At 42.1% G+C, this 72,089-nt stretch overlaps 2 protein-coding genes across 6 annotated transcripts in view; one reads left to right on the top strand and one right to left on the bottom strand.

Moving 5' to 3' along the window:
• bbc3 (BCL2 binding component 3) overlaps positions 1-2,476 on the bottom strand; it is a 15,130-nt gene extending 12,654 nt beyond the window's left edge. The window contains exon 1 of the mRNA XM_084065462.1: positions 2,167-2,476. Coding sequence (XP_083921588.1) covers positions 2,167-2,376 — 210 coding nt within the window. The 5' untranslated portion in view covers positions 2,377-2,476. The remainder of the gene's footprint in view (positions 1-2,166) is intronic.
• A 27,589-nt stretch (positions 2,477-30,065) lies between these two features.
• On the top strand, positions 30,066-67,520 carry ccdc9 (coiled-coil domain containing 9). 5 transcript variants are annotated; one of them, XM_084065458.1, is made up of 15 exons: positions 30,066-30,157; positions 31,830-31,892; positions 32,636-32,740; positions 34,284-34,433; positions 40,206-40,700; positions 42,249-42,332; positions 42,478-42,642; positions 43,760-43,941; positions 45,551-45,612; positions 49,988-50,108; positions 50,507-50,672; positions 57,280-57,781; positions 59,707-59,910; positions 60,195-60,413; positions 64,589-67,520. In XM_084065458.1, the coding sequence occupies exons 2-15, from the start codon at positions 31,890-31,892 to the stop codon at positions 64,591-64,593; spliced, it is 2,463 nt and encodes an 820-aa protein (XP_083921584.1). In that variant the 5' UTR covers positions 30,066-30,157; positions 31,830-31,889; the 3' UTR covers positions 64,594-67,520. The 5 variants fall into 5 exon arrangements, with proteins under 5 accessions (XP_083921584.1, XP_083921585.1, XP_083921583.1 ...); XM_084065459.1 differs by having other exon boundaries at positions 30,087-30,184; positions 59,710-59,910; XM_084065457.1 differs by having other exon boundaries at positions 30,087-30,184.
• Positions 67,521-72,089: the final 4,569 nt, after the last annotated feature.

The raw sequence follows: 72,089 nt of genomic DNA, 5'->3' as shown, positions 1-72,089 counted from the left end.
TGCAACTGTTGCAGTGGATGACAACTGGTAATTTCATTTGATCATATTTGCCATACATTTTAATGGTAAAAAAAAAGTGTTGAATAAAATACACTATAATCATAGGCCTGCCTGCTATTTTAGCAACAATGACCATCCATCATCTGACCTACAGACCTATATTTGAATTCAGCCGCTAGTCTGCAGCCGAGAGCACTCTGCATGAGCACGAGACTAATGTTTGTAAACAAATCCGTGCTCGACGGTGCCGTACGTGCCCGGGCAACAGCCACTCACACAGCCCCACACACACACACACACACACACACACACACAGTCCTCCCCTCTCTCTCTTACTTTCTCATCTGCTCTGCTGAAGAAGATCTCTCGCACTCTCGCACGCACGCACGCACGCGCACACACACACACACACACACACACACACACACACACACACACACACACACACACACACACACACACACACACACACACACACACACGCAGTCCAGTCACGTAATATCAGAAAAACTAAGACAATTTGGAGGGAGATGTGAAGGTAAAAAGACACCATGATGGAAACCTCATGAGATGCATGAAATGAAATCATAACATAACATCTCTTGTTATGTTATGATGGCAACATATTCTACATCTTTGTCTGTAGAGATTTCACCTACGAGGCAGGGTACATAAACCGGTGGTTATCAAACTTTCTCAAGTCAAAGAACCCCTAAATTAATGTGTATTTGGCCGTGGACCTCCAGCTGAATAGATCATGTGCCAAGGTAGCCTCATTACGAACCTCTATACAGCTCCGAGATGAGGTTCCACTGCGAGGTCTCCCGGAATCCGTAGAACGGCCGCAAAGGGTCCGCTGTTTACCATTTTTGCCACATCGTATCCGAAAACTAATGGTAGATTCCAAACTGACAGATGTTTGAGGTATGGTCCGGCACCCTAACTTTTTGGTCGGGGCACGAAACAACCGTTTAAATCGCTTATTTAGTCAGCCCGTGGCCATGTTTCCCATTCAACCCGGAGAACCCCCCTACGCCCGGTGCCAGTACTGATCCCGGTTCGGCTACAATGGGAAACATGGCCACAGGCTGACTGAATAAGCGATTTCAACGGGTTGTTTCGTCCCCGACCTAAAATGTATGGTGCCGGAAAATACCTTAAACATCTGTACAGTTTGGAATCTACCATTAGTTTTTGGATACGATGTGGCGAAAAAGGTAAACAGCGGACCCTTTGCGGCCGTTCTACCGATTCCGGGAGACTCCGCAGTGGAACCTCAGCTCGGAGCTATAGCGGAGTGAGAGGTTCGTAATGGGGCTATTGCCAAGGTACTCATACAAGATTTGTGGTGTTAAAATGTCAAAAATATTCATTTTCAAATAATGTCAAGATTTTTTGAAAATAGGATAGCTGATGTATATAGGGGCCTGGGGGTCCCCGGACCCCACTTTGAGAACCCCTGCATTAGACCACAGACCACCATAACTCTGAGAGTGTACAAATGGAATCAAATGGACCCGTAAGGGTCCATTTGAGGTCCACTTTGAGAACCACTGATCTAAACACACACAGTCAAGTCTAAACATTTTTGCTCTCTTTTACTTTGAGATTAATAGCCTCCACGATGTTGTTGCAAATATTTACTTACTGCATATCATTTAAACGATTGTCACAAAAAACGTTTCCCCAATTCTACCGCAACCTATGGGCCAAAACAACCCAAAACTACTGGAAATAATCAAACTTAAAAGTTTTCTGAATAAAGACAGATCGAAGTCAGCTGGATCAGTGGTTCCCAAACTTTTTAGCTCGAGACCCAAAAGAGAAATCAGATGTTTGCCCGGGACCCAAACAAGAGCTTGTAGATCTGCAATTTTCACTACTTCTTAAAAGTTTTTTTTTTTTATAATTAATGGAATTTCAAAGTTCTTCTAAGAAATATGCATTTTGTTGCCTGAAAATGATTCAAAAAATATATCTTTTGAAATAATAATTAAAAAAAAGGTTGGAACTTGTCCGCGACCCACAAAAACTCAGTGTTTGGGAAACAGTGTGCTGGATGATAGCTGCTGTGCATGGACAGCGGATGATGCAACTCAGCTCGCTGGGTCTGTCAAATACCACTGGGTCAAGTTCTGCAACAACTCAAAAAAGTTTCACACTCACTTGGTCAATATGATGATCCGTGGTGACAAAAGTATTTGTCTGCAGTTGAGAACCTGGCGGTGACAACAGGTTGACATCAGAGAAAAATGTGCTGCGGTGCTGATTTATCTTTGCAGATGATGAGAAGATGAGGAAAATCGAGGCAGTGGATCCACGTTTCCCGGTGCGATTGTCTGCTGCAAAAAAGCCACTTATTCGACCGATCTGCATTAGCTGTCGACGGTTAAATCCATGTACAAGATCGATCTCTTTACTCGACGAGTTGAGTTGTCACGGCGCGATTGTCGAGGATGTTGTTGACATCCCAGGCTGATCGTTCACACTGGCAGCCCTATGCTTTCACTCCCGCGGTTGTGTGTACAAGCCACGCCTCCTCCACATCTCCAGTTTTCACAACAAGTGCTGACATGCTCGGGGAATGCCCCCCCCCCCTCCCCCCCTTTTCCCCCTTCAATTCAGTTTGAAGGGGCTTTAAACATAGACTACTACAAGCAAGTGTTAAAGAAACAGATAGAAATGTGCTTTTGCATATACAGTATATATATATATATATATATATATATATATATATATATATATATATATATATATATATATATATATATATATATATATATATATATATATATATATATATATATATATATATATATATATATAATTAAGCCTATATATATTATGTATACATAATTAAATAATAGTCTGAAGTAATCTTTATTCATCTGTGTGTGTGTGTGTGTGTGTGTGTGTGTGTGTGTGTGTGTGTGTGTGTGTGTGCGTGTGCGTGTGCGTGTGCGTGTGTGTGTGTGCGTGTGCGTGCGCGTGTGTGTGTGCTTGCGCACGTACATGCATGTATGTATAGGCCACATACATACATACTAAAAAAAATCCAATGGACGTCACAACACACTCTCTCTGTGTCTCTGTCTCTGTATCTCTCTCTGTCTCTCCATGCCATTTCATCTCAAAAGGATTTCCACATCATGTGACATACAAATCCTACAACCATACCACCAAAACGTAAATTCACACTCCACCTCCTCTCTCTCTCTCTCTCTCTCTCTCTCTCTCTCTCTCTCTCTCTCTCTCTCTCTCTCTCTCTCTCTCTCTCACACGCACGCACGCACGCACACACACACACACACACACACACACACACACACACACACACACACACACACACACACACACACACACACACACACACACACACACACACACACACACACACACACACACACACCACTACTCCTTCCTTCCTCCTGAAGACAGACACCCTTGCTCTGTCCTTCCTCTCACCCGCTGGCTTTTCCCAATTTCCTTCCCTGCTTGACACATCTGTTGCAGCTGCTGATTGTAAACTAAACAATGGCGAGTGTTGACTTTACACTTCGCTGCCTAAACTTAGTCAGCCTTTTGTGCAACAAATCACCACTAAATGCATTTATAAGTCAATGCTACCCAATAACTGACACAATAAATGTGTTAAATTTCAAATGCATTTGAATGATTTGCTCATATAGGTAAGCCTTTTACAAAATGTCAGAGGAACGTGCATTATATTTCACAATGCACATGTATTTGATACAGGACTTGCATTTGGGCTAAATAGGCCGGTCTGTAGGCCTATTCTTCTTCTCTTTTTTTTGTAGCCTAATAGTAATGTTTTTTTTGTATTTTTGTTTCTGCATTTCCTTGATACAAAAACACTCCTTATACAGTTACACAAAAGGATAGATTACATCAACCAAAACACATGGAATTATAATCCAGGATTAGCAAATGTTTTGTGAACACTGGAATCCATTTATGAGAAATCGTTTAATCCAATATGCAGTAGCATTTACATGTGTATTGTGGCAGTAGCCTATAGACAGAGACTCAGAGAGCTATTTATGCAAAAAGAAAACCTGTTTCAAAGCCTTGTAAATATAATGTTTTAAAGTTGTAGACATAGCAAGTATAGGCTATATATATTTCATGTTTTATTCATGCTGATTTTCTAATCCCATTAGAATCACTACAAGATTATCTCCACAAATCACAGATGAGGGGACTGCAGAATACAAGTCTACATGTTCAAATCTACAAGTCATGAGTTAGCAACACTGTCCTAATTGGCCAGCCATATAATCCTTTGTCTGAGACGCCTGCATAACATTTACATCCCAAATGACTTGTGAACCCCCACTGCTATATCACCTTTTGACCCCCTGAATCTAAAGCGCGTGACCCAAGGCCATTGTCTCGTGGGCTCTCTATTCAGCTGTGGTGCATGAGACAGCGGTGTGCTCCGCCGCGCTGTGGTCGGTGGCTTTTTAATCGTCCTGAAATGGCAGCGTGTCTTGAGATACCCCCCATTGGTAGCAGATTGGTGCACCACGCCCCCTAGTTGGTTTAGGGAGGGGAATCCCCCTGTTCAGGTGACATGCCCGGGCGAAGATCCACTGCCAGCAGCTTTCAGACGCATAGGCAGACTTTGCCTGGCATCTGTATGGCGAGGCTGGAGCCCTAAAACACGCCCATTTTAGTAACAAAGAGCAGGGACTAGGCCTGTGGATAGTTGAAAAACCATAGTGCCTATTATTGGAAATTAGTAAGTATTGTTATATTGAAGCAATTTTTTGTTTAATACATAAGCTTGTATCCACACTCACAATAGGGCTTGATGCACACACTCTTTATAGTAACCTATGTATGTCTAAAATGACAAATCTGAATATATAATATAAATTATGTGTGGCAGTCATGCGGGCCCTGGCTTAGTTAGGTCATCCACCCAACAGCAACTCTCAGTTCCTCAAACACGCATAAAAGGTGGTCAGGCATGCTTTGCTGCTGCCCCCAAACTCTGGAACAATCTGCCACCACACATACATTTGGAACAATCTTCCACCACACAATATTTGAGCTCTTTCTGAACTCTGTAATGTGAACTCTGTAATGTGAATTCTGTAATGTGTCATTGATGTTGTTGTTTTTCTCTTGATTGGAAAGCACTTTGGATCAACTCCTGTTGTTTTTAAGTGTGCTGTGCAAATAAAGGTGACTTGACTTGACTGGCTTTGAGATACAGGTCCAGTGGGCACATTGTGGGCACCTCAATGCTGAATTGGCCATTTTTGCCAAAAAAAAAGAAAGAATAAAATGTATGCTGTGGAAAATGGTCGTAAATAGTGTAATGGCCTTTTTATGATGTCAGGGCTATGTCTATTAAAAAAGGGGATATTTACTACTATGACTCATGAAAACTCATGAAAACCTATCCGCAACCCAAAAGTGGGTCACGACCCTAGGGGTTACATAGTTCATCACAAACAGAAGTTGTAACCACCAACCACCTCACTGGACACATCATGCCACTACACCTGCTGGTGATGCTGTCATCCTCTTGGTTTAGTGTTCCACACTGCATCAACATTGTCCTCCCAGCAAAGTCAAGAAGTAGGCATTGGTGGGGTTGGAGCGAGGGGGGGGGGGTGTAATCTGAGCAGAGCCCTGCAACAGAAGAGACTGGATGACACCATCAGATAAGGTGTACACTGTACAGAGATCCCCACTCTTAGGTTGACCTGCTCACCAGCACAGAGGTTCCCTGCTGACCTGTCAGGTCTGTCTCTCCATCTCTGTCTGCAGGTGCAGGGTAACCCTGACCTCACAAACACTATACTACAGCAGTATTCACTCCAGTCTGATACGCAGATGACAGAGCCACCAATACCAGTCGCGATGCGACGCATTATGAGCTTGTAGATCTGCTATTTTCAAATAGCCTATGTATAAAATAGGGCTAAAGTGGTTAATGTATGTTTCATTATATCATAGTTTATATCTGAAAAGTAACTAGTAACTAAAGTGGAGTAAAAGTACAATATTTGCCTCTGAGATGTAGTGGAGTAGAAGTAAAAGTATTGGAAGTACTCAAGTAAAGTACAAATACCTCAAAATTGTACTTAAGTAAATGTACTTAGTTACTTTACACCACTGCCAAATACCGTATATCTTGGGAGGATCCTGAGCCTCCAGTGGCGCACGCAAAGCATTATTATTATTATACACCTAATGAGTTGGCATCTTGTGACCAGCCTGCACAGAGGGTTCATGCTCATGGATTCATTAAGTGCCTTCACCTATGCTGCACCACCAGATCCAAACCTGCAACCAGCTGCCAAAGCCTGTCTTACAACCGCCTCTTCAAAGTGCCAGTACACCTGCATACCTCCTTACCCAGCATCTCAGCCTTTCATGGTGCCACCTGATAACCCTCCCAGAGCTTACAGCAGTCTGTCGCCAAGCAGCAAGATCTATGCACCCTCCTGTTCCCAAGTTGATTCTTGGATTGTAGATCGGCTACTTTCGGACAGCTAATTTATACATCAGCTTGTAGATCAGCTATTTTCATCATTTGGCGTATGGATACAGTGGAAATGGTGTTCGGATACAATAACATGCCGTGAGCATGTTGAGGTCAAAGATCAAGCAGGCCTCAAGCAGGCCTCAAGCAGGCCTCAGAGGGATTGAGGAGGAAGGAGTTGTGAATGAAGTAGAAGGAGAAGAGAAGACTGCAGCCTGCACATCGGACGCCAGAGATAGCCAGAGAGGAGAAGCTGGGAGAAGACCCGAGATGACCCGAGAAGACTCGAGTCGACGAAGTTAAGCGAAGCACAGAGTTATGCTGATAAGGGTTGAGAATTGATAAACAGTGTATGAGAGATTCTGATGTGTATGATATATAATCTGAGCTATTGAAACTAAATGTAAGTTATTGTGATTTGCTTTAATTGTTGTGTTGTGTGTATTGTCACTAGTTATAGATGTAATGCAGGCCTAGTTGAAACTAAATGTATGTTACTGCTGAAGAAACACTAGTAAGAGATTCTTATTGTAATAGTAAATAACAGATAACAGTCAGATCTGAATGTGTAACCATAGCTACTGTGTTAACTGTGTAAGCGGAGGTTTGTTAGGGAAGCTGTGTTATGGTAAACAATGGTAGAGATGCCCAAACATTTGTAGAGAGAGTCACACTGTGACTTTAACAATTACATCATGTGTAAATTGGTTGAATGTTCAAGGCCATAGTATCATTATGACTTTAATCCAGTTCAAGATGGTGGGTATTTTGAGCATGACACAGGTGCAAGGCCAAGGGGTCTGTGTCATAGTAATCTCTCAAGAACAGATCCATCGCTGCGTTTGAATAAGTGAAAAACAGCAGAGGTCGCTGTCTTTCCTTTTTATTTGACGATGGGTTCCCAGATTGGTGTCATAGTAACCTTGAGCATTATCACCTTCACATTGGAGACACTGATGTAACCCAGTCACTCAGAGGTCAGGAGACTGGGGGAGAAAGCTGTTTTTAGATGATGTAATGGTTGGTGAGGATGACTAAGAGGCAGGTGATGGGTAGAAGGAATGAGGTGGGTTGTACTATTGACAAGGTCATCAGAGGGTATAAAAGGTGCTGCACAATTAGGCACGCGAGAGGATTCCAACCCCAAGAGTTCCAACCCCAAGGCGATGGGGCACGCCTGCCCGAGGAGGAGGAGGATGACACTTTACGAGGAGGCATCAACTGCCACACTTAGGGTATTTTAAGGTTCAGATTCAGCGGAGAATTCTGGCATCGTCCGTCTCTTGGTTGAATAGCTGTCTGGCAATATTCACGCAGAGGATAGCTTATCAACAGGTTAAGAACATGAACACCATTGGGAGTAAAGGACCCAAAGTCGGCCAAACCTACTTTGGGAAGATTAGAGGAACCCCCAGCTCTCAGACTATTCGGCCGAATAGCGGGAGTCTGTCAAGGTCGAGAAGGGCCTGCGCAACCATTTATTCACCTATCTAAATGATATTATGTTATCAAGATATAATCTGGTAGGGAGATTACTGCCAGGGACTTTTTTTTATTTTTTTTTATTTTAATCTTTGCAATCTGTAACAATGATTATGCTGTATGATGTATTTTTTATCCTGTATCGCAAAACCCTTTTAATAAATATTGTAATTCCTGCATTTAAAGACAAACCTGGATAGTGTTCTATTCTGTCACAATGGATTGTATCCATTATTCTCCTGGTTATAATGTAAAACAATAGTATTGTGAAACTTGTGGATAAGCCTTAAAGGTTACCTTGACTAAAACTAAAACCTCCTCATGACCAAAGGGAACTTGGTTTGAAATAAACAATGAGACAACCAACAACTAATCCAAAAAGACAAAAGCAGTTAATTGTGATCATCTGAAGGCAATCCTGTATAGGGCATAGCAGTGGCGGCCATTTTCTGGTTCCACTTCAAAATACTCAATGCATTTTTCCCATTGACATTTCCAAAAATATTTATATCAATTAATTTAAGCCTAGAATCAAGCCATCCAGGGTCCTGGTGAATCATGACCATAAAACGTTTGATTCTGTAAAAAAAAACTTTTTTGAAAACGGCAAAACAAAGGGTATTTATTAAATATAGTATATCATATAATTAAATATAAAATAAATAAAAAATCACAGATAAAAATGTACAGATGACTCTGCAGATGACTCTGACTCTACCAGCTCTGCTGGTCTCGGACAGGGGCTGCCGGGCTGGCTGCAGGTTGAAAAAACTCTCAGCTCTGAATTCAATACGATCCGCATCTGGCTCTCTGACAACAAACTATCATTACACCTGGGTAAAACCGAATCCATTCTCTTTGGGTCTAGTGTTAACCTAGCAAGGCTGAGAGCTTCACAATCAAAGCAGGTGACGGTGTTATCAGAAGAAAGGAGGAAATTACCCACCTGGGTTCCATCTTGGAGGCAATGGAGGCAAACCTCTCCAGTGATAAAATGGCAGAAAGAGTCATCAAAAAGGTGAATCAAAGAACACGTTTTCTGTATAGGATTAACTCTCTAGACAGTAAGAATACCTTGAGGATTCTTACAGGGGCCCTCATCCAAGGTCATTTCGACTAGGCATGCTTCTCACGGTATCACAACACCACTATGGCCTTAAAAATAAGGCTCCAGACATCTCAAAACAAACTGGTAAGGCTACTTCTTGGCCTCAAACATACAACCCATCTAACCCCTGCTCATTTTGCTAGGGTTGGATGGCTCAGGGTTGAGGACAGAGTACGGCAACTTGCAATGGGCCTGGTCTACAAGATACACCACAACATTGGGATACTCAAAATACTTCAAAAACGTAAATTAAGTCCACAATCACAACACCAGAGGCAGCTCCACAGATCATTCAACCCAGATCTGGCACAAACAAGGGAATGAACTCTTTCTCATGCTCTGCAACAAAAATGTGGAATGCCCTACCAAAAGGAGTAAAGGAGTGTAAAACCCTACTCACTTTCAAATCTGCCCTAAAAAAACACCTTCAGGAGGCTGCAATTCCAAACTGGCCCCTGTCAAAGTCCTAACCAAACCTTAACCTGTAAGCTGATTGTATGACGTTCTGCATAGTAGTGTATATCTGTCTGTTTTCTTAAATGTCATCATGATTTGAGTGCGTGGGGATCTCATTCTAATAAGCCATTGTGCTTTTATGAGCCATTTTAGAGGACCTTGTATTGTGAATTGTACTTCCATGTACTGTTTCCATGTCTTTTCTAAATAAAGTATTCAATCAATCAATCAAACAAACAAAAACAAAAAAATCTCCATGAATTCAAGGCTTCATGGCTTAATTGATAGAAAATTAGTAATTTAAGACCCACATTCAGCTACTCCACATCCAAATGAGCAGCTGTACTATTATCCTCCACCCATGCTTCCTAGCAGTGATTATCGCCATGTGGCTGCCCCCAACAGCCAGCCCTATGCACATGAGCAGCTGGAACCCACCAAGACCCTCACAGCCACTACAGTCAGCTAATATTCAGTTGGCCTACATGCCAAATCCTCAGCATCAGTACTGTATGCGGCACACAGACCGGCTATGCCACACCTGCACAGCATCCACTAACACATCCCAGAGACAAAACTTATCGAGGTCCCATTCCTACCATTCCAGATTTCACAAAAGGAGATCCTAGTGAGTTCACCGTCTTAAGCTTGCCTTAGAAGGCCTCCTACCTCCTGATGCCACAGAGCTGTTCCGCTATGAGGTTCCTCTGGACCATCTCAAGCTAGAGGAGGCTTGTTTTGTGGCAGATGCCTATTTAAACTCACCTACACCCTATCAGAATTCTTCTTTCTTGTTAAAAAGTTTGTTTTTTAAAAGTAAAAAGCATTTATACGTGTAGGCACTAATACGCTACAAGCTTTTGCCTATACCTTTTCGATCAGGCTAAAAGAAAATGCTTTATGTAATGTCTCACTGTGCATTGTTGAAAGAGTATCGAAATAAACTATTCATTAATTCATTCATACCGGCTGCGTTGACAGACCAGTTTGGTCAACAGTAGTCTCGCGTAGCCAGACCCAACTGAAAATGAAAAACAGCGACCTCTGCTGTTTGTTCTATGTCTGTTGGGTCTGGCAGGAAGCAAACGTAACACCAGTGCGCAAGGAAACCGAGGTTTGTGTCTGCCTTCAGCGCATCACTTCCGGTTGGTGCGACTATGTTTTCATTCCCACTAACAATATTTATACACGGAACACTAACACCACATCTCCCAGAGAACATGGATGGTTTTGGTTATAAGCCCACTTGTTTCTATGATGAAAGAATAAGTTAAAATGTGAATATCTTTCCGTGGTTTTGTCTGCTCCGAGGACGCTATTGTTAAATTAGTTTTGGTTAGTTTCGAGGGGGGAAGGGTGGACGGACACGTGAATCCCGCCCACTACATTTGATTGGGTAAAGCGCGGCCTGCTTCCTGATCTGAAGGCACACCCACTTGAAACCAATGCGCACGGGTTGTCAACACGGCTACCGACAGATTCCAACACAGAGCAGAATCTGTTCTTGAGAGATTAGGTCAACAGAAGTTAGTACTGTGATGAAAGCCTCAGGCATCCGCCAGGAAGACTCAAAGCCTTCCAGAAGTTCTCCCTTGTGTGTGCCCTAGTGGGGATGCCGCAGACCTTTGGACCTGAAGGTGCAGTAGAGCTGTGGTTAGAGAGGCTCCTTAGAAAGCTTCCCTCTGATATGCGATCATGATTCCTCAGATGTATGCGTCGCCGACCTGGAACCAGGTACAACCTGACAGACCTCTCAGAATGGCTACAAAATGCCAGATCAGATGGTGCCAGGACAGTGAAGGCCAAGCTATGCTCAAAGGCCTTTTTAATATGCTGTTTTAAATATGATATGAATGTATGTCAACTTTTGTAACTTGGTGTCTTCCCTGAGCCTCCCTACACAGTTTAAAGCTCTGTAAAACGAACCTCAAGTTAAAGCCTTAAATGGTTGTTGGTGCAATTCCAACTGGAGTGGTCAGTATACTGTCTCTGGTTTTATTTGGTAAACCTCAATAGTTCATTTGGTTACAGTAAGTTGAATTGTTTTATGTTTTTAGTTATTTCATGTTTTTCATATCATGTTATCACAGTGCATGCTTTGATTGAGAGAGATGTTCAACCTGTTTGAGTATAATGGATCAGCCTTGTTTTATTGTAGATAATGTTTGTAAAATGTTTGTTGCCTATGTGAAGTGTATTATAGTACAAACCTGGTGCTCTTTGATGTCTTTCCTTTTAGACCACACATCTTTGCACAGCTGTGCACAACTTTGTAACTGTACTGCCTTCCAAATACTCAAGTAAAGCCACAGTCCCTGCAGTGTGAACTGCATCCTGACTCGGCTTGTTTCTGCAGACACACCAAGGCGGCACCATCATATGCATATGCAGTCCTTTAAGAGTACAGTCCATGGTAGCTTCTGTAATTCTAAATGTGCTTCATAAATAAACTTTGAGTTGAGTGAGTTACAACAACAGACGTCACGCCATTGCAATAACAGAAAAACAAAGGCAATCTTGAGGGAGATGCACATGTAAAAGACACAATTAAAAACTCACGTTGTGCATGTGTTAATGTGTGTCATTTTTTATTCACAAAAACAAACACTCATTACTTACTCTCTGTATTTCCTTGTCTTTAGCAGATAATTGCCCTGTGCTGCAGGTTACCCGTCTTATTTTACATCTTGCATTTATATTGTCTGTTCCTTTCTGTATATAGAATGTCACAATCCACAATTCCTAATCATAAGGTGCTTTCTATCTCTCTGTCTGTCTGTCTGTCTGTCTGTCTGTCTGTCTGTCTGTCTGTCTGTCTGTCTGTCTGTCTGTCTGTCTGTCTGTCTGTCTGTCTGTCTGTTTGTTTGTTTCTCTCTCTGTTTCTCTGTCTGTCCTCCCTCCAACCCACACATTGTGTCTCCATCATGCAGAACTCATGGCAGATGAACCCCCCTGTGGTGACATGGAGAGGCTGGTGGCAGGTGGTCCAAGGTGATGAGAGGAGTTTGCATGTACAGTACGAGCATCGCTGAAAGGTCACTGCAACTTGATCAGTGTATGTGTATGTACGCATGTGTATTTGTGTGTTGTGGTATCCAAAACTGTCGTCACCGAATACAGTTGCGTGCGTGTGCGCGTATGTGTGTGTGCGTGCATGTGTGTGCGTGCGTGCGTGCGTGCGTGCGTATGCACGTGTGTATATGCACGTGAGCACGTGTTTGTATGTTTGTGAGTGTTAGTGCATGCATGCATGTGTGTGCGCGAGCGTCACCGTGTGTCGGTTTATTTGTCCGCCAGTAACCAACACAGAAGGCAACAGCATGAGTCCTCACAATGAAAACTGAGCCAGTGTTTGGGTTGCTACAATGACATCATCTTGTTTACCCCCCCACCTCTACCCTCCTCCTCCTCCTCCTCACCAACCCATGTCCTCCATCCACCCATCTTTGTCCTCACCTACACCCTCCATCTTCTCAGCCATCCACTCCCTCTCCACTTCACCTCCTCCTATACAACTCCCTCCACCCTCTCCTCCTATTACCGTGTCCTATTTCTTCTGAAGACAGTCAGATTAGGCGCCATATCTGCCACTTTACATTCGAAATCGTTTCAGTTTCCATTTGGTCCACTCCTTTCAAAAGTGTGCAAATATTTATAGACAATTGTTTGCATTCGTTCGTGTCGTTTATTATGTCTAACCTAGACAGGAAAACGCTTTTTTCCTCCCTGCTTTTGGTATTTTCACCACATGAACCCTTGCACCCCTATTCTGGGGTTAACATTCAGCGACAATAACAGATTCTTTGTCAAAGATGTTTAGTGTAGAGAGAAAACAGCAGGGGGCCTAGTATGGAGCCCTTGGGAAACCGATCAATATAGGGTATATACTGTACTGTAAGTGGTTATACAAGAGCCACTTGGATGGACTGAAAGGGAATCATCACAGTTCCCATCATCCATCCCTCCCTCCATCTTGCCCCTCCTCTATCTCTCTGTTCATCATCACAACCCCCCCCCCCCTCCCCACCCTCCCTCTCCTCACCCTCCCTCTCCTCACCTGCTGTTGACAAATTAGCTCACCTTGCTGCTGAGATAATGATGTGCTAAAGAGGTGATAGCAGGGACGGATGCAAAGGAACTAGCAGGTGTGTGTGAGGGTCAAGAGGGAAAGAGAGCTGCGAAACGCAATTAAGGACAGGCTTAGCATTTGTTTATTGAATACGTTCTATGTATTTATTTATCTATTCTTTGGAGGAAAAAATAATGATCAAATCATATGGATCACCACGGGATCTACATGGGAATGGCATGGCTCTAATGTGGATCTCAGATTTCATGTTCTCAACCTGTGACGCACTGTTGATTTCGTCGACTAAAACTTTGACGAAAAATGTCTGTCGACTACCTTTTTCCACTGACGAAAACGAAATAAAAACTAAGCTATGATGACTAAAACTATGACTATGAATATATATTGACAATTTAGTCAACAAATAAAAACTAGACTCAAATGTTTGGGAGGGACTAGTGGAGAAGAGATCCAGTAGAACTAAGACATCATGGGTGCGCACGGGTGTCACAGATATTTGATCTACAAGCTCACAACGCGTGTTGTGAGCTTATTTTCGGCATGCAGCTAAGGGAAAATCATTTCGATGCCATCACGGCCCGCCAAAAATAACCTTTAGTCGACTAAATCAACTGTAGATTTAGTCGACAAAAATCTTATGATATTTAGTCGACTAAAACTAGGCTAAAAGTAAAACATTTCATGTGACTAAAATATGACTAAAACTAAACAGAATTTCATTCAAAAGACTATGACTAAAACTAAATCAAAATTTGCTGTCAAAATCAACACTGCTGTGACGTCAGTCTTCTATGACATATCTGTGACGTACACATTTGGGCAAGCTTTCAGCCCGATCAGAGCCCCATTGACATTATAATATTGAATGCTCAATGTTTCAAAATTTGCAAAACGTATGAAAAAGTCATTATATGAGATTTGCAATCCTCCCCCCATGTGAGAGTTGCAAACCCACTTCTTTAACTTTGAGGCCGGTACCGACTCCTAGGATAAACATTACACTCGACACAAAAACATGACTTGGCTGTTGTTGACTCACAGTCCCCTTGGTACCCAGCTAACAATACTGTATCTGATAAAGTATCAGTGAGCCGTGGGCTACACCACTGCTCATATGACTCTACCTTTACCTGCTAACAGGTGGCATTGTGCCCTGTGCCACGTCAGTGGTTACCTGAAGACGCTCACTGAAACAAACAGAGCTCAGCCTCATGGGGGGTGATGGGTCACACTTGCTTTGGAGACGTGAGAAAAACAGCAAACAGTAAAAGCTACTGTTATCTGTTGTTACTGTTATTCCTATTCTGAAACAAAATGTGGAACAATTAAGATAATGATCAATGTTGAGACACATGTTCCTATTCTGTCATATCAAATATCAATACATTTTGAGATGTAGACCTTATTAATCTAACAGGGGGAATTCTATTTCAGTTTCACTCAGCAGATGGCTGCTCAGATGGTCATGATGAGCGCTCGAGGGGAGCTGTTAGAAGAAGTGTCTTGCTCAGGGACACTTTAGCACATATTACTGGGCAGGCCAGGAGGTGACCTTCTGATTAGTAGACACCCTCTCTACCAACTAATAGTCCTGTAGCAGAGGCCCTCAGATTTTGAGATACCCCTACCTGAGTTAGAACAAAACACAAACATGTTTTTTCTTATCTTTAGGGTCTCCCATTAATGAAATGGATTGTTGAGAAATTTTATTTTGGGGCAAAATTGTTTTTTTTTGGCTATTCTTTAGAACTACCCCAATCTCTGAAAAAGGCAAATCCGAATAGGGCAAAGGTGACCAGAAATGCTATAACTTGAGAATGCTCACTCTTATCTTCATCAAATTTGCTGAGGTAAGAACCAGGTGTCTACCCTACATCACCAAAGAGTCAGAATGTAATTTACATAAAGAAATACTGAAATATAGTCCTTTAAACATACCTTTAGTTTAGGCGGAAATTGTACTTTTGTAGTGAGGACTGCTCTACTTTCCCTCATTTAGAAAAAGAAAACATACATTTATGTCAAATAAGCTGTTATGCATAACCTAAGATGCTATTAAACAATAACCAGTGGTTGTGTGGAGAGATCTAGTACAGTTTTTTTTGCAAATGAGACTTCTTTAGACATACCCCTAATCACAGTATTCCATTTGTGTAATGCTTCTTTGTATTGAGGCCTGCCATTCTCAACAAAATGAATTAATCTATGCACCTTTGGTTTGGATGTGTATATAAAAAAGTTCTTACTACTGAAATCATAAATTCATATTTCCATTAATTAATGACATGGCTTCATGTTGCCCCTGCCACACACAGCAATCATGTGTGAGTGTGATTGAATATGGTGCTGCACTTTGCTCACATACATAATTGCCTCAACATTGCCCCAAATGTTGCCCCAAAATCACAACAATAGATATTCAGGGAGGGTTAAACAATGCCAACTGAGAAGGAATTTGACTTTTAATTTGATTTTGGACTTTTATTTGGTATATATGTAAAGTGTTATTCCAACATAAAAATAATAGGCGGGTGCATATATGAAAAAAAGCACTGTACCCTTAAAAATTGGAACAAAGGGTTTCTCAACAGTTTTTTGTATAGGTGTCCTGAATAACATACTAAACGTTTACCAAAGTTTGACCACTTTTAAGGTGTTATTTTCAAGATGGCCAAAAAAACATTAAAATAGCTTAATTTCTTCATTATCTATCCTAGACAAGTACGTTTTGTGCCTAATCCCAAGTTTTGGGGGCCTGGGAATCCATTGGACTTGTCCAAATTGCAGAGATACAATGAAATCCAATATTTTGTTTGTGACTCACAAACACTCTGAAATGGTCACCCGTTTAACTAATTATTTAATAAATGTCCAACTACTTATATTTATTTTTTACTGGAACAAGGCTTCAAGATATCCTCAAAACACAACAAAACTAATAGTCACAATTTGCAGTAATTCAGAAGGTGGTGGCAGAGAATATTGTCAGTTGATAGATAGCATTGTTTTCAATATTGAAAGGTTTTGGATAGCTCTGTGGATCAAATTTAGCCCAAACTAAATTCATCTTTGACTATACACCCCACCCCATGGGGGTCACTGGATTGCTCCCTGGGCACTTGGAGCGCAGAAGAGCAAAGTTAGGAGCCAAGGAGACCCTGAGCTTCTCCTCTCCCCCATGTCCGACGTGCAAAACCTCCAACAGAAATTATACGCCATTACAATGAAGACAGTTTTGCAAACGATACATGAAAGATAAACTTGTATCTTTGGCAGATCTCACTTCAAGTGGCTTAAGGAGCCTGCCCTCGCCTCGTTCTCAGCTTCTCCAAAAGCAAATTAGCATTTGGGATGCAAACGATTTCTAAGTCACGGCACGCTGGAGGACGGAGTGAGGAGGAGGCAGAAATTAAGATATTGGAATTTGGCTAATGCGTGAGGCTGAGAAGAGTGTCCGTATGTCGCCTGGCTCACTGGATAGTCCCACTAGTGGACCTCCATGCTGGCTCCCGAGATAGGCTCTCTTGAGTTAGCATACAGTAGGTAGTCAGGACAGTCCCCAGTGGTGGTGGTTGTAAGACCTCCACATGTTGCAAGACTGTGTGCCAGGCAGACAAGGGTGCATGTCGGACTGGCTCACAGGAGAGTCGGTGGTGGCTGACCATTAATATTCCATGGGGCCCCCCCTCTCCAGAACAGCTCCAGTACAAAAACTTGGTGTTTGCCGAAAGCAATGCTTGTTTGTTGGATAGCAGCAGAGACACAGCCTCTTATGGGCGTGGAGGTCGGTTAGATTGGGATTCTATGGGGAGACTGAGCCCAGGGCGTCATGGGCTGTCCCCTATACGTACCTTCTTGCTGTTAAAATTATCCAGAAAAAAATATCAAGGTTCTAGCTTATTGCCAGCAGTACCAATCACAAAATAAAGACATGTGAAATTAATTTTGCACTAAAACCTCACACAACTACTAGTCTCAGGAATAAGGAGATGTTTGTGACAAGCACATCTGCACCTTATCCACACCACACTCCTCCACCACCCCTGCCTAGACACCCAGACACTAGATACATGTTGTGATAGCTCTGTACTGACTTCCACACCCTCTCTAGGCCCATAAGGGGCCATTTCTCTCCACTGTATCCCCACTGAGGAGTCCATCTTCCCCATAGGCCAGACAAGTGGCCATTTGTTTTGAGTGTAGCGTTGTGAGCTTGTACATCGGCTATTTTCACAATGTTTGCCTCTTTCTTACCTAATATTTGAGATAATATTGCGAGTCTTAAGAGTAATTAAATTGTAACTTTAGAAATGTGCAGATACCCTGTATACACTTATACTGTATGTTGGTTTGTTTACTGTTGAGTGAGAAAACAATGTTGCAGATCAAGCTAACCATCTGGGGACCCCCCAAAATCATTTGGGGGACCCCAGTTTGGGAACCAGACACCTTTACAAACAAATTGGTGAAGACATTTCTCGGTAAGGAATTTCTTCCAAGATTTGTGTAATATTCCCAGTCTATCACATTGGCAGCCATGTTTTTACAAATGTCACAGTACCACCCAGTAATAATTCATTTATTCCTTATTGGTATCAAAATAAATCTTGAAAGCTTCAACAGAATGTGAATTGTGAGAAATGTATAGGTGATGAATTCACCAATCCTGGGCATTATGGCATGTAGAAAAGGGAGAAATGTCAAATCACATATATATGCTTATAACCAATTGCTTTAATATATAATTGTACTTATAATCACTTGACTATAATATATATATATGCTAATTGGATTCACCAAAACATGGGGTTAGGAACCCAAATTACTTTTGTAGGGTACATAATGAAGGAGTAATGGTCTTTTAAGGAACTGGTGGCGGCCATCTTGGACATTTGACATTTCTAATGATCAGATTTTGGTAAACTTTTAATATGTTATTAAGTACACCTGATACTACAATAAACCATTGAGAAACCTTTTGTTCTAATTATTTTTGGGTCAAACCATATTTGCACCCACCTATAATGTTTTATTTCCAGAGAAGGGGTATGTCTAAAGAAGTCTAATTTGCAATAAAACTGTACTAGATCTTTCCACACAACCACTGGTTATTGTTTAATAGCATCTTAGGCTATGCAGTAAGAGCTTATGTGACATAAATGTATGTTGTTTTTCTAAATGAGGGAAAGTAGAGGAGTCCTCACTACAAAAGTACAATTTCCGCCTAAACTAAAGGTATGTTTAAAGGACTATATTTCAGTATTTCTTTAGATAATTTACATTCTGACTCTTTTGGTGATGTAGGGTAGACACCTGGTTCTTACCTCAGCACATTTGATGAATGGGAGACCCTAAAGATAAGAAAAAACTCGGGTAGGGTATCTCAAAAACGAAGGGCTTTTTTGAGGACTTGCTACAGGACTATAAGCTACAGGCTACAGCTGCACCAATACATCATATTGGTACGTCATATAACCTCATCTATTTTCCCAGCTGACTAGGAAATCATGAACCTATGAACCTGAATCAAACACAAACTTTCCCTGATTTCCCAAAATATCAACCAAGCAGAGAAAGGATGAAAAAGAGAGAGGAAGGCACAGAGAGTGAGAGTGCATTGATAGCACCAGTCAGGTTTGAACCCGTCTCTTGCTGTGAGGTATCAGTAATAACTGAGTTACCGTACCACCCTCAAATTCTGCGTTGATGAGGGATTTATTCCCCTTTATGCAAATTACCTCCTTTATCAGCAATTACAATAATGAGAAAGAAGGAAAGCAATGATAGCTAAGTTTAGTGCTTTAAGCTTAATCTTAGACATTTAGTGGCAGCTTAAAATGAATGGGCATGTACTGTAGGCGTTCAGTATTTTGCTTAAGGGCACTTCAGTTTGTAAACAAGGCTGCTGATGGACTCTTTCTCGATACATCTATATACTGTATGGTTTTGGGTTAGGGTTAGGTTAGGACATCAAGGGCTTTATGTAAAGAAAGTAAAGATGGGAGGCTTGTTGGGGGTATATCAGGATTCTGAAGACTGTGACCCATTACCTCATCCTCTTCACTTCAAACAGAGTTGGACAGATGGACCTGGTGTGTGGTGTGTGTGTGTGTGTGTATGAATGTTTATGTGCATGGTTGCACTTTATTACTGTGTGTGTGTGTGTGTGTGTGTGTGTGTGTGTGTGTGTGTGTGTGTGTGTGTGTGTGTGTGTGTGTGTGTGTGTGTGTGTGTGTGTGTGTGTGTGTGTGTGTGTGTGTGTGTGTGTGTGTGTGTGTGTGTGTGTGTGTGTGTGTGTGTGTGTGTGTGACCTGCGTGATTTTGTGTGTGTGTGTGTGTGTGTGTGTGTGTGTGTGTGTGTGTGTGTGTGTGTGTGTGTGTGTGTGTGTGTGTGTGTGTGTGTGTGTGTGTGTGTGTGTGTGTGTGTGTGTGTGTGTGTGTGTGTGTGTGTGTGTGTGTGTGTGTGTGTGTGACCTGCAAGCGTGATTTTGTTTGTTTGTGCATGCACGCTCGCGCATGTGTGTCTTTGGGTCATCCATATTCTGTTCCCATCATGCCTTGCTCCTGCCTTTCTCTTGTAACCCACCAAATCCTTGTTGTGATAAGACCAGTCACCACAATGCAGAGGAATGTGCCTCTCCAGCACATGATCTGTGGTTCACACACTGCTTTGTCTCTCATGCAACACCAAGCAATATGGGAAACTAGGGACAGCCCTGGTTTGGCTTGAGGATCTGTGGTTTGGCTTGAGATGATCTCATGCATAGAGCATTTTGAGATTTGCTCCTGCGAATGACAGGAGCTATGCACAAGTCAACTTTGTGTGTGTGTGTGTGTGTGTGTGTGTGTGTGTGTGTGTGTGTGTGTGTGTGTGTGTGTGTGTGTGTGTGTGTGTGTGTGTGTGTGTGTGTGTGAGAGAGAGAGAGAGAGAGAGAGTGACCTCAAATGTTTGATGCGTGCGTGCGTGCGTGCGTGCGTGCGTGCGTGCGTGCGTGCGTGCGAGTGTGCGTGTGTGAGTGTGTGTGTGTGTGTGTGTGTGTGTGTGAGAGAGAGAGAGAGTGACCTCAAATGTTTGATATCTTAAAGATATCATTTTAGATATAGTTATTATTTACCTTAAATTAACCTAATGATGGTGGAGTAGACCTTTGACTCTTATAGTAATAATAATAATAATAATAATAATAATAATAATAATAATAAGGGTAATAATAATAATAATAATAATAATAATAATAATAATAATAATAATAATAATAATAAACAACTTGATTTATATAGCATCTTTCTTGGCAATGTTACAAAGTGTTTTACAATAAAGGAAAACAGAGAAGCAATTGTTCAACCAATTGTTGTGATTTCAAGGAGACCCTCGGTTTGGTCCAAACAGTACTGGGTGGTGTGTGACAATTCAGTTGAAGTACCCCTCTGTGTAAGCGACGGGCCCGTGGAGAACAAGATGACACATAGGCAGTATCACGCGACAGGTTCACAAGTTTATTACACACAGGGAAATACATATATATATATAGGGCTGGACACACAACGTGACCAGAAGATATGAGCTATAGAAAGAACAGAACGTCTTAGGATAAGAGTAAGGATGACCTTACTGTAGACAGCTGCATCTCGTATCAATAATGAACATGATGTATTAGGACAACAAGATGTATCTCGTATCAAGTGCATAGGCATCGTTAGATTGCCATGGATGAATCATAACACCAATAAAGGAGGCCCGGTCACTTGCGGGTGTGGATATTGTATCCACACAGTTGTTGCCATGATCTTCAGCTGCTGAAGTCAAACAGAATGACATGATCTACTAAGAAATGGACCCCACCCACCCAAGCAAGGTGGTACAGATCCATTGTGATTCGCCAGCCAGTCTGCATACCCCCGCACCTACCACCACAGTATTGGTGAGCTGTTCTGCACGCAATGGAAGATTTTTGCTCTAACTTTGTGAAGACTTAACTGATATTGCCGGAAGGTTGATGTTGTCATTTGCAAAATGTTGTTTGTTTTGTGAATAGTTATTATTCTTTATTGTTTTGTGCTGTCCTGTTGTACTCTAACCAGAACCAATTTCTGTAGGCCAGTGTTTCCCAAACAGTGGGGTCGGGACCCATTTGTGGGTCACGAAAAAAAAAGGGAAAAAAATAATTTCATATATAAAGAAACTTTTAAGAAGTAGTGAAAATAGCAGATCTACAGGCTCACAATGTGTTGCCATGCAACATAATGTGTGCTTGTAGATATGTTATTTTCACTGGTTTGGGTCCCAGGGATATTTTGGGTCTCAAGCTAAAAACTTTGGGAACCACTGCTGTGGGCTATGTCCTAAATGAAGCGTTCTTTTTTTAATATATATTTCTGTGATAAGCAACCCAAAAATCAACATAACGTTCATAGCCAAACTACTGCACAGGGAGGGGGGTTATGGAGAAATAGTGCTGTGTCAAAGTCAGAAAAGTGATAAATTAGGTCAAAGCTACCGCATCCAGCCAACTGATCAACAAAATACCCAGAATGAGATGAGAGTAGCTGGATAAATAAATTAAGGCCTCGCTGAACAGGCCCGAGTGTGTACTGCTGTCTGTCGTTGTATGTTATTATTATTGTATTTTGTTGTGTGCTGATGGTATGAATATGTACAGTGCTGTGGAAAGAAACGTTCCCTTGGGGACAATAAAGTCTAAAGTCTAAGAGACCTTCATTTTTTTTTAAACATTTCCTAACAAGACACATGAACTTTAAATCATGGTGATTTCCTCTGCCAAATCTGATGGCTACTGTTCCATGCAACCGTCTTCACGGTTGCCTCCAGAGCCTCGGTTGTTTGTACCAACAAGAAAAGCTGCCATCACTTTCCTCTCTTCATGTGCTCAGCCTCAGCCTCTGGGGTTCTCTCCCTCTGGGAGCAAGTTGTTTGGCTGTCACAACAATGAGCTCATCACCCTGCTCCACACAGGCATGAGGTAGACATTACAGAGATGTAAGGGGATCCTACCCTATCCCAACCTCCACGGTAGGCTTGCTATGTGTTGGACTTTCATTACAAACTGGCATGTACTGTAATTAAACTGCAATTGATGTAATGTACTTGGGGTGGTGACTTGAGGCATGGGGTGAATTAGCCAATCAAGAGATCCAGCTTGGGTTAATGTCACAATAAGCCCTCTACAAAGATGCATATTTGTGGATGTTTACTTATATGTACATCAGGTGATGAGATAGACGTTACAGGGCAGCCGTAAGAGGATCCTGGCCTAAACCACAGCTTCAGACTATGTGTTGGACTTTGATTACAAACTGGCACATGCACTTCCAGGTTAATTAAATTGTGGTTGATGTAATGTACACAGCTGCTTAACAAAAACAACACATACACTTTAAAACATGTTTTTAATTCAGGAACAAGTCAGAAGATAAGGAAAGATAAGGAGTTGTAAAAGTCCAACATACTGGATTGCTGCCCAAATATCATCTTTGAATCATGCTGATTCAATTGAACTGAGGTTTGATTTGACCTTTCTGAAGCTGTTCCAAATGGGAGGTTGCTCCACACATACCTCGTCAGTATAGTTAGGAGTCTGAACCAAACCCCTAATCCTGATAATGTCGTTCTGCTTGGAATCTTGTTGTTTCACACTGGATTCATAAAACAGGGTGAATTAAGGAGTAAAAAAATAGAAGCAATTAGACTTAAAATGGATGTTTCAGGTTTTTAAGAAGCCTGTATGAATAAACATTAAATGAGAGTAGCTGTAAAAGAGAATCTATAGACATGAGGTAGATTTACAGAGCAGGATGATTATCTACAGTATTCAACACTCCACTGTGACCAATTATGTGTTCTTAATTATGCCATGTGGAACTATACTCTATGCAACCGATGGCCCGGGGGCCACATGCGGCTCTCACCTTCACTTAATGCGGCCCGCAGGTTAATATCAGAATACTGATATATTATTGATTTCAGCTGTTACAATTGCAAACATGACCCGCTTTAATTACTTCAGTCTATATTCGTAGCTTAATGACTAGTATAAAAATTCTATTGTCTTTTTTACATCCAATGTATTTGTATTTAAGTTCATAACGTTAACATAAGTATAACTAAATGCATTAAAATAATCACGATTCCAATTGAAAAATAGCCGATCAACAAGCTCAAAACGCTACTTTTGTGTGATACAGAATGGCCCGACAGTATATGCAATGTGGCCTTCTGGAGTGAGTGTGGAAATATAGTGGCCCTCTCCTTCATCAAAGTTGCCCACCCCTGCTCTGCAACAAGGGCAACCCAGAGATGTGCATAGTAGCAGAGCAGCAAAATGCTAAAATAAATAAATAAAAACGACATACATTTTCACCATACCCCATCTTGAAACTTAATGGAGGAAAGTAAATGGCTTGAGGCAAGATTTAAAATGCAACCAGTCTCATCCTTCCACAATGAATACTTCAGAAGTTATGTAGTACAAAGGGTTTATCAATAATTGACCAGCTAAATGGGACAATCTTGGTAATAGCACTAGTCTGGGTTTTCATTCCATGCGTAGCTATGGAGATATGGCCATGACACTGCAAGTATTGGTGTTATGGACCCACACCATTCTCTGTCTATCACAATGGATTGACCATGACGTAACCATTCCACGATGGGGTAAAGGTAAAGGTAATGCAGACAAAGGTGTGTGCATAGTTCAGCTCATTGACTGACTTGAGACTAAATGTATTATGCAATCAGTGTCTTCCATCCAACTGCAATGTGTTAATCAATAATTGACCTTCCTGACCTTGAACTTTGACCACCAAATTGCACCACTAGTCAGATATTGAATTAGAGCGCTTGTTATGAGTATCCTTGTGTTGTGATTTGAGGATGATACAGTGTATTGGGTTATTGTTGACAAAGTGACATACATACAGTACTGTCCATACATAAACAGACCGTCTCATTTACAATTCACAATTGCTTTGCCGCTCAACAAAAAGAAAAACTGTGTGTCTGCCTCATGCCCCTGTATACAAATACATGTTTTCAAAAATTACAATGGGTTCTAAACTTTCACACTGGTAGGCTGACAATGTGCATGCACTAATTGTCTGGGGGGGGGGGGGGGGGGTCAAGTAAAAGTTTGTCAGCTGATCTAAGATTACGGGTGGGTATGTGAGGAGACAGGAGGTCAAAAATATAAATAGGAGTAAGTCCGTTCAGTGCTTTAAAAACAAACAATGTAATTTTGATGTCAATTCTGAACGCCACTGGTAGCCAGTGCAGTGAGGCAAGAACAGGGGTTTAATGTGGTCATATCTCCTGGTTCTTGTAAGGACTCTAGCTGCTGTATTTTGAATGAGTTGAAGGCGATTGATTGACTTTTTGGGGAGTCCAGAAAATAATTAATTACAGTAGTCCAGTTTGTGACAAAGGCATGAATAAGGGTTTGTGCATTGCTGAATGAAATAAATGATCTGATTTTTGAAATATTCCTAATTTGGAAGATGGCTGTTTTTGTGATGTTGGAAAAGTGTTAAGAGGAGTTGAGGTCTGAATCAAATATGACTCCTCAAGCAACATCAACACAGTACTGCAGCCAACATCTGAGTTTATCCTGATGTCACTTAGAACTTTCAGAAGTGCAGTCTCCGTACTATGGTGTGTTCTAAAACCAGGCTGAAACATTTGAAAGAGTGAGTTGTCGTTTAAAAAAGTTAAAAGTTGAGAATAAACCACTTTCTCTAGTGCTTTTGAGAGAAAGGGTAGTTTAGAAATTGGTCTGAAATTGTTGAAATTGGAGATATCAACGTTTGATTTTTTTCAACAGAGATTTTTTAATAGTGACTTATTGAATATTGCTAAAATGTCTGGAGATAAAAAGATGGAAACCTCTTTTAAAAATGGCCTGAGAGGCTTCACATCTCTCAGTGGATATTATTTCACTGGTGTCAGAGGGACGAATGATGACAGTCTGTGTGTGTTAGGAGTCCCCTGTGCTGTGCAGCCCTGTGGGTGCATCATGCCAGTGTGGTTCTCAACCAGTGGTCCGGGGACCACCAGTGGTCCTTGGGCTTTGGCTATTTTTGGAAAAAAAAAAAAAAAAAAAAAAAAATATATATATATATATATATATATATATATAGAGAGAGAGAGATATAGAGAGAGAGATTTTTTTTTTAAAGCGAGCATTTTTAACTCAAATCTTTGCTTCTGGGGGTCCCTGGCACAAAACATTTTCAGATGGGGGTCCGCGGCCAAATGTATATCAATTTAGGGGTCGTTTGCATGAAAAAGTTTGAAAATCACTGCATCATACCATTAACAATGCTGGGTTTTCCAAAGCTGAGTAGCTCAGTGAACAGATGATGACACTGCATTGGCCAGGATGGGGAGTTCTGCCCCTGCCATGTCCTCTACTGTCTCTAACACAAAGAATGATGCTCTTGGAGACATATCAGAAAAACTGATAGAATAACACATGTTACTCATTTTTGGTCATGTCATTCTACACAGTATTCTTTTCTGTTATCGTTGCTGTCAGGCAGAAACCTTGTATCTCCATATTTCAACTTTTTATGTTTTTTCGAAAATGTTATTATCACGCAAAAGTCTCACACAAAAGTAGTGAAAATAGCAGATCTACAAGCTCACAACACTTCCCATTGTGGCTCGTTGTGAGCTTGTAGATCAGCTATTTTCACTAATGTAAAATGTTTTTTGTTTTAATAATAATTAAAAAAAGGAACGTGCTCCATTTTACTTTAGTAAAAGTATCAATACTACAATGTAGAAATGTAGTAGTGTTAAAAGTAAAAGTCTGGAATTAAAAATTAGCAAAAGTACAAAAGATACCAAATTGGTATCAACATGTAATTAAAAAGTAGAAAGTACTCATTATGCAGAATGTCCCGTTTCAAACGTTTTCAAATGTATGATGTGATGCTTGTAGATCCGTTATTTTCAAATGGAAACAAAACGAATACAGGGCTGAAGTGATGAATGTATGTTATGTAAGTGGAGTTGTAGTGGAGTAAAAGTACAATATTTGCCTCTGAGATGTAGTGGAGTAGAAGTAAAAAATACTGAAAATTGGAAATACTCCAGTAAAGTAAAAATACCTTGTACTTAAGTACAGAACTACTTGAGTAAATGTACTTAGTTACTTTACACCACTGCTTTGGCAGAGCCTCTTCTCTCTGCATGTCTACTGGTAGCACTAACACCTGGCTCGGGTTGCCTGGCCTTATCAGGTGATAAACAAATCCTCCATAGTACCTAGACTTCTGCCTAACAACAATGTAGCGTATCTGTTTTGACTGTGTCTGTTGAGAAAGAAGATACGGTGTGTGTGTGTGTGTGTGTGTGTGTGTGTGTGTGTGTGTGTGTGTGTGTGTGTGTGTGTGTGTGTGTGTGTGTGTGTATGTGTACTGTACTGTACATTATGTGTTGATTGTTGAATGCATAAGCACATTTTAGTAATATATGGTTGAGTGCAGTGGTGGAAAGTAACTAAGTACATTTACTCAAGTGCACTTACATAAAATTGTGAGGTACTTTTTCTTAACCTAAGTGTTTCCATTTTTCGATTATAGCCTAGCCTACTTCTACTCCATTTCATCTCAGACGCAAATATTGTGCTTTTTCTCCGGGCCTACAATTATTTGAAAACTTAGGTTATAGTTTGCAGATTATAATTATTATTACAAAACATGCATTAACCATTCAATCCTCCAGTACTTGAATTCGAGGACAAAATTGACTGAGCAACTTTGACTTGCAGTTGAACTGTTGAGTAATATTTGACCAGGAGGATCAATACTTTGACTACTTTGAGTACTTTGTCCACCACTGGTTGAGTTGTGTAACGGTATGCATGTGCAGACTGAGTCAGAAAGGAAACCATAACTGGATAATTGTATATATTTCAATACCACTCAAAGAAGTGAATGTACACTATTTCCATTCCTTTTATATATTTACAAAAAAATATCCTTGCAAACAGTTGTATAATAATTTCTGAAAGGCAAAAACATATAGCCTGTAGTGTGATATTGCTAAACAGCATTACATCACTCTCTCTCATGACAAAGTAGACTCACTTGTTAAACCTGAAACTGCTGACTCATCCTATTGGAGAGAGAGAGAGAGAGAGAGACTGAGAGAGAGAGAGAGAGGGAGAGAGAGAGAGAGAGAGAGAGAGAGAGAGAGAGAGAGAGACACACACACACACACACACACACACACACACACACACGCGCGCACGCACACGCCACACGCTGCACGCACACACACACACACACACACACACACACACACACACACACACACACACACACACACACACACACACACACACACACACACACACACACACACACACACAGAGAGAGAGAGAGAGAGAGAGAGAGAGAGAGAGAGAGAGAGAGAGAGAGAGAGAGAGAGAGAGAGAGAGAGAGAGAGAGAGAGAGAGAAAGACAGAGACAGAGACAGAGACAGAGAGAGAGAGAGAGAGAGAGAGAGAGAGAGAGAGAGAGAGAGAGAGAGAGAGAGAGTGTGTGTGTGTGTGTGTGTGTGTGTGTGTGTGTGTGTGTGTGTGTGTGTGTGCGTGCGTGCATGCGCGCGCGCGCGTGCGTGCGTGTTTGCTTGCGTGTGTGTACTTGACTCGACCCCTTGACCCCGTCCTGATTACCACTTGGATGTCCTCATGGGATACATTCATGTGGTCACTGTCGCCATCTGGTGGCTGTTTCACATCACTACTAAATGTAGTCTAAACTGTGGTAATTGTTGGTCATTCTCAGTGGTGGAAAATGTACTCATTATTTTACTTATAAGTAAAAAGTATCAATACGGCAATGTAGAAATACTCTGTTCTAAGTAAAAGTCTGGTAATCAAAATGTACTTGCGTAAAAGTACAAAAGTATTGGCATCAAAATATACTTAAAGAACCAAAAGTAAAAGTACTCGTTATGCAGAATGTCCCATTTCAAGTTCAAAATGTATTCGAAAATTGTAAATACTGAAGAAAGTAAAAAAATCCTCAACGTTGTACTTATAAATGGCCGAAAGAGTGATCAAAAAGGTCAACCAAAGAACACGCTATTTGTATATGATTTTCCCCCTAGTCAGTATGAATACTTTGAAGATTCTTTCAGGGGCCCTCATACAAGGTCACTATGATTATGCATGCTCCTCATGGTATCACAACACCACCAAGGCCTCAAAAATAAGGCTCCAAACTTCCCAAAACAAACTAGTAAGGCTACTTCTTGGCCTCAACACCGAACCCATCTAACCCCGGGCTCACTTTGCTAGGGTTGGATGGCTCAGGGTTGAGGACAGAGTACAGCAACTTGCAATTCCAAACTGGCCCCTGTCAAACTAAAGTCTTAACCTAAGCCCCCCCCCCCTTCTCTTTTTCTTTTTCTTTTGTACATATTTCTTATGTCTCATACCAGTAACCTGTAAAGTGATTGTAAGTTCTGTATTGTAGTGTATATATCTGTCTGTCTCTTATATGTCATCATGATTTGTGTGCGTCGGAACTCATTTTAATCAAGCTTAGTGCTTTATGAGTTATCCAATTTAGTAGACCTTGTGTTGTGAATTGTACTTCCATGTACTGTTTCTCATGTCATACTAAATAAAGTACATCAATCAATCAACCAACCAATCAATCAATCAATCAATCAATCAATCAATCAATACTTGAGAGTAAATGTACTTAGTTACTTACTTTACACCACTGGTCATTCTGATTAGTTTTTTTGTTGTTAATTTAGTGGTTGATCATAAACGGAGATCATTTGCTTTGATCCAGTGACCATAATGAATAAGCTGATCCACTATTCCATCCTCAGTGTGATGTCTCTTTAAAAGAAAAAGAGAAAGAGAGAGGTCACCTTTTTGGCAGGAAGTTGAACACGGGCTACTGGCAGGGTTGCCATGTCTGCTTATTATAAGCGATATTGGGCTTGTTTTTCTGTAAAGTTGCTTGTAAATAGTGATTGGTAGCGGGTTGCGGGTTTTTGGGCTTGTTTGTAAAGTGTAGTTGCTTATTTTGGGGTTGTTTCCTAATGTTGTTTAAACCAGTGGTTCTCAAACATTTTCATGGCAAGGCAAATTAATATGTATCTGTCCACTGATCAAAACATATTTTGTGGCAGGGACAAGATTAAACATTTTTGTAAACATTTTTTATCCCAAGATATTCTTTGAAAATAGCAGATCTATAAGCTCACAGTTGTGAGCTTGTAGATCGGCTATTTTCAAATATAGCCAAATTATGTATAGGGCTGAAGTGGTTAATGTATTTTAAAGTGCTCATGTGGCCTAAGTAGCTTTTTTTGGGCTTGTTTTCATAGACCTGGGCTGCTTGTTTCTCTCACAACACCTGGCAACGCTGCTGGCTAACAGGAAGCCTGCTCCATAATGAAGACACATTGTCGGAGTGGAAGTGAAACATTGTAACGAGTTGTAGTCACCTCGTTACCGTAAGTAACGTCTCCCTCTGATAGAAGGTAATACTTAAACAACGCGCGACCATTTAACGTGTGTATATTATGTACCCACCCGTCCATTGTTACCGTAGTGCACGCGTTACTGAACACTAATAAGCCGCTTGTAGCACGGCCGTCCTGTATGGCTGCTTTGTATCGAAGCGCAGACATGGCCCAGTGTGCAGGGTTGCCATGTCCGCTTATTATAAGTGAATGTGGGCTTCTTTCTCTGTTGTGTTGCTTGTAAACATTGGTGGTTGCGGGGTTTATTGGGCCTGTTTGTTTCTAAAGTGTAGTTGCTTATTTGGGCTTGCGTCGAATTTGTGTAATTATTAAAAGAAGTGGGTCTCAAATATGTCATCTAGGACCCCCAAATTAAAACGTAGCCTATTTGTGTTAGATGGTTTAAAAATGTTCCACATTTTATTTCAAGATTGAAAGGGGGAAAAATAGCCAATGTACAAGCTCACACCGCGTCGCATCGCGAGCTTGTAGATCGTCAATTTTCAAATAACCAATGTAAAGTGCTCATGTGGCCGCTTCTTTTGGGCTTGTTTTCTTAGACCTGGTTGCTTGTGTCTCTCCCAAAACCTGGCAACGCTGATGGCCCAGTGTGGTTGCGTTACTTTCCAAGTCCCCACTCCCCATGGGAGAGACCGTAGCTTGTACAACAACAGCTATGGACTTGGTGACTAATAATTAGTGAACTGTATGGTTGATTGATTAGCCTACGACTACTACATCACACAGTAGGAGTAGTAGCATAAGAGAGTCGGTGTGGTGCATGTTATAACCTACATGCACCACCAGCACCTGTCTATTAAGACGCTTAGAGGCTTTGGGGATCTATTTGTATTTATGAATTGACATAGTATTCTAGGTCAGTGGGTCTGAACATCCTTTATTAACTTCACTATAGTGAAGTGACCCGTTTCTTCATTAATACATATATTATACAGACACCTCACACCGCCAATGCCCTGATTCCAGATCCACTGTCTGTTATAACATTGAGCTGTTATGCAAGGCAGACTGCTAGCCTTGGAGCCAAGACTATAGATTTCTCTTTATTGAGTCTGACATAGGCCTACTCCATACAATAAATCTGTGACTGTGACAGTCTTGGTGGGTTGCGAGAGTGTGGTCTAGCCCATAGACTGTATAAATGAGAGGTCTAGCCCCAGTGGATCTCAAACTTTGTCATGTCAAGGACCCCCAAATTGACACTTATTAGCCCGCGGACCCCCATTTGAAAATATATGCCAAGGACCCCCATAACAAAAGAGTTTTATGGCTCTAGCAGTGATAATCAACCATTTAAAAGTCAAGGACCCCCAGTTTGACACACCCCCATCTAATGGCATTTCTATCTCTGGGACCCCATATAATTTATATTGTAAAAATATGTGTTAATTTAACTCTGAAAGTGTACAAATGGAACCAAATGGACCCGTTAGGGTCCACTTGGTTCCATTTGTACACTCTCTGAGTTACAGACCCATAAGGGTCCATTTGGTTCCTAACTACCATTTAGCTGGGTACCCCCTGGAACTCCCTCAAGGACCCCTGGGGGTCCCTGGACCCCACTTTGAGAACCACTGGTCTAGCCAACACCAATGTCTAGCAGATTGCCATCACAGTTGAGCATCTTTATTTTCCAATACAGGAACAAGAGGCAGAACTGTGCAGTCCACCATCTGAGCGTGAAGACAGGCTAGACGCAGCCATGGTGAGTGAGTTGCTCAAAATCAGGGAACAGATTGTAATAAGGCAATCTGGGAACCCATCGTCAAGTAAAAAGGAAAAACAACGTCCCCAGCGTTTTTCACTTTTGCGTTTGACTCTGGGGGGAGTGATTAAAAAGACCGATGCTGACTGTAAACCGGCGTTTTGGTCAGCCCTCAGCCCTCCACTTCCGGTGGTACGCCTATGTTTTCATTCCCACTAACAATATTTCTCCATGGAACACTAACACCATTTCTCCCAAAGAACATGGATCGTTTTGGTTATAAGCCCACTTGTTTCTATGATGAAAGAACAAGTTACTAACTTTCTGTGTTTTTTGTCGGCTCCGAGGACGCTATTGTTAAATGAGTTTGGGTTTGTTTTCAGTTGGAAGCGAGCACACAGATGTAAATCCCGCCCACTACATTTGATTACATACTTCCTGATCTGAAGGCACGCCCACTTGTAGTCTAACGCTCACACGTTCTGAACGGCGCTCCCGACAGATTCAGTAGCGCAGCTCTGAATCTGTTCTTGAGAGATTAGTAATAATGCTACGCTAACCCTTGGGCTGGGGCCACGTAGCTAAATTGCCACAGTGGAGCTGGTCAACGCTAGAAGATTGTAGATGGTACTGGATCTTGGTAGCAACTAGCCAACACCTTCAACCTGTATACGGGTTGAGAGAGTTTTGGTAAGGAGATGGCAAACCTGCTTAACTTCCAATTTCCCTCTTTTCCCTCTCAGTCTTCAGCGGTGGAGACCAAGACCAAGGAGGAGAAAGATGCTGAGCTGGACCGACGCATTGAGGCTCTGAGGAAGAAGAATGAAGCCTTGGTCAAGAGGTACCAGGTATGGCAGGCCTCAAGTTAATGGTTCAAAACAGTGGGTTGCATACATCCAGTTCGTTGCTGGTGCTGGACACAAAATGAAAGAAGTCTAGCCGCTGCGCGGGGCTACCGTCTAGTAGCCTGTAGACGTTCATTGCAACAGCGGTGCGTGGAGGCGGAAACGAAAGCGAAACGTAACATTGTCTTGACGGAGAAAGCATGGTCAAGTAACCAACAGCACACAACAGCATTGCTCCTCAGTGTTTCGTTTACTTTAAAACACAGAAATTACATGGTAGACGACGTTCCGGCCACAGTTGGCCTTCACCTGATCATAGACGCAGATTTTTGTGTGCCCAACGTGTGCACACGGTTTGTTACTTTTTGGGGGGGTTTTTGTTACTTTATTTCGGTTAACTAGCTAGACAGCTAGTAGCTACTGTAATGGTGCTGTAAATCTGGGCGCCCACCACTGAGTTTGTGATGGGTGCTCGTCATTTCTCCTGGGGGCTTTAGCCCTGAGGCACCCACAGTATCGTGCCCTTGCACCTGATGAAGTGGCCGAAACGTTGTGTACCATGTTGTAATTTCAAAGTAAACAAACGTGTGTTTTAAAGTAAACAAAACACTGAGGAGCAATGCTCTTGTGCAGACTTTTTAGGCCTCAAGTTAACACATAAGTTAGTTAACATGTTTCTTTTCTTCTTTCTTTTTCATCAAGTCATGCATGTCTAGATTTAAGAATAGTGGTTCTTATCGATTTCCAGTTTTTCCATTCTACCAGGAAATGAATTAGTGACGGAGGATTGCTGATGTTCTAAACATCATGTACTGTACATACCTGCTACTACACATGGCCATGGTTTCTTTCTACTTTGTTCTTCTTTTTCTTGTTTTTTCTCTCCTTGCTCTACCTCTATCCCAGTGGTGTGTTCTAGATTCTTTTGGAGGGTATACTATGATTATTCCCTGCCTCCCACACGAACGGCATGCGCGCGTCTATAATTAATTAAATGTAAAAAAATGCGCGCGCGCTTCGTGTGTGTGTGGCCCACACGCAATATGCTTTGTACTGATTTTCTAGTGTTTCTGATGTCTGATCACCTGAGCTCAACCACTTCCGAGCTTGGATGCATTTTCAATGCAAAGCAAGGATTATTACCATGTACTGTAAGAGCGCAAGGAATGAAGTACTCTAATCACTGCCTGATTAGAGTACTTCATTAGTATTCGTGTCGTTGAGTTAATGTGTGAATTCCGTCGCAGCCATTACTTATCACCTCAAGAACAATAGCTACACACATGATAAGCCATCAACTCAGAGTTAGCCCACATTCTTGCTGCCCCCCAGCCACTCCTGGAGTCCTGGGCAGTAGCGTATCAGACCGTATCAACGTATCAGATACGCTGTTTTGAACAGTTTTTGAAGGTATACGGTGGCGACGAAAAAAATCTACAGGGCATACTACCTATACAGCGTACCACGGTAGAACACACCACTGCTCTATCCTCTCCCTTCTCACGAAAAACATGATAGAGCGATTGTTATTATGGGATGTCAACAGGAAATAGAAGAGGACAAGAAGAAGGCGGAGCAGGAGGGCATTGCTGTGACGACGGCCAGAAAGCCACGACCCCATGACCAGGAGATGGACAGGAGGAAGACGGAGAAAGAGAACTTCACCGTCACAGTAGACCTCTCCAAACCAGCTGGGGTAGGTCCTCTTTTTTTTCTTTTACTTTTTGTAACATTTTGAAATAATGTATATGTTTTTAAATGTAGGAATAAAAAAAGGGGACATTTACTGTAGTGAATTACTGTAGAGTTGGGCTTATTGTGTATTTTAGCCCACACAGTATAAATCATTATTAGTATTCAAAAACACACCTACTCATAATCCGAACTTTTGTAATTAGAATCATAAGAATCGTCAGACCTTCTCTTAGTGCCTTCTCATTTGATCTCTCTATGGGTGTTATAGTCCTGCTGAGTCAGCGATACCGTCGTACAGCAGAATATACATCTGGCTTTGTGTTTTGTTAATCAGTTTTGTTAATTTTGTCAAACACTGAAGATGGCTCTACACTGTTCTCGGTAGGACAGTCACACCTCTCAGATGAGCGTACACACACACACACACACACACACACACACTCACTCACTCACTCACTCACTCACTCACTCACTCACTCACTCACTCACTCACTCACTCACTAGGGTGACCACCCGTCCCGAATCTTGTGGGACAGTCCCGAAATTGGACCGTCTGTCCCGCGTCCCGCACAAACGGAACAATGTCCCACGAATCAAAGATTCGACAGAGAAAAAAAACTGCTATTATATTTATTTTTTCCAATATATTAGCGTAGGCTGTAGGATTATATCATATCCCCATAATAGTATTCATATTATTTCCGCAATACTCATTGACGAGAAACGCACGCAGCCTCAAAACACACTCGCCCCAAAACACACTCGCCCCTATTTTTTTCGCCGACCAAGGCCGCCGGATATACCTGGGGCGAGTGTGTTTTGGGACGAGGCGTTCTTGTATTATATCCCGGCCACCAGCAGCAACATGTGATTTCATTCACCGGCTTGTTTACAAGTCGAATTTGAGGAAAGAAAATAATCAGGAGCTCATCAACATAATGAGAGGATACAAGAGCTATCTGTGCTAGCTGCAAAGTGTGCATATTTAAGCAAGTATTTTAAAACAGTGAAAGCTACCGAGGAAAAAGAAACAGAAAGTGATAGACCCCCCCATGACTCAAACTAGCGACCACGGGAGTTTAGGTAGGTAGGGTCCAACCAAGTGTTTCCAAATGGACTGCAGTCTGCACAGAACCCTATCCATCAGTTCCAAAGTAGACTAGGTATTTTTTTGCGACCAAAAGACCATGTATTATGCAAGTACATAATGAAGTTGACCAAAGTTTCTCAGCTGCATTATATTTGTTATTATTGTCTGTCTATCATTTCTCTGCAGCATGTTGTTCAGAAGGCTTGTAGAATGTCCCTTCCTGTTGGTGATGTCACTAAAGGACCAGTTCATTATTTTTATGGAGGGTGGAATGACTTGTGTAACGGGGTTGAGTGCGACTGGGGGACGGATCTATATAATGCAATTTTAATGATTAATCATCTATTTATTAAAAAACAAAACATGACCAGCAATAAAGCACTGATACAATTGTATGTCAATGGCAAAATGTTTTTTTTTTAAATTGTCATATCTCAAGTCCACTTTCATCCAGGCCATGGGGGACATGAAAAAAATGGCAAAATAGGTGGTGTCTACTGAAAAAAGCAAGATAATTTATGATATAAAGATTTCAATTGATTCTAAAAAGCTTTTAAAATTTGATTTTGGTGACCCGATGGATACAATACACTCAAAAAGAGGGACAATCAGAGGGACCGGAAATCATACCGGTTTCGTGGAATGACTCACGTAATGGATTGCTTGCTATTGCTGGATTAGACTACTCAAGTTGTTCTCTACCCTGGGGACCAGCTGGTTTTCAAATCCATTACCAAATCCATTGTGGTTCATGATAAACATTCTGAAAATGCATTTCTCCAAAGAATAGGTTCTGAAACAGCTGGTCTCGCTACAGTGAAATCAGTGTCCTCTTTCTTCCTCTAATTGTGCACTGCCTGCTGTAACCAATGCAAATTTGTCAGCCCACAGTAAAGGTAAAGACAGCGCTGGGGGCTGAACCGAGACACAGTGACTGGCTGTCATTTCACATCAACATAAACGAAAACCCCAAACCAGATTTAAGCAAATGGATGTTATTTTCCCTCCATGTGATTGTGGGCCTGGGGAGAAGATAACATCCTTATCTGTAACGTGATGACCCCGGCTCCTTGAAAAGACGGACTACGCAGCTCATAATCTTTGACAGCTGCTCATTACCCTGTTAGGTTAACACAGGCCTGTCAGTCTACTCATCAGGCTTAGAATCACACACCTGCCTAGTCTCGGTTTAGGTGTGTGTGTGTGTGTGTGTGTGTGTGTGTGTGTGTGCCACGTAGAAACCTGTGGTACGACCTGCCTGACTTGTGCTCCTCTTAGGACCACTACACACTGCAAGACATTTGCTCCGATTATGCTCTCGCCCACCTTTTTTGCCGCTCGCCGCCAAAAACCCCGATCTGACGCAAGATCGCAGAGGTTTTGCTCTCCGTGTGTGAAAGGCTCTGCGAGACGAACCGGCCACGATTCAAACACTCGGCGATGCCTTCCCGAGCGTTTGTAGATATCTAGCGTGTTTGATATAATTTGCCTCTTTCGCCGACTGGACATCATACAGTATGAATGGGGTTGCGATCACTCTGCGAGGAGATCCGTGCTACAGCCATTGAGAGCACATTACAGCCACCGTGGCAAGGGGAGGGTTGCTTGGCAAGGGGAGGGTTGCTTGATGTAACTGCCCACAACAAAAAATGTCTTGCCCCGCATAGTACCGCAATATTACTGTCCAGTCCTGCATAAGCCTGCAATATCTCCATTGAGATCCTAAAACATTACAAAACAGAATGAGAGAGAGAGATAGTTTGTTTGTTTATTTTGCGACGAGCACGTGGAACACAGTCAACACACACGAGAGGGAGAGGGAGCGGGGGGGCGGGAGAGAAAGAGACTCTGATCCTCTGTACCAGGGGAAATTATCTCTGATTGAATGTAGACATATTCATATCTTGCTAAGTAAATCATGACCACACATGGATATCTGGGTTTGGACGGTGCCGTAGCCTATTTAAATACTGCCCACCCCCGTAAGATTTGCGTTTGGACCTGTGGGTACCGAGGGATCCCGCTGCCGTTGCAGGGCTCTACTCTCGGCGAGTCCTGTCTGAAATATCTTGCAATGTGTGATCCTTTGTCCGCCACAACGATAAAAAAAAACAATTAAGACAGAAAGAGACTTGTGTAGTGTGAAATGCTTAACAATCAGACGACTCCCCGACCATTTTAAAAGTCCTACAGTGTGTACCTGCCCCTTGATCAGTCTTCAGGGGACATAGGTGTAGCAATTCAATCAGAGATCCTAGCGTGTTCCAGATTCCCTATAAATAACCCAGGCTTAAGAGCAGCGGGCCATTGCGCTCAGGCTAAACAGACCAGAAGCTGGCAGGATCATGCCGTCTACTCTACTGAACTGATACCTGTCTGGATGCACAGTGATTAATGACAGAAAGTTGAACGTGGCTGATTAGCCTGTCCCTAAATCCTGGTTATTAATTACACTTTGCTTATCCTTTTCTTAGTACATTCTCTCTTCTTTGTCATCCTTGCTCTCTCCTTTTCAGGTCAACAGTCTTAAGTCTTATCTGGTCTGTCTTACTCTTTGTTTGTCTTGCTCTCACAATCTTATCTGCAGTTTTGACTTTGCATTTGCAATTCCTCGCTATACCTCTACTTTTGATCCATCAATGTATTGCTTTGTTTGAATAAAATTAGATTAAGAAGTTCTGATTAGCTGTCTAGAACAGGGGTTGTCTGTATGTACTGTATGTGGAGTGAGGCAGTGCCAACAGAAAGTCTTAAATACCTAGTAAAGTGAAAAGTAAAAAAAGTGTGAAAGTTGGGTCATACTGTAGTAGATACAATGTTCAGTGAATCTCACCAACATTGTTCTTTTGAAACACTTTTGGTGAAGTATTAATAAAGTTCGCTATTTCCATTTGGCCAAATGATGAGGACATGACCACAAGCAGCCAGCCTTTATAGTGCAACTTTGCCACTGAAAATCGCTTTATTTGTGTGGCTACACAAACTGCACACATACTCTTGTACAGTGGTTCTCAAAGTGGGGTCCGGGGACCCCCAGGGGTCCTTGAGGGAGTTCCAGGGGGTACCCAGCTAAATGGTAGTTAGGAACCAAATGGACCCTTATGGGTCTGTAACTCAGAGAGTGTACAAATGGAACCATGGAACCAACTGCCCCCTAACGGGTCCATTTGGTTCCATTTGTACAGTCTCAGAGTTAAATTAACATAGATTTTTACAATATAAATTGGGGTCCCAGAGATAGAAATGCCATTAGATGGGGGTCTGTAGCCTAATGCATGTCAAACTGGCGGTCCTTTACATTTAAATGGTTGAGAATACTGCTAGAGCCATAAAAATCTTCTGTTATGGGGGTTCTTGGCATATCTTTTCAAATGGGGGTCCGCTGGCTAATCATTGTCAATTTGGCGGTCCTTGACATGACAAAGTTTGAGAACCACTGCTCTAGTAACTTACTATCCATTGCTAAGGATTGGACAAGGATGCCACAGCGTTATTATTATATTATTATAAGAAGAGATTACCTATTTGGGTTGTATTCTCGACAAATACCTGTCAGGTGAAAGCATGGGGACAAAGGTGGTCAAAATAGTAAACCAGAGAACCAAATTTATGGGCAGAGTTTCCTCTTTTGTCAACCCTCAGGCCCTCAGGACCCTCTCAGGGGCCCTGATTCAACCACATTTTGACTATGCTAGCACCTCCTGGTACTCCAACACCTCAGTGTCACTGAAGACTAAACTTCAAACCTCCCAAAACAAACTGATTCGGCTACTCCTCGGATTGGGGCCCATGACCCACCTTTCTCCCACCCATTTTGCCAGCCTAGGCTGGCTCAGGGTGGAAGACAGGGTTAAACAACTAAAAATGGGACTGGCCTTCAAAATTGTAAATGAAAATTTGCCCGATATGCCCCCTATTCCCGCATATCTGAGTAAATACCTCCAAAAGGTTAGTGACACCCACAGTCACAATACCAGAGGGAGTGCAAACAACAATTTGGTACCACCCACCCATAAAACAAACATGGGCAAATTCTCCTTCTACAGCACTGCCACCCAGGTTTGGAATGGTCTAACCCCATCCCTCAAAAAATGCAGTTCGCTGGGCTCATTTAAAAGAGCCTTAAAAAAATCACTTTTCAGGAGGCCAAAAGAGGAGGTAGTACCATTTTCCCGTTAGACAGCCGACCCCCCCCCCCCTGTTCTTGTACATATCTTTCCCCCCTTTTTTATTCCATTGGCTGTACATAGTGTTATATATATATATATATATATACATATATATATATATATATATATGTATATATATATATATATATATATGTATGTATATATATATATATATATATATATATATAATTTTTTTGCTGTTTTATTTTTTATTTCTTTGTGTAATGATATTCGAACTGTGGTGCCACTATATATGTCTATGAATTGAATACCAAGGCCCTCATTGGAAACAAGTCCGCAAGGACTTTTATGAACGGACCTGTTAGACAAAGTATTTTAAATGTAAATGTGTTGTTTTACATTCTTTTGCCTAATAAAATATTCAATCAATCAATCAATTAAACCCAACCCTGACTTGTTTGGTCGAATAGTGGCCGAAGGACGAGGACTTGAAAATTCACCAACCATTACCAGGGATTTCATATTTATAGACAAGCATGTCTTCTCCCCACAGGAGAAGAGAGTGGTGAACGATTGGAAGCCCGGAGCGCCACGCGGCAGGAAGTCGTCAGAGGAGGGGGACACCCACAGCCCCCCCAGGAGGACGGGGTCGGGGCGCATGGGACGAGCAGGTCAAAGAGGAGGAGGAGGTGGTGGACGCCAGGAGAGGAGGGACCGAGAACCCCGCCTTGATAGAGAACCCCGTCTTGACAGAGAACCCCGTCTTGACAGAGAACCCCGTCTCGACAGAGAACCCCGTCTCGACAGAGAACCCCGTCTCGACAGAGAACCCCGTCTCGACAGAGAACCCCGTCTTGACAGAGAACCCCGTCTTGATAGACCACCTAGAGATGGAGAGACTGGAGAGCCGGGGGGAGGAGGAGGAGGAGGAGGAGAGAGAGAATGGCGCGGGAGAGGTAGGAGAGGAAGAGGAGGAGCCAGAGAGGGAGGCAGAGAGGGGATGAGAGAGGGAGGAGGCCCACAGTCTGGCATGGACAGGAAATCAAAGGTGAGTGAGAGAACAGGTGCACATGTTAATCTAAATGCTTGCGATTACAGAGGAGTTTGGCAATTTTGCCTCAATTACAAAACTTTGAAATACAATCAAATATCATAAACCATCCTGACGCAGTAACAAGGCTCGACAGTGTGACCATTTCACTCATGCGTTAAATTGCATTTAGGAGCACGCGTGCGAATGATATGACCAGCCTTCTCTTTGTTTTTCAACAAAGTGTTTTCAGCACTCATTTTCTGCACTGATACCAGACCACATTTATCTCTTCTCTCCACGAGTCGAGTACACACACACTCTACACACACACTGCTGCACTGCTCCCGCCTTCTCTCACACACTCGCATGTGCTAGCTCATTAGCTGGATGGCAAGTGCATTGCCTTCGTGAGTGTACAGTATAAGGGTACTGTATATTGTTTGGATTCTTTGAAACATTGGGGCGACTTAACCCTGTTGTCCCCTATCCAGTGGTGTGTTTTAGATTTTGGAGGGTATACTATAACAATTCCCCCCCAGTTCCTCCCACACGCACGGCACGCACGCGCGTTTAATTAATTAATGTAAAAAAATTGCACGCGCTCTGCGCGCGTTTCTGCCCCGCACATACTCGGCCAGGCCCACTCTGGCCCAGTTTCACAGTAACACTGAGTACACTCACAATATGCTTTGTACTGATTTTCTACTGTTTCTAATGTTAATCACCCTGTAACTCAACCACTTCGGAGCTGCTTTTAGCCTTGGATGCATTTTTTTTGTATTACCATAGAAGTGCAAGGATTGTTATAAATAAATGCTGGTTAGGCTTATCAGATAACCAGCATTTACCTATTATAACCATAATAGCTGTGTTAACAGCGAGCCTTCCTGTATCTATTACAGAATAGTATTAACTTGGCATTGAAGACACAAACTGTATTGAAGTTTGAAGATTTTGCTGTGCTATGATGCTCAATTTGAATACTAATGAAGTACTCAATTCAGTGACCTACGTTCAATGAAGTGAATGGCAGATCGTTGAAATGTGTGAATTCCTTCGCCAGTAGCCATTAATTATCACCTCAAGAACAATAGCCACGCACATGATAAGCCTTCACCTCAGAGTTAGACTAGTCAGACGGTCAGACCACATTCTTGCTGTTTGTATTGCTGCGCCCCCCAGCCCAGCCACTCCTGGGTGCATCGTATCAGATGCGTATCAACGTATCAGATACGCCGTTTCGAACTGTTTTTGAATGTATACGGTGGCGACGCAAAAAATCTGCAGGCCATACTGCGTATACAGCGCACCACGGTAGATCACACAACTGCCCCTATCCCTTCATTAAGGATTGTGCCCCTGAAATTCTTTATGCACCCTTAAACTTTGCACATTTTTGCACTACACAAGTCAGCTTCAAGCCTTGAGGAAACCGGCCGATTGGATTCTTAAAGGTGGTTAAAACAAGCGATGGACCCGATTTGTTCTTGCTCTGCTGCGTACATTGAATAATTCATTGTCATGCCGTCCTGATGCTTTACCAGTGTTTGTGTTTGTGGACAGGAATGGGAGGAGAAGAGGAGGCAGAACATTGAGATGATGAACGAGGAGATGGAGAAGATAGCAGAGTATGAGAGAGGGCAGCGGGTATGGAAAACATCCTCCATCTAAAGTGGAAAAGACTGTTATAACTGTGTTCACACCACTGTCGATGTGAGAAAATGTGATTTAGAACAGATTTGAGTGGACATAAGAAAGATGTTTCAGACCTTACCTTCTTCTTGTTCCACAGATGGATGGAGACAAGCCCATCCGTAACTTCCTGGACGACCCGCGGCGTTCTGGCCCGGTTCCCGACTTGGACCGTAAGGAGGGCAGCAGGAGACACGTCCGTAACTGGGGTGGCCTTGACTTTGACAATGTTAAGACTGGGGCTGAACTGGAGAAAGAATGGACTGTGAGTGGTGTTCTGTGAAACACAAAATGATGTGCCATGTCTTATAAATGCACAGAAGTTTGTTGCAGCGGTATTGGTGCTGAAAAACATTTTGACCAGTTACCCAGCAGCCAAATTAGTGTACCAGCTACAGCAGGACTGCATACAGTATAGTGATAGACGGTAGATTATACAATTATTCACTTAACTAAAATAACAATTCCACAACAGAAAACGGTCTTCTAATATCTCCTACCTGAATGAAACTCCTCAATTACAACTTCAGACTGGCTGAGAGTGAGAAAAGGAGGGTAAACCCAGGAAAGAACACTATAGGTGGGATTCAGTCCTAGGCCAAAAGAATACTACACGTGCAGGGACCATAAACACGGGATACTGCTGGATACTTAGGCCTGTCACAATTATTACATAATCGCCTAATCACAATTATTTGAGATAATCACAATTATTCTTGCATAATCACCATAATCGTTACCATGTTGAAAAAATGTTCATATATTTTCAAACATTTTCAAAAGTAGTGGAAATAGCTGATCTACAAGCTCACAACGTGCGTTTGCAGTGGCGTTTCTGTTACATGTGGCTCAAGGATAGTTCTTCAATAAGAAGAACGCCATCTCTGGACGTCACTATCTTTTCTTTGGTAAAGTTTCCCATTTGTAGCTGGTTGATATCCATCCTCACAGGGACGTGCACAGATAGACTCTAGGTGGGGCTAGAGCACCTGCCCTTTGCCCTCTTGACCAGAAGTGCTCTTTGAAAAAAAGAAAAAAAAGTTGTTGTTTTTTCAGTTTACATCAGGGGTCTTCAACAGGGGGTCCGGGACCCCAAGGGGGTCCTCAGAGTTACTACAGGGAGTCCGCCAAATCTTTATGTGATATGATTTTTCTTTTTACCATAACCACTCGAAACCTAGCATCCCTTTTCTGAGGAGAACTTTAGCCAAAAATAGCAGATATTTTTGGCAAAGAGGTATAGGTGTAGAGGGAAAAAAGAGCAGACCAAGTAAACAAAAAAAGTTAAATTTACTTGAGCACCTGCCCCTCAAAATGTCTGTGCACGCCACTGCATCCTCATATGGCTAAATTCTTTGCCCCTTTATCTGTCTTGTGTTCAGAGCCGAAGGCCTGGTCAGAGGGGTTCTATGGACATGACCATGTCCATGACGGGCCGGGAGAGGGCGGAGTACCTCCGCTGGAAGAAGGAACGTGAGCAGATCGACGAGGAGAGGCTGGCACGCCACCGCAACGCCACGGGACAGTGGAGACGGGAGTGGGACGCACAGAAGACCGATACCATGTGAGCGCGGGAGGGGAGGGAAAGAGGACACGAGATTAACCCATTCAATTCGGGAACGCATAGCTGTGTCATTTCAGATTTCTTTTTTTATTTTATTATTATAATTTATTATTATATACTTTGGGCTATTCAAAAATAGCAGATCTACAAGCTCATAGCTCGAGCTTGTAGATCTGCATTTTTTTTGGAAAAATCTTGAAAATTTGTGCAAACCTTTGAATATATATTTTAAAGCGAACATTTTTAACTCAAATCTTTGCTTCTGGGGATTCTGCAAATGTCTTTGAAACATTTTTTTTTAAAATTATGTTGCTATAATATCAGTGGTTCTCAAACTTTTTCATGTCAAGGACCACCCAAAATGATATGTATTTGTCTGCGGACCAAAATATTTTGTTCCAGGGACCCCCAGAAGCAAAGATTTGAGTAAAAAAAAAAGTATATATATTCAAAGATTTGCACAAATCTTCAAGATTTTTTCAAAAATAGCAGATCTACAAGCTCATAGTGCGGCACTCGGTATGCCACGCTATGAGCTCGTGTATCTGCTATTTTTGAATAGCCAAATAAATACAAAAAATGACACAGATGCGTTCCCGGATTGATTGGGTTAATTGGACTGAGAGCATGGGGACTGAGAGCACGAGATAAGAGAGGAGGGAGAAGGAGAGATGAGGAGAGCATGAAGGGGGTGGGGGGGGTAGTGGAGGGGATGAAATGAGCAAGGAAGGACAGAAGAGTGGAGAGAGAGCAGGCACTAGGAGGAGAATAAGGGCAGAAGGGAGGAGTTTGGGGGAAGAGGGACCCGCAGCAGCATTGACACTCTGATGACTGTCAGTGAAGCTGCAGAGGATTTGGCTGTAGAGCAGTGGTCCTTGAGGGGGGTTCCAGGTGGTCCCCAGCTAAAATGATGCAGAGTTGGTAACCAAATGGTCCCTTTATAGATCTTTAACTCTTGAGAGCGTAAAAGGAAACCAAATGGACCCTTACGGGTCCATTTGGTTTCCTTTTACGCTCTCAAGAGTTCAATTATTGTTAAACATCTGCATTACGTAATTAAAGAATTGTTATTTTAATCAACGTTTGCCTGTTATCTCTCCTATGGTACCACATCAATAAAGCATGGGATTGTGGACTAAATCGTGTCCAACAATAACACAATATTCTGAGTCTTGGGTCTGAGAGGCTAAATCTCATCAAACGGTGGTCCATGGCTCAAATGCCCAATAAATAATGGACGTTGATATGAAAAAGGTTGAAAACCACTGCCGTAGAGGGGAATGCATAGAGGCATGGTGGTACTGTAGGACACTAACGAGGCATTCAAGCGTCTGTGTGTGTGTGTGTGTGTGTGTGTGTGGGGGGGGGGTCAAGTGAAAACAGGCGATGATGGTAGCAAGTGTGGACACTCAGGCACAAAAAGGACATATTGGTTAGACATGACGAGGGTGTGGCGTGGGAGGGGACGACGTGACCTTTCGGTGACTTTGCGTGCGTCTGCCTCAATAAAGGCATGTAGCCGACGTGACGAGGATGCACAGCGACATGGCGTCCTGATTTGTAGCGTGCGTGTGCATGTGTTTGACCCTGTGGCGTTTTCTTTTCACAGGTTCAAGGAGGACCCATCTGTTGCCGCAGAGGGCATGATGACCGAGCATGGTGGCAGAAGAGGCAAGTCAACCTTCCACCTCCCCACACACAATGTCTTCTTGTCTGAATAAAAACAACACACACACACACACACACACACTAGAGTTGTTCGGATACCGATACCAGTATCGGAAAAGCTGCCGATACTGCCTAAAAACGTTGGTATCGGTATCAGCGAGTTTTCCAGTCTATGCCATTCCGATGTAATTGATCACATGATGAGATTTGATTGACAGTAATGAATGTAAATGAATGCTTCAGTTCATGTTGCACTACTATTTTATACTCTTTCTGTACTATTGACATTATTATTTTACTAACTTGGAGATGCACTATTTATTCCTAGATCAGTGGTTCTCAAACGTTTGAATTTCAAGGACCCCCATTAACTCTGAGAGTGTACGGTCCATTTGGTTCCAATTGTACACTCTCAGACCTGTAAGTTAAAGTTACAGACCTGTACATATACTGTACACATCATATGCAGTCAGAAGGACGCAACGCCAGGCCCCTGCTAGCACCCAGTTCATTAAGCTTGTTATGTCGACGCCAGCTGATTAAACTCATTATGTAAATGTGCACTGTATTTCCCTGGTGGCCATCCAGCCCCCTTAAGCCTCTTCAAGGCTGATTTGAGAGAAGGTGACGGCTTTCAGAGGTCTGGGGATGTACTGTAAGCACTGCAGAGGAGCAGTGGTTGTTCCAAGACCCTTCATGCAAAGGATTTCATTACTTTTAATAAATTAGCAGCGGTCCGGTAGGAGATACAAAGGAGACTCTTTGTGTCTCCTACCGGAGCCGCTGCCAGTCATCAACTTATTGGCTTAGGAATGCGACAAAAACAAAAAAATATCGATGAATTCAAGTCTCCATGGGGTGACTATTCGATAGAAAAAAAAGTCATTTTGGGGGTGAACTATCCCTTTAACATGAATTTGTGTCACTGGAAGATGTTTTTTTGGTCAATTTGAGCAAGGGGGTGTTTGTCCTCCGCCATGTTTCCTGTTGAAGGTGTTCTGCTGGTATGGTGTGGAAGAGAGTTGGCTATGTGATGGCATTCTGTGTATAATGGTAGTTTTAATGTATGTGATTGTGTGTGGGGAAAATGGATGTTTGTCTTCTCTGTGTGTGTGCGCGCGCGTGTGTCTTCCTTACAGCTAGGGGGCGTGGCTCCCGTACAGAGCCTTGGGGCAGGGCCTCAGGTTAGACCATGGCATGTGATTGAGAATTACTACTGTGTGTTTCGTTGTCTATTTGAGCACTACAACACCCAATCTCAAACACCTGCCCCCTAGCTTGTAGCATTTTTAACCACTTACTCCTATCCTTGGTACCCAAATTTAGTCCCTCTACACCAAATCTCTTTGCTTAAATTCAGTGGTGGAAAAAGTACTCAAATGTTTTACTTAAGTAAAAGTATCAATACTGCACTGTAGAAGTACTCTGTTACAAGTAAAAGTCCGGAATTCTAAATTGACTTGAGTAAAAGTACAGAAGTATTGGCATCAAAATGTACTTAAAGTACCAAAAGTAAAAGTACAAAAATGTTTGAAAATAGCCGATGTACAAGCTCACAACGCGTCGCTTTGCGACGCGTTGTGAGCTTATAGATCTGCTATTTTCAAATAGCCTATGTATAAAATAGGGCTAAAGTGGTTAATGTATGTTTCGTAATATCATAATTTATATCTGAAAAGTAACTAGTAACTAAAGTTTTCAAGTAATTGTAGTGGAGTAAAAGTACAATATTTGCCTCTGAGATGTAGTGGAGTAGAAGTAAAAGTATTGGAAATACTCAAGTAAAGTACAAATACGTCAAAATTGTACTTAAGTACAGTACTTAAGTAAATGTACATAGTTACTTTCCACCACTGCTTAAATTAGACGATCCATTAAGCTCACGTGTCGCAACTTGATGCGTTTTTGAGCAGTTATTTTAGCGATTGTTTGCTTTTATTTTTATGACATGCTCAGAATAGGGACTGTTGGGTTAAATTGGTTAAATCATATTTTGGAGCTATTATAGCATAATATATGAGATCAGTCCAGGACTTTCTTCTGGATCTGCATCAGCTATTGTAACTTAACTTCTTAACTTTTACATTTGACCTTCTAACCATTGAGCCATTGACATTGTCAGTTGTCTTTAATAGTAAAAAGAAAATGTATCAGGTAGGCGGGTAGTACTTTGATCTCATGCTTTTGAATTGTTCAATTTTGCTTTTACTAGGGGAGTTGTTTTGGAATTGGGTGGAAATAATTGTCCGACTTTTATCATACACATTAAAATCCTCTGGTCATTTTTCCATTTGTAACTCAGACACGTAAGGGTCCATTTTATTCCGTTTGTAACAGTGAGGATCAACACTTGAGGTTTTTACCATGTAGGTTCCCAGTGCACCAAAAGCTTGAACGGCACCCAAAACGTGCCTATAACAGCCCTGGATCAAACACTGACGGATTGTACTTAGTGTGTGTTTAACCAGCTCCGGATACCAAATGGGTGGGGTTGGTCAGTTGAGGACGAGCATTAGAAAGTTCTGATGACAACAGGACCGCTTTTACTATACTCTAGTCTGTGAAAATGAGCACTTACCCACCACTAATTATATTGATCATGGTGAAACCCCATCCATCTGGCACTCCCAACTCCATTAAAACAAGCAAGCAAGCACTTGCAAATGCCATTTGATTTGACCCAGGTGTGTCTATGATCACAGGCTGTAACGACACGTGTGTATATAGATTCTGACGTTGCACCTGCCACACATCATAGCCTTCACTCGCTTTGGCTGCGTGCGCCTGTGTGTGTGCGCGTGCGTGTTTGTGCGAGCGTGCTGTTTTCACAGACTCCAATTTGTAGAATGATTGAATGTCCTCACAGCTTTACAGGCTGCTCTGTGCTTTCTCTTTCTCCTCCCACTGCTCTGCTTTGCTCACCCCTTCCTCACTTCTGTCTCTCCTCTCGTGATCTTTCCCTTCATTTCTGCCTTCCTCTCCCTGTCTCATTATTGTCCTCTCCCCTTTCCCCTGGCTGTGGTTTCCGTTCTCTCTCTCCCCCTCTTTCTATGTCCCTTCCTCCTTCCCTCTTTGCCTCACTCCTTCTGTCCCATAATCCTCTCATCTCCCCCTTTACTTCTGTCTTTTTCTGTGATCCTTCTCTCTGGTTCTCCACCTGCCTCTCCTCCTCTCCTCCTCCCTATTCTCACTCTATTCATCTTCGGGGGAATGGGTGAGAGACGGCTTCTGTTGTCTTTCTCACCCATTCCATTATCTCTCCCTCCTCCCTCTATCTGCCCCCCTGAGTCTTTCTTCATATGAGATCATCCTATGAGTCATCCCATGTGTTTAGCTGGCAGACGGTTTTGTCTTAACGCTGGAGGTCAGATGGGACAAGGGGCAAGGTCAGCGTCAGACATATAGACACCTGGGATTGGCTCTGAAGGCCACTTCATTCTGCCGTTACATAACGTGCTGACAGCCACTTTGAGCCGCTGGCTGTATTGTGATCGCTGGAGGAGGGCAGTGGTGCAGAGAGATGGACAGGAGTAGGAACAGATGAGGTTTATTGGGGGGGGGGGAGTGGTGAAGTCCTGTGATGTGCAGAATATGGAAAACAACCTGTGTTGGGTAGCATTTGAAGAAACTAAAACGCTAACAAGCCCTTGTCCAAGATGGTCCTCTTTTCATATTCTTTTAAGATTTTGATACTTGATTATATTCATAAGGACTTAATACAGTAGCTCAAGCATCAGTAATGAACAACTTTCTATCCATCAGACAGTTAATAATTTTCTATTGTAAGCATTTAGATAGCGGATGCTCTTATCCAGAGCGACTTACAAAGTGCAAGATTGGATTAAGTGGCACGAACCCTAGTCAACAAACAGGGTAAATGGTCTAGTGAAATGAGTGCAAATAAAACATTTAAGTACTACAAAGTAATCAGGTTATCAGGTAAACATCAATCCTAGCATGTGTCTAAAACTACATGCTGTCTAAATAACATACTTAGTTTACTTGTGAGTGCTAGGGTGTGAGGTAGAGCCTACTGCCAGAAAACACGGAGTGAATCTTCATTCCTGACTGAGGGGGAAGGTTATTTCACAGCTTGGGAGCCAGAAGGGAGAAGTCAGGACACCTGGACCATTGGCTAGGGTGTCGTAGGGATGGGAGGGACAGATGTCTTATTACTGATGATCTGTGTAGAAAGGAGTGTAGGGGTGGATTGTGTCCGGGGTGACATGTCCTTGATTGTCTTGCCATCAGTTTCTATTCATTTCCATTCCTACATTTTCTTATGTTCAATTACACCTTCCTTTGTGGTTTTCATCTCTCCATTGAAAAGGTTCTTGGTCATGCATCACTTAGCTACCTATGTTTTTCATTTTTCCAGACGACAGTAAGAGACCTCCCAAGGCGCCAACGTTTGCCGAGTTCCTGTCCCAGGGCAGGGGCGCGGGGAATCGAGGAGACCGGGGCCGCGGGAAGGGCCGGGGACAGAAGCAGAGCTATAGGTGATTGAGATTAATACATTTCATACAGCCAGGTTTGCATTGTACCATGGCTAATGTATCTATAGCAGGATTTAGTGTTAATTAAAACACATTTTTTTTAAACTTTGTATCATTAATCATGATTATCACCCAAGTCACATTTATGATATGTGTTAAAGTCTGAAAAGACAGCCTCGTCATTATTTTATTTTGCATGTCAATTGCTTTGTGTGTGTGTGTGTGTGTGTGTGTGTGTGTGTGTGTGTGTGTGCCTGCATCCAAAAAGCAATTACCCAGTGAAATTCCAGGCTCTCTTTTTTTTTTACAGCAGTTCAGGCTCACCAAGATTTCTGAAAGTCTGTAGTGTTATTGTTATTATTATTTTTGGGAAACAGGCTAAACAATGGCATTCTTTTCAGCATGCACGACAACCGCTGGGAAGCAGAGAAGCAGGACGAAGAGAAAGAGATGGAGGATAAGGTGAAGACAGAGGAGAAGACAAAGACGGAGGAGAAGACAAAGACAGAGAAGCCAAAGAAGAAGGAGAAGGAAGGGGAGAAGGCCAAAGCTCCCCCACCACAGAAGGTATTTGAATTGAATCCCAGAAATAATGATCACACTACTGCCAAATTCCAATTTGGGTATTCCAATACCCAAATCTTTGCTCACTCCACACTCGGTCCTCCAGCTTAACTCGGAAATAGTTTGTGTCCCAAATGGTCATTTGCTTTTGGAGGAGCCGAGACCGGGAGGAGAGTGAGCTTTCCAAGCCGCTTGCAGTGGCTTTCACAGAGTGTACCACCAGTGTTACACACTCAAGCCTGTTCTCGTTTTGACTGTCTTATCTGTTTTGTTATTGGATGGACCGTCTCCTCGGGCCGTGAGATGGAAAGCATGACTACGCTGTCTGGGAGAAAAAGCCGTGCTGTGTAGGGCTGTCACGATTACAAATTTAAGTTGACGATCAATTGTCACTCAAATAATTGCGATTAACGATTTAACTGTGTGTTTGGCATGGAACATAAGAAGCCTTTTAGGCTTCGTGATCAAAAACTGCACAGGGCAGATATGACTAATAACTGAAATATACAAAGAAATGATTGACATTTAATCATTGTTATACGTGTAAAAAAGCAGAAATAGCTGATCTACAAGCTTATAGCAGAAATAGATCTGCTATTTCTGCTTTTTTTAATATTTGAAAATGTGTGAAAATCTTTCAACATGGGAAATTGGGAATGATTATCAATCCAATTAAATTCAAACTTTATTCCAGACGCACAGGGGGTCCATAATTACATACAGATTAAAACAGACACATAAGAAAGTAAAAAAATAAAATAAAAATAGATAAAAACACATCATACAAACAAGGTCATACTAAAACAAACAATTACACATACAGTACAGACTATTTCTCCAGTGCTTCCGTAGCCTGGATGAGTACCTGAGACAGCTTTTCCCAGGATTGACTAAGTCCTCAATAATACAATTCCTGGACTCATCCAGGCGAGACATAAACCCTTACATGGAGTGCCTTAAAAGAGCCTCACAGGTGTGAATTCCCCGTGTCACAAATAAGTGACTGGCACTATGCCATCTGGGGACCTTAAGTAGAATCCTCAAGGCGTCATTGTATGCTACCTTGAGCCTCCGTATACTACCCTTCTTGTAAGAGCACCACAAGAAGGCTGTATACATGGGAGTGCAAAATGCTTTAAATAGAGCACATTTAACATGATCTGAACAGATGCTGAATCTTCGAAGCAGCATATTGGCCTGGGCATAGAGTATGCGGCACTGCCTAGAGATATCTCTATCATCTTGGAGGTTGTCAGTAAAGATGTGACCCAGATACTTAATTTCCTGACACAGTGATAATGGACTATTACTTAGAGAGAAGGCAGGAAAAGACAATTTCTTGTCATCCTTACTTCTCACAATCATGACACTACTTTTTTTTGCATTATATATAATGTCATAGTCCGTGCCATACTTAGAGCAAATTTTCAGTAGCTGTTGTAACCCGCCACTGTACGGACTTAGTACAACCAGGTCATCAGCATACATCAGGTGATTGATGATAGTGTTTCCTACCAAACATCCCGTATTGCACTTATTTAGTTCAACTGATAGATCATTCATATAAACATTAAATAAAACAGGAGACAAAATCCCCCCTTGGCGTACCCCATTACTAACAGTGAATTGGGCGGATAATGCATTACCCCATTTGACATGCATTTTTTGATTAGCATACCAGAATACCAGTAAACGTACAATGATCAAGCATTTTCTGAAACAGTTTGAAGTGGTTGATCCTATCAAAAGCACGAGATGCATCAATGAAGCATAGGAAAACAGTGGAATTATGGTTACTGTAGTTAGCAATTAGTTCTTTAAGTGCAAAGATGCATAAGTCAGTACCGTGTTTCTTTTTAAATCCAAACTGGTTATCTGCAGTTAGGACATACAGTTCTAGTCGCACAAGCAGTATTCTTTCCAAGACTTTGGAGAGGATACTTGCCAGAGCGATGGGTCTGTAGTTGTCAATGCTGTTCAGTTTCCCTGCCTTGTCTTTGATGACAGGTACTAATTGCACTGAAGTAATTGCCTCTGGCAGTACACCATGACCCATCAGTCCTGTGAAGCACAGGGCCAATAGTGAGCAGATTTTGTTGCTTGCATATTTTAGATGTTCAGCTTTTATGAGATCCATGCCACAAGCCTTATTTTTTTTCTAACAACCTAATGGCATCAACCACATCATCAGCCCTGATCAGTACATTTTCTGAAGGATCAACCTGACCTACTGCCACGGTGCCACTTCTTACACAGTTAAATAATTTGTGATAGTGTTTCCTCCATACTTCGGCAATTTCAACCGGGCCACATGCACCCTCTATGTTAGAGGGTAATGAGGTTTTACTGTTGTTCATGACTTTAACCTCTTTCCAAAAATCATAGAGGTCTTTACTTTGTAGTTTACTAGCCAATGAGTCAGCTCTCAGAGTGTTCTCCTGTCTTTTTACAGATCGAACGGCATATTTAAATTTTGCATTGGTGAGTTTTTTTTCCTCAAACACAGCACCTTGCCTGGGCCTACCAGAGTCATTCCAGCACTTAAAAGCTGTCCTGGCCACCAAATGATGCTCAGCCACAAAAGTATGCCAACCAGGCTTAATGTTTTGCACCTTATTTTTCCCTTTTTTGCAGAACTGTCTACCCGAAGCTATAAGAGCCTCTACAATATAATCATACATGACACACAGTTGAGTGCCATGCTGCACGTTATTGCAGTTCAGGTTATTACAGTTTAGTGCCTCCTTGGGCAGGTTAATACAATCAAGCAATTTAACAGTAGTGGCAGTGTAACTGTCAATATCCTCACTGGTTAGTTTTGACCAGTCTATCCTCCCTGATTTAATATCAGGATCAATGTTGATAGTGGTGGGAATATTGACAGTATTAATATTTATTACCAACGGCATGTGATCTGAAATGGCCAGCCCATAACACACCTCCATGCTGTCTATACAGGCATGGGCATCAGCTGTGCTTAAACAATGGTCAAGCCATGATGTAGTGTGCCATGCATCACTAATGAACGTATATGTAGTGTCAGGTAACAATGATTTACTCGAAATAATTAGCTTACAAAACAGGTGCAGGTGTTTTGCAAATAAAGCATTATTATCAGATAAATCAGCATTAAAATCACCATTGGTAAATACACATGTGGAGTCATTCACCTGAATGAAGGACTGTATAAATGCTAGTCTATTCAGAAATTCATCTTCAGATTGTGCTGACTCATACGGCATGTATACATTCAAGAGTATAAAAGACTTGTCATCACATGTTACTTCTATTGCTAAGGCCCAATCAACATTTAGACTGACCACTTTCACAGCTTTGTCATATTTCGAATTCCATAATATGGCTATTCCACCAGGTATTCTCCCCCTCATTATTTTAGAGGAAAGGTCAGTGGTGGATACACCGGTACCATGGAAATTGGCATGTAAAGAGTTCAGTTTATCCAGATCTTGCTTGGAAAGCCATGTCTCCTGTATGCACATTATGTCGCACACTTCCAACAGAGAGTCAACAACTAAGCGTCTTGCTTTATCAGCAGCACTGTGTCCCACACGGAGGCCACGGGCATTATATGAAACTATCATCATGACTGATTCGAGGGGTTTTGAGGTAGTGACCCCACAACAGCACGAATATTAGTTCCAGAAACTCCATTCTTGCGGGGCTCAAAGTAGCGCCGTACAAGAGCACCCTCAGGCCAGATATCAGGACTATACATTTCACTGACTTCATTGCATTCCGCTGTGATTTTAAAAGAGCCAAATCTATTGTTTTTTGTCTCAATCTTGAGGCAAGTGACATCACGGCCAAGTTGACTTTTAAGATAGTCAGATAGAATTACGGGGTCCAAATCAGGGTGGAATTTGGTGGCAAACACACTCACTAATTTAGTCTTAATTATCTTTATGGTACTCACTGCTCCTGTACCAATGATAGCCGCTGCTGCCGGTTTCCTCGCCCGTCCGACCGAGCTCCCTGCTCCGTGAACTACCGCATCAGACGCGCCTGTCTTCTTCCCTTGAACTGCTGATCTGGGAAGCCGCTGACCTGAACCAGACGACTCCGCCGCTGGTCCTTGTCCCCGCCGCCCGTTCCTTACGACAGCGCTCCATTCCGCCTGAGGATCTGCTGCACTCGCCACTGGCGCAGAGGCTTCTCTTCGGTCCTTCACCTCCCCCGGTGTGACCGGAGGTGCAAACCGTGGTGTGTCTTCCGCAGGGACGGCAACCTGAGCCACCTGTAGTGTCGAAGCAGCGGCAGGCTGCTCCAGGGCAGGGTGCTCCAGGGCACTCAGTCGGGCGTTGATGGCCACCGTGTCAGCCTGAACACTTTCGCAAATGTCAGCCTGACGACACGATACATGTTTCAGAGCACAGACCTCTGTGTAGAGCTGCTCCATTCTCCTTAGTAGACAGGATACATCCATGCTAGAGTAGGAAACAGGCGGTAGATCGTCCAGCTAGTGGGAGACAAACCTAGGAATATCCTCCCCGCATTCGTTCAGTACCCTGAGGCATAGTTTTATATTGCTGGCATCCTTGTGTATCCCTTTGTGAGAGATGCAACGAAGTGATGTGGATGGACAAACTTCAAACAGCATTTTCTTAGATGCCTCGATTTCAGCAGAATCGAAAGTATTAATGGCCAGCAGCACAATGTCGTCCTGGCTTAATGTTTTAATTTTGATGGCCAAGAAGTTAAGAAGCTCATCCTCAACGATTACTTGCCCGTCCGATGTTTTGTAGATGATAGGTTTATCAGCAGCTCCTCACAGCAGCTCCTCACCATCATACAGATTATTGATCCCTGTGTGTCATCTCTCATCAAACAGCAACCGGTCAAAGTATTTCCATTTTATGACTCTTTGGGCACGGCACTTTATGGCAAAGATAGAACCACACTGAAACTCCCTGCTGCCTTCAGTGAGAGCATTGATCAATCTATATGGAGATACCTTAACAACCACAAGGCTGCAGAGACCTTCCACAGTGTTCTGGCAAAGCACTTTTGCACATGTTCACATGTTTCCTACCTTTTATGAATGGACCGATGCGCCTATAGTTTCACAAACCTCTGCTCGCGCTACGGGGCACAGTGAAGGAGAAAGCAGCATTATGACGATTATGCAAAAATCATTGCGATTATCTCAAATAATTGCGATTATCTCAAATAATTGCGATTAGACGATTATGTAATAATTGTGACAGGCCTAGTGCTGTGTCACAGACTTCAAAGGGATGTTTTAGAGCCGACGTAACTTTGATCTGCACACTCATATCCTAAAATGTAAACATAACATGCCTGCATGCGTGTGTTGAACGGTCTGAGAGTAAAAGTGTCCAACTTGAATGAACTGCAGAGATAGTGAAGTGCATGTATATATAATAACACATGAATAGTGATCAAAGCTACTGTACTGAAGCAACAAATTACATAATGGGTTGATCTTTATTTATACAATCATGCTGTTTGTTGAGCATGGTGTGAGCTAGAACGCGTGTCAAACACTTGATAAGAAATACATCTAACACATTCACTGCCAGACTTATTTCTAGCTGCGTGCACCCACTGCCAGCGTTTTTTTCGATTTTTCTAACCTTTTCAAGTAGTCACAGAATATTTATCTCCAGTATGATCGATCCCCTGATGGTTGCTAATCACGGAGGGTTTCACTGTGCTTCCGTGAAAGAAAGAAAAAATGACATTGCGACATCCCGTTCGCTTGTTATACGCCGTTGAAAATAGCATGTCTCACCAAAAATACATAATAAAACACAGGAGCCGAGATGCATAATATTTCCCAAATTCTTTAACCAGGAAGTGAATGGAGCAGTAAATCTTGCGTTATCTCCGGGTTCTGTGTGGAAGAAGAAAAAAAGGAAAAATGACAGAGATCTACGTCAATGGCAGGGAATGTGTTCTAAGTGAGTGAGTAGGCAGGAATATGAGGAATGGACTGTGGCTGTCAGTCCAACCGGCTTGATTCCTCCGGACTCACGTCTAATCCTCTCGTCCTCGCTCGGAGGCGGAACTAAGGCGCGAGCGGAGTGAGCGATTGTGGAAGGATTGTCATTTGGCTTTTGAAAGCTCACTCACTTGAACACATGAAGACATTTTGTTTTTCCTCCCAATTGGAATGCTACCTTTGACCTTGACCCTGGTCGTCCTCTATTCATCGAGTTACAGTAGACAATAGGGGTGGGACGATAAATCGATATTGCGATATATCGCGATACTTCCTCCCGCGATAAATAATCGATATACTGACGAAAAATATCAGGGGTTTATTTTTATTATTATTCTGTTCTAAGTTGTTTGTGTCTTGTTTTTGTTGAAAAATGTATTCATGTGAATATAATTGTATTGTCAATTTGATAATAAAAACAATTGATAACAAAAAAAAAAATCCTTCTTTAATAATATATATATCCTACTGTGTATACTTTATTTTTTTTGTATTTTTGTATTTTTGTATTTTTTTGACTTGTTTGTATTGTCCTTTGTGTTAACCTTTTTCTCTCTCTGTAACAATCGGGGACCAAACATTTGAAATGTTCCAGTCTTTCAATCCTATGTTCTGTCCCATCCTCAGGCAGAGGAGAAGTACGCGGATGGAGACGACGAGGACGAGGAGTGGGAGGACGCCAGTGATGGAGAAGATGGCAGCTCCGACGAAGGAGAACGCACCGACGACTCCGGAGCAGATGAAAAGAAAGACACAGGAAAGGAGAAAGCGGTCTCTAGTGAGGACACCTCGCCGGCCTCCCCTCCGTCGAACCTCTCGGCCAGCAGCCCGAAGGAGAAGCGGACGCCCAGGCCCAAGGTCCACATCCCCCCACCGTCGGCCGCGCACGAGTCCCCAGAAGGCGTGGTGGCCAAGCCCCTGAGCCCCTTCTCACCGCTGGACGGCCACCAGCCTGTGACGGACTGGGGCGAGGAGATGGAAATGCAGTCCCCGCGGAGCAGCATGGGCGGCGAGAGCCCGCCGAAGCCCCCTAGCTCCACGGACAGCACCCCCCAGGCCAAGAGTCAGGAAGAGGCAGAGAGCCCCACCCCCAGAAAGCCTACTGAGTCTGAGACGGAAGCAGACACAGGTATGTGACAGTAGTGGTGGAAACGGTACTCAAATGTTCTCTTCAGTAAAACTATCAATACTGCAATGTAGAAATACTCTGTTACAAGTAAAAGTCCGGAATTCAAAATGTACTTTAGTAAAAGTACAAAAGTATTGGCATCAAAATGTACTGAAAGTACCAAAAGTAAAAGTACTCTCTATGCAGAATGTCCCATTGCAAGTTTTCAAATGTGTAAAAATCTTTTGAAAATAGCAGATCTACAAGCTCACAATGCGTCGCATCGTGACGCATTGTGAGCTTGTAGATCGGCTGAATGGCCGAAATGTATATAGGGCTGAAGTGGTTAATGTATGTTTTGTAATAATAATCAAAATCTACAAAGTAACTAGTAACTAAAGATTTCAAATAATTGTAGTGGAGTAAAAGCACAAAATTTGTCTCTGAGATGTAGTGGAGTACAAGTAAAAGTATTGGAAATTGGAAATACTCAAGTAAAGTACAAATACCTCAAAACTGTAGTACAGCACTTGAGTAAATGTACTTTACACCACTGTGTGACAGTAATTGACTCTAATACAGGCTCACGTAAAACGAGATGCATGGATGTTTGCATGTGGGTTTGTTGATTTAAGGGAAACAAATGTAAAAAAGCTTGATATTTACATGGTTTATAGTACATGACACACTAGCCCCTACAAGACCTATATTGTTGGCTGCAGTTAACGGTTTGGCTGGACATGGATCGCAGGTATAGTTTGAAACCCTGCCCTGACCGTTACTTTATGCATTTGTAACATAGAAAGTGTACACTTTCAGAGTTACATTTACACACTGTGCTTTAACCAATTTCAGTGGATTTATTCATGCATAAAGGGATATTTCACTTTCAAACATGTATGACCCCAAACATGTTTGAAAGTGAAATATCCCTTTATGCATCAATAAATCCACTGAAATTGGTTAAAGTACAGTGTGTAAATGTAACTCTGAAAGTGTACACTTTCTATGTCTACTCTGGCTTTTGTGTGCACACTAAACCGTTGTTAAGTTGCTTGATTCAGTATTTAATATTGATTTTATCAGACACGTTCCCTTCCTAGATAAACGCATTGCAATTTCAAACTCTATTTTAACCTGGTTCTGGTGACTGATATTGTCCTTATGCGTTTTCAATTGCTTTTTTCATTTATTTTTTGGGAAATTAAAAAATAAAAATGTAAAAACTAATTGAAAACACCGCCCACTCACGCATTAGAAGGACAATATCAGTAACCAAAACCAAGGATGTGTGTTTTCAATAAATCTAACATGGTTCAAATGGAGTTTGAAGTTACAATTGGTTCATATAGGAAAGGCGTGTCTGATAAAATTAATATCAAATATCTAAATACCAAACCAAGCAACTTAAAAACTGTCTGGGGGTTGCACACAAAAGCCCAAGCAGACGTCAAAATGACGCCAAACACGTTTGAAAGTGAAATATCCCTCTAACATTATGCCATGCCAATTGTCTCTCTTCTTCTCTTCAATTGTCTGTTCTTTCACTTTATCTCTAAATAATTTTCCTTTCTTTTGCATCTCACTGTTCTCCGTTTACTGCGATCCTTATAACCACAAATAGAAAGTGGGCTGTAAAAGGGAAATACTGTATGAAATGTAGCTCTTCTGTTCTGTTGTCTCGTCCCTTCTCTTCTCTATTCTTTCCTCTTCTCTTCTCCTACTCACCGTGCTCTCTTTTCCTTCCTCTCACTCACCAATTATGTCTCACTCACTACCGACTCCCATGATTTCTCCCTCCCCCCTACTGTCATTCCCTTCCTCTCCCTCCTTTGCCTGCCACACTCACTCACTCGTTTAATCAAATCCCTCGCTCCGCCGTACCTCTCCTCTCCCGCCTTGTCGTCCTCCTCCCTTGTTCCCCTCTGCAAACATCGCCTCCCCAGCAGCGGAGCCCCCCGCTGATCCAGCTCAGTCTGAAGCCCAGCCGAGTGTGACGGTGTCAGAACCAGAACCAGACTCTGCCCCTACTGAACCCCCCCGTCCTCCTACTCCCGCCACTCCGGTTTCTGATTCCACCCCCCCTGAGATCCCAGAAACAGTGGTTACCACCACCACAGAAGGCGACGCACCTTCTGCTCTTCCGCAGGGTAAGACATTTATAAATGATAAAATTCAAAATCAGTTTAGCAATTCAAGTCCCATCATGCTTTCCTATTGAAAACACAAATATTGCTGCTTACCAGCATACATGCCCAATATTTACACAGCAGCAAACTGGAGATCAGAATTAGATGTTAGTCGAACTTTGCGCAGATATTTAGGTAATTAATAATATAGACTCAGAGTATTAATGGTATTTTAAATCATCATAGATGATCCAATGAAAAAGATTTTAACTTTCTCCCCCCCCCCCCACACACACACCCTCCAGACACCACTTCCCCTTCTCCTCCAGCAGCTACCTCCTCCACTCCAGTAGTCTTGGAAGCCGAGCAGAGCAGCACCTCTGCTGAACCTGCAGAAGGGAACCCAACCATCGACCCAACCGTCACCATCACCACCACCACCGCCACCGAGTCCTCTGCCCCTATGGGGCCTGATACCGGTCCGGCAGCAGAAACATCAGAGAGCTCGGAGCAGACATCCTCAGGTGCGGTCCATATCAGCGACTTTGCAACGGTGACTTACCGTAAAAACTCCCTGACTCCTTCCATCCCCCTACACCTGACCTAACTGACCTTTCACACCCGTTTCCCCTTTTTTTCTCATAGTGGTGGTTTCAGCTTTTTTTTTTGTTGCTTTTTTTACCTGCTTCTGTGTGAATAAATGTGAATTTACAACATTGGTGGTGGCATGTTTGAAAACTGCACGCGTACTCATATATTTGTACATGCGCATCGAATCGGAGCACAGCTTTCACTTGTGAGATTCCTCCCTGCTGCCTCCTCCCTAAAACTTAACTGAAAGCACTACTAATTCTGCCGCTTGCTGTAGCCTCACTGGTGATGCCACGCCCCTTCCTCCTCCAGAATTACGTGTTTTGACTTCCTTGCGATGTGAGCACTTCGCTTCTGTTTCTGTCTTTGATGGGTTAAATGCATGTGACAGTACATGGCCTGCTCCCTGCTTCACCAAACCTGTTGATGGGACCACTGGGCTAGGGCTGCATGGATATGGCTTCTGTGGAAAGCCTAATTGCTTTTAGCGAGATATTGTGATTAGAGTTCTCAACGGGCCTGAAAATTAAGGCTCGAAAAGGTGTCATTTTATGCTTATTGTCGTCACGTCACGCATCCAACAAGCTTTGAACTGAGCAGATTGGACCTTCCCTTGGCTAAAACATCTTGAAAACGTCCACATCTTATATTAATGTAGTTTTTGGCATATCAAAATGGAAGACATTTAAATCATGTATTAGCATGGCCTATTCATTGTGAAAACTCAAATCACAATATCTGAATTTAATACAATTGTGCAGTCCTACTCCATCCCATCTTCTTTGTATTTCACTGATGTCTTGGACGTTGATGCACATTTAAGGACCAATATGTGAATGATTTTGTCTTTGTTTCTGTGTTCTGCAGAGAGTTGGATGATACCTCAGTGCCTCTACTTAAATATCATGATATACTGAACCGTAACACGATACTAAACCTTTAACGTGTCGGCAGTGCCAAAGCCTTTGAATTATCTTAAAGCTATCAAAAGTATAGAACTTATTGTCAAGTAATGTAGTGCTGGAAGCATCCATATATATGAACAAAGATGCATTCAACAACACCAGATCATTTCCCAGTATATTTTCTTGGTGTGGTATCGCGATGCTACCTGAGACGGTGTAGCATTGTAGGGTAAGACTGTGGTACCATGACAACTCCTGTTGATGTGCTTCCTCACTCGTCTTCTGACTGGCTGACTCACGACTTATCAATCACAAAACACTCCATCACTCATGACTGAAACTAGTCGTATTACAGGAAAATGGCCTTGTTGTTGGGCAGAAACCTTGTACGTCGAACCTGTTACTTTTAAGGAAATTGATTTTTTTTTCCACCTGTGTTCCAATGCATCCAGTGTAGTTATTATTTAGTCACAGGCTCTTGATACTTTTAATTAGTTAAAACGTAGGCACTTTGAACCTGCGTTCCTATTTTGGGAAAATCATAGGCAAATGTATTCATACATTTTTTTATTTCTATTTTCACTATTATTGTGCAACACGGTCAAACAGTGAAGTATGAAATAAGGCAGTCATTTATGAAAAAATCACACCCTGTGTGAAGGTAGCGGCGCCTTTGATACATTTTGTCATCGATATGTGTTCATAATGTGTTTATAGCCATGTGTCACGTGAAGCTTGACCAATCACTTTGTTGACGCACCTGACCAATCAGAGCGTTGACGGGTCTGACCAATCAGAGCGTTGACAGGTCTGACCAATCAGAGCGTTGACGGGTCTGACCAATCAGAGCGTTGACGGGCCTGACCAATCAGAACGTTGACGGACCTGACCAATCAGAACCTTGGCGGGCCTGACCAATCAGAACGTTGACAGACCTGACCAATCAGAACGTTGACGGAAAAGGCAGGTATAGAGCAGGACCGCTCTATACTATGTATAGAGCGGCGCCAGCGCCGCTAAAAATAAACAGATGAAATATGGAAATACAAGGTTTCTGCCCGACAGTGGTGATATGCTTATTTCTATTGCCTTTACCTTTTTTTATTTTCTTTTTATTTCCTTTCAACTTCGATGTCTCATTTTGACCAGATGATTGTCTCCCCACACACACTCAGCTTCATAGACCTTTGATTGCACAAATTGCTTGTTGAGGATTTTGTGATATTTTCATTGTATTCATTGTTACTGCAATCACCATAACCAGTAGACTTACTGTAGCGACCACATGGACTGTCTATATGCACTGCACTCCATGTTTTATAGCTTCCAGAGCACAACATACTTTACTGTGTAGGGTAGCACACTCACTTTAGCTTGGCTTTATGTTTTCCCTCCACACCTGAATAAGTAGTGTAGATTGTGTTTCTGCTACTGATTGTCCTAATGGTTAAGTTTTAATGTAACCAATTAAAGGGATATTTCCCTTTTTTTTTAAATTGGTCATTTTGGGAGCATCCCGGACCGTTTTTAAGTTGCTTGATTCAGTATTTAGATATTTGATATTCATTTTATCAGACACACCCCCTTCCTATACAAACCCATTGTAACTTCAAACTCCATTTTAACCATGATAGATTCATCGGAAACACCCGTCCATGGTTCTGGTGACTGATATTGTCCTTCTAATACGTGAGGAGACCGTGTTTTTTCAATTACTTTTTTCATTTATTTTTAATAATTTGTTTGGAAAATGAAAAACAATTAAATACAATAAGAAAATAATATTAAATAAATGAAAAAAGTAATCGGAAAAACACGACCCCCTCACGTATTAGGAGGGCAGTATGGGTACATCCACACATTTCCGTTCGCCTCCGTTCCGCCTCTCCCATGTTAAACTCCCATGCACTCCCATGTTAAAAAAAAACGGGACCGTACTGTTCCGTTTTTTTTTTTTACATGGGAGTGGATGGGACTTCCGGCGAACGGAACGGACGCGGAACGGACATGTGTGGATTGACCCAATTTCTTTTTTTAAAGTGAAATATCCCTTTAAGCCTATTAGTAAGCTTATTATTGGACTAAATTCTCACTTTCATAGCATTTGTCCTCCGATTGTTTGGGCCTTGCTCACAACATGCTGCAGAAGTAAGATGAGATCAAATTACAGAGAGGGAGCATATTATGACAAGTGTGTGGTTTTGTGTACAGCTCATCAGGGTGTAGACCAGGAAATGAGCCGAATTACAGGCACAATTAAGTCTTTAAAAGCTTTTTCGGAGGAAATTAGCTGCGGCCTGGTTGGCCAGATGATGGTGCAGATAGAATTGAGACTGTTTGAAGTGCTGAAGTCCTGATCGAATTAACTCTTCTGATGCTTTGTGAGGCTCTGATGGAGCATGGTGTCTGACCATGGGTGGAGAGGAGGAAGTGAATCATGTCTTCCAACAGCTCAAACACCCCAAAAACTGGATTCTGTAAAAGACACGTCGGTCAATATTTGAAGAGTTCCATCTCCAAAATACTGTGTATTTTAGGTCAACAAGGTTTTTAAGTTCCTACCTTTTTTGTAACATCAGAGTGAGAAAGTCAGTCGGTGAACTTAAAAAGGATCCAAGGCACTCCGTTCAGTTAAGTTAAAAAGCCTTTATTTATCCATGGCTTAGTTGCTAGGCAAAGGGAAAAGGGGGAAACGCCACTGGCCTGCATCAGGGTCCACTGACCCTTCAAGCCATGGATAAATAAAGTTATTTTTTCAACTAGACTGAACGAAGTGCCTTAGATCCTTTTTAAATTCATCGACTGACTTTCTCACTCTGATGTTACACAAAAGGAAGGACCTTAAAAACCTTGTTGACCTATAATTGAACCCTCTCCAAAGAGCACCCGTTTCAGTTCCTGATAATCACGGACCCGCGCAGCGCTCCCTCAGGCTCTTAATTGATTACTGTGTATTCTTATTGGAGAGAGGTTATTAACAGGATATCATCATTTGCGGTCCCTAAAATAGAGAAGGCTCAATCAGGCTGTCCCATCTGCCACACATGCTGACAACATTAGCATTCTAAATACTGTAAGGGGGTTTTGCGAGAATACCTCTCACACAAAACAAAAGGAGACATAATGAAACACACAGAGCACACAATGGCCAGTGTGTGACCCCACCATCACCACCACCCTATTATTTATTTTTTTGTCAACAGGCTGAATGCTGCAGGGAAGCACATTGAATCACACTGCTAAAGTGTCCATAGTGGATGGAGTGATGGAAGGGTGAATAGAGACGGAGAAGGAGAAAATGATGAGGCGGTTGAAGACAACCACAACTAAACGTTACTGGAGTGACCATCAGAGATACAGAAGAAAAACACGCTATCATGATTGGGACATCTTGAACCGACTACTTTTCTAGCTTTCTCCTACACTCAGGTGGTCGGTGGCTTTGCTCACTGCTGGGCCACAACCGTGTTCTATCCCATTCCGTCTAGCGCTGCGTGTCGGAGGAAAAGATATACGTTGGAATTTGTGGGGTTTTAAGGGGCATCAAAAACCTTTTACAGTGTTGGATTCTTACAATGAGATGTCTGGATTTCCTGAGAAAATTATTGGCTTTCTTGCACTGTGAAATAGCCTTCTGAGCGGGAAAGGTACCCAAGAAAACAGAAACGCAAAAGCTCGAACTATCAAAATTAAAGCATCTTAAGAAAATTGTATTAAATATTTCAAGGAAGGCCTGTCTGTTATCAGTCTATGGTGAAGCAGGTGGACATCTTCCGATTATGACATTGCATTCAGTCAAAATTTGATCAGTTTTAAGAGACCCATTTCACCATTACTGTGACGGTGTTAGTTTGTGTTCTTTGGTTTCATGTTTACGGCTTTTGATTGCTTTTTTGTAGGAGAATACGACAAGAAACTACAGTTTTTTTAATTAATCGAACGCCACAGTTTGATTCATTTTCATGAAACCGTCAAATAAACAGTGAGGGAAACGGATTGGGAGAGAAAGTAGCCTGATCCCATTAAAACTGGTAAAGACATTGTAACACATCTTTTGTCAAATGTCAAAATGACCATTCTCTAGCCTGAATGTACAGGTATGCATTTGTTTTAACTGCTGTAAGCAGTGTTATGGTATACTTTATTTTAAAACTATTTGAATGGCAAGCTGTACAGGCTTTTTGTCTGTGTCGCAGAATAATTAAACAGATTCTCTTCTGACGTTGGCATTCATAACCTGTCAAAAACAGATGAAATTAATTTCACCAAGAGTTACATTATATCTGATCAGAATACCAATCATGTACTGCAGCCATTTAAATTGTACGAATGCTGTTCTCTCATTTAGTATTTTGATAATTGCAAAATAATGTATGGGCTGATCCTGAGACTGTGTAAAGCCTATAATTTATGCTCCGTCGCATGGTGAAGCCGTCATGCGACAAGGAATGAATCGGGTTTAATGATGTTGTGGTTATGATGCTTTGTGACTGTTAAGAGGCCACTTGTACAGAAGAATTGATCATGTCCATCTGTCAAGATTTATCTTCCCTTTAATATTGGATATGCAACTAGTAGTCTCTCAAAGGATTAAGTTATTAACAAAACTTGTAAGAGTTTCATTCCATAGTGAGATAGCAACCATTTGAAATGAAAAAAAGCCAAAATGTTGTTAGCTATTTTGCTTTTAGACCTAAAGACCTTTTCGAAATAATATGAGGACGAAGTCATGATAATCTCTACTTAGAAAATCTAGATCAATGTATTTGTGCAGCGCTTTCTTGACCAAGTTACAAAGTGCAAATGAGTAAAGTAACAAAAAAACATCTCAAATGGATTAGTCTCGCGTAGCCACATGATCAGACATTTCCACCCACTGATACGACTGGTGACATCTAAATTCCACAAATGGGCTAAAACTTAGTAGAAACAATTCATAAATTAAAAAATTAACCTCATCATCACAGAACCAATGCAAAGACTTGAGGCCGCTCCTCCATATGGGATGGTATCCGGATTGGTTTTCAACGCAGTGGGCATAGGTTTGTTACTGCTGGTTTTCTCTGGCATCCATGCCCATTCATTGAATTTAGATTTCCGTAGACGAATCGATAGGCAGAGATCTCTGATTGTCTGGCTATGCAAGACTGCAAAGGAATTGGTAGCATTTTGGAATGAAACACTTGCTTCTCATACCTCAACAGGCCAAAACCTTAATTTGAGTCTAAAGCATTTTCTAAATGCTTGGTCTTAGATTGTTTGGTCTGCTGCCTTACAAAGCCATGGTGCAGTTCATGTTGTACATGCTGCCGAAAATTATCTTTAGTGTTTTACAGATGGGAATAGTATAGTATGTTGTCTTTTTAGTTCTATTAATCATGGCCTGTGACCTTTAACTACTTAGTAAAACGGACCTGAGTTGCAGTGTACTTGGTGCGCTGTTTTTCCGATCTACACCAAATCTCTTCACCAAAAATAGCAGATTGCGATGCGTTGTGAGCTTGCAGATCTGCTCTTTTTGGCTAATGTTCCTCCCAGAATATGGATGCTGGGGTTCGAGTGGTTAAAACACTCAAAAGTAGTTCCTGTCTGTTTCACCTTTGTGGGGCACTATGGATATACTTAATTGGATGCTTTAATATTTTGTGTTCTCTATCAAATGAATTTGAGGAAATGCAATATGTATATTTTTTAAATGTAACTGAACATTCCACAGTTTTTAAGTTTATGGTCTGACTATGAAAAGTCATTTCTGTATATTTGTCGGCCATTGTTTGCATATTTTGCTTTCTTCGTTGGCTTGATGACTTTGTGATTGTATTTAAGACAGAGTAGACAGTCCAATGTACAACCGTATGTCTTCCCATTTGATAAGTGAAATTGTGCTGAGAAATATCAAGGTTTGCCTTTTAAGTGGAGTCTTTTGTAATGAGGACTAGCATGATCCGAAATTGAAGCTTTTTACCTGATCAAATACATTCATTACTTCATGTCTGCTTTTTATTCACACGTCAAAGAGGTAGCCCCCATATTTGTACAGCTCATGAATTGCGACATGTATAGCATGTTTTTGTTTTGTTCTCAGTTTTTCTTTTCTTTTTCTTACACAATAAATATGTTCCTCATGGTCTCTTACCTGGCTTGTGTGTTTGTTTGTGAAAGGGTATGTCTTACTTATATTTCTCAATCTGCTCATGAAGCCGTTTCCAGAGCACAGTTGGAGGACTGTAATACCTTTCTACACCATACACAAATTGAATGTCCACATCATAATGCCTGTCTAGAGCGGTCCTGGCTTTTAATAATGTCTTGTGCATGAATTCAACCTTGGGGCGATGCAGGATCGCAATAGGCTTGCTTTGATTTTTTTCCCTCTCTTCACTGCTTTATTGTAGTTCATAAGCTACTATGCATTTGGGGTTAGAGAGCCAGCCTTGTGAGCTTGTAGGTCGCTCTTTGTCTCCGCCAGGCAGAAGGCATGGCCGAGACTATGTTTTGCACCCTGTCTCTCCGTCCGTGCGTGTGTGTGTGTGTGTGTGTCTGTGTGTCCTTCCGTCTGTGAGCAGCTAATCTCCGGCACCGTTGGCCTGATCACAGCGAAACTGTGCACACACACTCCCTCGATGCCAAAGCAGAACCTCTGGCCCATTACTCCTACAGATCTTGTCCAAACATCACGCAAATCAGTAGGCATTATCTTTATAGTCACTAAACCAAACGGGTCGTTCAGATTTTTCATATTCCATCCTGATTGGCTAAGATTGGCTTCTAAAGTTTGCAGGTATATTGATCAAAATGCCTCAAATCATGAACGCAGCATGCACATTCTGTGAAATTTTGCACGCACATTCCCACTAGGACGAGGAAGAAATGCCACTTGAATTTTTTTTTATCGGCCTCATGGTGACGCTATAACAGGCCGATTCGTGGTTTTACCTATAACTGCACCGATCTGCGTAAAACTTTGTAAGCGCATTAAAACTTTGTAAGCTTAGAAGCCAAGGAAAAACCTTTGCCCTGCATTTTTCACATCTTCCTTTTATAGCGCCACCTGGAGGCCTACTTATGTAAAACACATTTTTACTCCTTCAGATTTTATCCAAACATCAAGGAAATCGGTAGACATGATCTCTATAGTCATGTGATCAAGACGGATCTGTTAGATTATTCATATATCCTGATTGGCTAAGATTGACATCTAAAGTTTGCAGGAGAGGCCTGTTTTAATGCCTCAAATCATGAATGTAGTGTCGATTGCGGTGAAACTTTGCACGCACATTCGCACTACGTTAAGGAACAAATGCCACCCTTTTGACATTGCCCTATTATAGCACCAACAGGAGGCAGATTTTTTGCCTAAACATTGCTGGCCCACAATAACCTATCTGACCTGGCGGAGATCTGTGCTCCAAGGAGCACCTTTTCTAGTGGTTATTAACGTTATATGATAAATGAGTCATCAGTGGCTCCAAGGTTTTTTTTTTGGGGGGGGGGGGGGTGACTGGCCCACCTCTCAAGGACAAAACGGAGGGAATGTAATTTATGATGAGGCTGATTTAAATAAGCATCTTGTGTGGGACGTTCCTCCAAAACTAGAACCCAATCGTTGCATGGTGCCGTACTTTGTAACCCCTCCCCATCATCTAATAGCAGAAAAAGCCTTGCCTACAATTGCCAGATGCGCACCCAGGACCTGGCTGTGGGCTGCAGGCATAGAGGGAGGTACAGTATCCCCCCGTCCCGTGCATAGAGGTGAAGCAGTGAGCGGTGACACAGGCTTGTCAACAGTGCAGCACATCTTATCTGGACTCTGGGACAGCGAGATCACATCTGGCGAGCTCTCATGAGCTGACAACACTTCTACGCTATTAGGATCGTTCGCGGGTAACATTTCGCCACTATTTAAGTGTTAAGGATGAAAGCGGCGAGCAAAGTCACCGTGAGCACCACCACGGCCACAGCCTCCTCGGGGAAGCAGAACGGAGGGGACATGAAGCGGAGGCCGAGCTACCCCGGCGAGCAGCGGGTGAAGCATGCCAACATGTCCAGCAAGATCTGGGTGAAGGTGGCGATGGCGATCGCCTATTTCTTCTGCGTGTCCGTGGCGGCGTTCATCTTGGTGATCTATTATGTCTTCTTCTGGACGCCGGATGGTACGTTCGCCGGCAACAATGTGACCAGCAACAGCAGCGCCGAGGTGACCAACCGCACCGAGTGCGCTCCAAGGTTAGGATGACCACACGTCAGGTCGGATCGATCGGTTGGTATCGAGCTGGATGCCTCTTTGGTTAATGAGAGAGACATGATCCCACACATGGAGTTTGGAGACTCTCTCTGAGAGGGTTGGACTGGACGAGAGGACAGGACACGCTGCCGGGCTGCAGTGTTCTGCATGCAGGGGTAAGGTGGGCACTGGGGACATCATGGGCACCTCCATGTAAGATTGGGTATTTTGTCCAAAATGTTAATAAAATAAAAGATTTAAAAAATGATCTCAAGTAAAGTAAAGTATACATGATTAGAACATTTGACAATTAAGGTCTAATATTTCTACAATTGCTACAAATTAATTGCTACAAAACCTGTATATTTTAAATCATGAGGTCATTTTGCGGCATAAACAAGAAGTTGAAGGATAACATTAAGTCTGATAATGATGTACGGTTCATGTTCACATCATGTAGGCTACTGCACATTACTTAAGAACATTTTTCTAATATTTTATTGTTTTAACTTTTTGGACACAATAGCCAATTTTACATCGAGGTGCCCAGATGTCCCTAGTGCCCACCTATCCTGTATCCCGGAGAAGTGATGATTTAACCAGCTTTCACACAATCACCCACTCCCTCTAACAACCTGGGATATCCTGCACTAAATGGACATAATTATTTTTTTTAGAGGTGGATACTATCCTATATCCACTGGATAGAGGAATGAATGATGCTGTTCTCTCCATTTTCCCACAGCAAAATGTGCTGTTTTCATTCAGGTATTTAGAGGAATTTAAAGCTATACTGTACTGTAGCATAAACTGTAGCCTAAATTGTGATTGCAAGTAGCTTTTAGCTGTATGAATGCAAGGCGATCACTCAATATAGCCTAGGCTACTCATTGTTGCAATGGTTTGACCTTTCTAGAGCAACTTTTATCCTACATCTCACTGCACAGATCGAACAAAAATAATCAATGCAATCAATGTCACACGTTTTTACCTAAGAAAGATCCATACAAACTGATTTCACTCTCCGTTCATCATTTCATTTTTATATCACCTGGACTGTTTTATTTACAATGTAGCCTTCACAGTTTACTGTTATATGATAAACTATGCATTAGTCTACTCAGCTGTTGGTGTCATTATTTTGTTGTTGTGAATGTGGTCGAATTTAACTTTTGTGAATGAGACAATTAACTCAACCAACCAAAATCTGTCATTCTGCATGAAACAGCCAGAAAGCACATCTCAATTTTGTTAAAGGTAAGCAATATTTTTTGGGTTAAAGCTAAAAGTGTAGGCCCTATTGTTAAAAAGTTAAAATCATTATATTCAGATAGTTGACCTAATCTATAGAGTGTTTGTTCAGTAACAGGGTTCTCTCCATCTCTCCCGCTCTTTAGTAAACAGAAAATACATTTTCAGATGGGTTGCCAATTTCATCCAATCAGACGAGAGAATTCTCAGCTTCAGTTTTATAGTGTGCCAGTTCCAATTCTGGCTGCTAATCTATTAGTTTCATCACTTTCAAATTCGCTTGTTGTTTATCCTGTATCCTGTATGAGGTAACTCTCCTGATTGGCTAAAATTGTTATACCAACCTGAAAATGTTCTGTTTACCAAAGAGCTGGAGAGACAGAGAAACCCCTGCAACTGAACATCTCCACAGAACAACATCACTTACACCCTCTATAATTGAATAGTTTAATTTCAAAATGGCTGGAAAATCCTTTTTTATTTTTTATTTTTTTATTTGTATTTATTTACATATATTGATTTTGACATTATGACATTATTCTGACAAAATGTTTTCTGGCACAGTATCGTATAGCTATAGCAGCTATCAAGTGATTGATATGCTGTTTGGATTTTCAGTCAAATATTCAGGTTTAGTAAACCTATTTAACCCCGTCATTACAGGCGAAAATGAAAATATAATATTCCATGTTCTATTTGTAAAAAAAAAAGTGGATATTTATGGTTAAGTGGATAACTTCCATCCTAGGATATTAGTTCATGACATCACATCATACCTCTTCAGAAACTTTTCACCTCTAAATCAAACATGGATGAAACAGCTGATATGTAAACTCGAATTGCATGCAGGACACTGAGGACAGTGTCACACTCGTCTTCACCCTCTGCCTTTGCCTTCTTGCTCTTTCACATCACTCAATCTGTCACTACAATCCCACTCCCCCGCCCCCACACACATGCACCCACTCTGTAGACTTCACCCCCTCCCCTTCTCTGGGTCACTTTGTTGCTTTCCCCAGGGAGTGTGTGGCATGCATTATTCGTAATACAACATCAGACAAATAAGAAAGCAAGCGTGTGTGTGTGTGTGTGTGTGTGTGTGTGTGTGTGTGTGTGTGTGTGTGTGTGTGTGTGTGTGTGTGTGTGTGTGTGTGTGTGTGTGTGTGCGTGCGTGCGTGCGTGCGTGCGTGCGTGCGTGCGTGCGTGCGTGCGTGCGTGCGTGCGTGTGT

This window comes from Gymnoscopelus microlampas (assembly GCF_963454915.1).
Source record: "Gymnoscopelus microlampas genome assembly, chromosome: 8".
Lineage (NCBI taxonomy): Eukaryota > Metazoa > Chordata > Actinopteri > Myctophiformes > Myctophidae > Gymnoscopelus > Gymnoscopelus microlampas.
The sequence above is the reverse complement of the archived record's forward strand: the minus strand, read 5'-3'. Positions and strand labels throughout refer to the sequence as shown.

Excerpts from the sequence above, each read along its gene's own strand:
- ccdc9 (XM_084065458.1), top strand. Across the intron at positions 50,109-50,506 it reads GGACAGAAGCAGAGCTATAG|CATGCACGACAACCGCTGGG; the intron begins GTGATTGAGATT and ends CATTCTTTTCAG. Across the intron at positions 50,673-57,279 it reads AAGCTCCCCCACCACAGAAG|GCAGAGGAGAAGTACGCGGA; the intron begins GTATTTGAATTG and ends TCCCATCCTCAG.